A 72,089-nucleotide genomic window follows, 5' to 3' on the forward strand; every position below is an offset into this window, starting at 1 on the left:
CAGTCAGCAAGAAAGGTTGAATTTGTCCAATAATGTTATTCAAATTATTCCTGGATTAAATGATTTATTTGTTTAAATATTCAATGAATTAAATGAATTCAGAATTCTTTTCTATCTCAGAGCTGGTTTAATATTTTTTTCTTTTTGGTTTGATCAATGCACAGTCTTTTAGATTCTTCTGCTTCCTCTGTTTTTCAAGATGGCAACTGGGCATATGAGAGAGAAGGTCAAGCACCTTTTTTTCTGGATGAGATGAGACCACAGATCCAGTGTTGTTTCCTGAACCTCTTATGCTATTGTGGAGTGCCTGGTTTAATCCTGTTCGTAATGAGGTGACAGAGTATAGTTAATCCATTTGGTCCTTAGAAGTGTCATGCTTGATCCACCAAGCTCAACAATTCAATGGTAACCACTTATCACATATCAACTTCTTTATTGGTTAAGGATGTTTTCTGTGAATATAGAATTCTGAATTAACAGGTTTTGGCATTTAAAGTTATCTCAGGTATTATTTCATTGTCTTTACTTTCTTTCATTCCTTTCATTCTTCATTTCTTCTCTCCTCCCTCTTTCTTTCCTTCTTCCTTCATTTCTTTCTTCCTTCATTTCTTTCTTTCTTTCTTTCTTTCTTTCTTTCTTTCTTTCTTTCTTTCTTTCTCACTTTCTCTCTTTCTCTCTTTCTTTCTGCCTGCACCCCCCTGTCTGAGATATCCATATTTTTATAAAGATCCCCATGTGATCTTTAAAATGTGAAGTCAGGACTGGGAAGTACATTTGGATAAAATTTTCAGGACAAATAACAGGAAAGAAAAATTGGAAAGATTAATATTTCACTGCAGAAATTATCTCAAAGGGAATAGTTGGTTAGCATAGGTAGAGAGAGTAAAACTGAGGTTGCATTTTCAAATTTTGCACCAATTCCATTAAAGTTTATTAATTCCAATTCTACCTTGACTCCAAAATGTGCACTCATCTGAATGTCATAATTACTGGTTTAAGAAGGAGGAGGCCAAGAATATTCTGCCTACAGACTTATTTTATCTTTACTCCCCACACTTCAGAATTTTGATTCTTTTATCTCTTTGTAATAATTGTATTCTGATAGAATTTCTTATGAAAAGTGAGGGGAGTTAAGTTGATATGTCCCTGTATATAATGTGTCATTTTTTTCTGGCTGTTTTCAGGATTTTTTTTCTTATTTTTTGATACCAATAACTTGACTATGATATATCAAGGTGTGTTCTGTATGCTTATCCTGCTTAAAGTTGCTGAGCTTCTCAAATCTATAAATTTATGTCCAAGCCAAAATTTGGTAAATGTTTGGCCATTATTTCTTCAGGTATTTTTCTGTCCCCTCCTCTCTGTATTATCCCAATGTGCTTCTGAATGCATGTATTTTAGATCTTTCTATATTACCTCATGGGATCTTGAAAATCTTTTTCTTTTTCTTTTTTGAATATTTTTTCTCTGTGTTCTTCATACTAAAATATTTGAATTGATCCATCATCAAATTAGCAAACTCAGGGAAGAAAACATTTTCCTTCTTCCCTTCTGAATTCTTTGGCTGGTCTAATAATTAAATTGACATAAAACAGACTAATAGGAGAAAAACAAATTTAATTTTGTATATATGGGAGTCCAAAAGATATGAAACTCAAAGAGTGACCAAAGTAGGTAGGCTTTATACCTTTTAGACAAAGAAACAATTATTTATGAAGATTTAGTGAAACAAAGCAGTTTGGGCTTGGGGTAGCAAATTGAAAAAGAAGTAACAGTTTCTACAGCCTTCTTGGCCTTGAATTCCCTATCTCTGGTGATAAGAATGCTTTCTACTTTCCAGGTATAGGGAGGATACCTTCACATATGAAATTTATTTCCTGCTTTCAGGAGGACAAAGGAGTTTCAGAGGGTTGTTTCTTAAGTAATTTTAATTCAAAATAATCAATATGACAAAGTAGCATACTTTGGGTGGGTTATCCTGCCTTCCTTCTGTACCCATGTCATTCATGCAAGTTTCAGTCATCAGCAAGAGATTTGGGAAGAATGTACACACAAAATTTAGAGATTTCCTTCTCTGGCTTTCCCCTTTCCTGGATTTCTACCCTCAATTTCCGTTGACTACTGATGTCCTTTATTCCATTCTCTGGTGTTACACACCAGAAAAACTGTGTTTTCTGAGTTTTTTCTCCTCTAAATGGTGCAAACTGAGCCTGCCCTCAGTATAAAAACTATGAAGCTAAAAAACTTTTGCAGTGTGTAGACTCTAGTCCATTATTTGTCTGTTTTTGGTAACTATCCTCTGTTTTCAGGTAGGTTTTGTTATATATGTGTGTGTTTCTTCCAAACTTTAGAGTTGTCTACAAGAGAGCTGGATCCATAAAAGCCACTTATTCATAATGGAAAAATATATTTTCTTAATGTCAGTATTTCACTTCTTCCTTATTGTATCTTATAATATCCTCCAATGCTGTTGTTTTTCTACTATTTTTTCCTATAGCTCTTCTTTCAGTTTAATTAAAATATATATTCTATTAAGTTTATTTATCCCATCTAGTAGTCTTTGAAAGTTTGTATTCAGATTCTTTGACTTAAGCTTTATTCTGAGTTGACTTTTTTTTACATGCTATGTGCTTTTATTTCATTCTCATTTTCAATTTTTTTCCTAAAATGTTTGGATAGTTGCCATGCTCTTGTTTTATTATTTTCATATTTCATTTGGGTAATCCAGTCTAATATTATTTATTCTAATAGAATATAATTTACTTCACTTTAGGAAATCACTGTATTATATCCCAGACTTTAAGTTGAGGACTGGAATGATTTTGTTCACTCAACTTTTTAACCTGAGAACAACAACAGCAACAAAAAAAAAATAGAAAAGAAAGAAAGGGGAGGTACATTCTCCTAGGGCACTGTGCAGCCTTTGTTGTAGAGCCTGGCTCTTTGTCTCTTCTAAAGTTTGTCTAAATTTTTTCTACTGGGTTTCATCCAATGGGGGAGTATGGTAAGCAGAATATCATTATCTGATGGGATGCGACAATCCGATCTTTTAGATTATCCCACAACTTTACTGTAAAGCCCTGGAAAATGGAGAGTCCTGTAGGATTTTACTGATTCTGATGAAGTCAAAGCAATTATAAGTGAAAAAGTTGTACTCGAAAGGATTTTCTATTATTATTCCATTGACTGTGGAATACCCATTCTACTTAAATTTCATTGTGGGAGTAATTAGCGAGCAGTCTCAGAATTTTCTTGCTTTATTTCTTTTCTTCTGTGTTTCTTCATGGGGATAAGGGGAGTAGGAATAAGATGCATAGTACTCTATGCTGCACTTAAATCTTCACTTTATTTCCTAGACTGAAACTTTTAAAAGTGTGTTGTATGAGGTATGATGTATGGTTACGTAGGGAAACAAATCTTGCCACCCCAGAGTGTGTCTCTTTGGCTTGAGAAATATTTTGCACTAATTGTCTTTAAGAAACAGAACTCTCATGAAGTCTTTCTTTTTACTCCCCCCTTAACTACCTAAAAGAATTTAGATAAAGGGCCTGGTCAAGGAAGAGCACTATGGAATAGAGGTGGTAAGGGGAACTCAGCAAGGACTGGAGACCAAAATACTTTCTGCATCCCACTGTCTCTGCATGGCATAGCAAAGATTTGTTTATCAAACATTTGTTTTTTCATCTCCATGTGAATTGCCTTTCTCTTCTTTAAAGTCCAAAACCTCTACCTCCTCTCCTTCTCTCAGGTGGCACAGAGCCTTAATTGCCTAAATTGTACTTGGGCTTCATATTTTTATGGATTTCTCACACATATGTAAATTTGGTTTTTCTCCTGTTAATCTGTCTCATGTCAGTTTAACCTAGAAAGGATAGAAGGGAAGTTTTTTCCACCCCCAAAGTTGCTTTGGACAATTATTTTTCTGATTTTATTTTTTGTTATTTTGGTAGTTTATATTATAAGATATTGAAGGTAAGGGGAGGGGAAATTGTAGCTCTTCTATCTGCTTTCTTACCCACAAGCATTTTACCATTTTTTAAAATACACCTTTATTGGAGTATAATTGCTTTACAATGTTGTGTTACTTTCTGCTGTACAACAAAGTGAATCAGCTATATGTATACATATATCTCCATATCCCCTCCCTCTTGAGCCTCCCTCCATATCCCACCCTCTAGGTCATCACAAAGCATCTAGCTGATCTCCCTGTGCTATACAGCAGCTTCCCACTAGCCATCCATTTTACATTTGGTAGTGTATATAGGTCAATGCTATTCTCTCACTTCATTCCAGCTTCCCATTCCCCTGATGGGTCCTCAAATCCATTCTCTATGACTGTGTCTTTATTCCTGCCCTGACCCTAGGTTCATCAGTACCTTTTTTTTTTTTTTAGATTACATATATATGCATTACATATGGTACTTGTTTTTCTCTTTCTGACTTACTTCACTCTGTATGACAGTCTCTAGGTCCATCCACCTTATTACAAATAACTCAATTTTGTCCCATTTTATGGCCGAGTAATATTCCATTGTATATATGTGCCACATCTTTATCCATTCCTCTGTTGATGGACACTTAGGTTGCTTCCATGTCCTAGCTATTATAAATAGTGCTGCAATGACAATTGTGGTACATGTATCTTTTTGAATTATGGTTTTCTCAGGGTATTTGCAAAGTAGTGTGATTCCTGGGTCGTATGGTAGTTCTATGTTTAGTTTTTTAAGGAAACTCCATACTGCTCTCCATAGTGGCTGTATCAATTTACATTCCCACAAACAGTGCAAGATTGTTCCCTTTTCTCCACACCCTCTCCAACATTTATGGTTTATAGAGTTTTTGATGATGGCCATTCTGACTGGTGTGAGATGATATCTCATTGTAGTTTTGATTTGCATTTCTCTAATGATTGGTAGTGTTGAGCATCCTTCATGTGTTTGTTGGAAATCTGTATATGTTCTCTAAAGAAATGTCTATTTAGGTCTTCTACCCATTTTTGGATTGGGTTGTTTGCTTTTTTGATATTGAGCTTCATGAGCTGCTTGTAAGTTTTGGAGATTAGTCCTTTGTCAGTTGCTACATTTGTAAATATTTTCTCCCATTCTAAGGGTTGTCTTTTCATCTTGTTTATGATTTCCTCTGCTGTGCAAAAGCTTTTAAGTTTCATTAGTTCCCCTTTTGTTTATTTTTGTTTTTATTTCCATTACTCTAGGAGGTAGGTCAAAAATGATCTTGCTGTGATTTATGTCAGAGTGTTCTGCCTATGTTTTCCTCTAAGAGTTTTATAGTGTCTGGTCTTACACTTAGGTCTTTTATCCATTTTGAGTTTATTTTTGTGTATGGTGTTAGGGAGTGTTCTCATTTCATTCTTTTACATGTATCTGTCCAGTTTTCCCAGCACCACTTATTGAAGAGGCTTTCTTTTCTCCATTGTATATTGCCTCCTTTATCAAAGATAAGGTGACCATATGTGCATGGGTTTATCTCTGGGCTTTCTATCCTGTTCCATTAATCTATATTTGTTTTTGTGCCAGCATTATACTGTCTTGATTACTGTAGCTTTGTAGTATAGTCTGAAGTCAGGAAGTCTGGTTCCTCTAGCTCTCTTTTTCTTTCTCAAGATTGCTTTGGCGATTCAGGGTCTTTTGTGTTTCCATGCAAATTTTAAATTTTTTTGTTCTAGTTCTGTGAAAAATGCCATCGGTAATTTGATAGGGATTACATTGAATCTGTAAATTGCTTGGGGGAGTATAGTCATTTTCACAATGTTGATTCTTCCAATCCAAGAACATGGTATATCTCTCCATCTGTTTTTATCATCTTTGATTTCTTTCATCAGTATCTTATAGTTTTGGCATACAAGTCTTTTGCCTCCTTAGGTAGGTTTATTCCTAGGTGTTTTATTTTTTTGTTGTTACAATGGTAAATGGGAGTGTTTCTCTTTCTGATTTTTTGTTGTTAGTGTAGAGTAATGCAAGAGATTTCTGTGGCTAAATTTTATATCCCACTACATTACCAAATTCATTGATTAGTTCTAGTAGCTTTCTGGTGGCCTCTTTTATTTATTTATTTATTTTTTGTTGTACATGGGCCTGTCACTGCTATGGCCTCTCCCGTTGCGGAGCACAGGCTCCAGATGTGCAGGCCCAGTGGCCATGGCTCACGGGCCCAGCCACTCCGTGGCACATGGGATCCTCCCAGACTGGGGCACGAACCCGCGTCCCCTGCATTGGCAGGCAGACTCTCAACCACTGCGCCACCAGGGAAGCCCTCTGGTGGCATCTTTAGGATATTCTATGTATAGTGTCCTGTCATCTGCAAAGAGTGATGGTTTTATTCTTGTTTTCTAATTTGGATTTCTTTTATTTCTTTTTCTTCTCTGATTGCCATGGCTAGGACTTCCTATTCAAACTATGTTGAATAATAGTGGTGAGAGTGTACATCCTTGTTTTGTTCCTGATCTTAGAGGAAATGCTTAAAGTTTTTCACCATTGAGAAAAATGTTTGCTGTGGGTCTGTCATATATGTCCTTTATTATGTTGAGGTAGGTTCCCTCTATGTTCACTTTCTGGAGAGTTTTTATCATAAATGGGTGTTGAATTTTGTCGAAAGTTTTCTCTGCATCTATTGAGATGATCATATGGTTTTTCTCCTTCAATTTGTTAATATGGTGTATCACATTGATTGATTTGCATACATTGAAGAATCCTTGCATTCCTGGGATAAACCCCATTTGATCATGGTGTATGGTCATTTTAATATGCTGTTGGATTCTGCTTTCTAATATTTTGTTGAGGATTTTTGAATCTTTGTTCATCAGTGATATTGACCTATAATTTTCTTTTTTTGTGACATCTTTTTCTGGTTTTGGTATCAGGGTGATGGTCAACTCATAGAATGGGTTCAGGAGTATTCCTCCCTCTGCTATATTTTGGAAGAGTTTGAGAAGGATAAGTGTTAATTCTTCTCTAAATGTTTGACAGAATATGCCTGTGAAGCCGTCCAGCCCTCAGCTTTTGTTTGTTGGAAGAATTTTAACCACAGTTTCAATTTCAGTGTTTGTGATTCATCTGTTCATATTTTCTATTTCTTCCTGGTTCAGTCTTGAAAGGTTGTACTTTTCTACGAATTGGTCCATTTCTTCCAGGTTGTCCATTTTATTGGCATATAGTTTATTGTAGTAATCTCTCCTGATCCTTTGTATTTCTGCATTTTCAGTTGTTACTTCTCCTTTTTTGTTTCTAATTCTGTTGATTTGAGTCTTCTCCCTTTTTTTCCTAATGAGTCTGGTTAACATGTTATCTATTTTGTTTATCTTCTCTAAGAACCAGCTTTTAGTTTTATTGATCTTTGTTACTGTTTTCTTTATTCCTTTTTCATTTATTTCTGATCTGTTCTTTATGATTTCTTTCCTTCTGCTAACTTTGGGGGTTTTGTTGTTGTTGTTGTTCTTCATTTTCTAATTGCTTTAGGTGTAAGGTTAGGTTGTTTATTTGAGATCTGTCTTGTTTCTTGAGGTAAGATTGTATTTCTATAAACTTCCCTCTTAGAACTTCTTTTGCTGCACCCCATATGTTTTGGGTCATCATATTTTCATTATAATTTGTTTCTAGGTATTTTTTGATTTCCTCTTTGATTTCTTCAGTAATCTCTTGGTTATTGGTTATTTAATAGCATGTTGTTTAGCCTCCATGTGCTTGTATTTTTTTATACTTTTTTCCTGTAATTGATATCCAGTCTCATAATGTTGTTGTTGGAAAAGTTGCTTCATACAATTTTATTTTTCTTAAATTTACCTAGGTTTAATTTGTGACTCAAGATGTGATCTATCCTGGAGAATGTTCCACGTGCACTTGAGGATATACTGTATTCTGTTGTTTTGGGATGGAATGTCCTGTAAATATCAATTAAGTCCACCTGGGGGCTTCTCTGCTGGGACAGTGGTTACGAATCTGCCTGCCAGTGAAGGGGACATGGGTTCAAGCCCTGGCCTGAGAAGATCCCACATGCCATGGAACAACTAAGCCCATGCACCCCAACAACTGAGCTTATGCTCTAGTGCTCACAAGCCACAATTCTTGAGCCTGCATGCCACAACTACTGAAGCCTATGTTCCCTGAGCCTGTGCTCTGCAACAAGAAGCCACCACAGTGAGAAGTTCACACACCACAATGAAGGGTAGCCCCTGCTCGTCAGTAGAGAAAGCCCACACACAGCAATGGAGACCAAAGACAGCCAAAAATAAATAAATAAAATAAATAAATTTCGAAATAAATAAATAAGACACTGATGAAGTAAATTATAGATGATACAAATCAATAGAAAGATAGCTGATGTGCATTGATTGAAAGAATTAATGTAGTTAAAGTGTCCATTCTACCCAAAATAATCTACAAATTTGATACAACCCCTATCAAAATACCCAGGGTATTTTCCCAGAACTGAAACAAATATACCTAACATTTACATGAAACCACAAAAAAATCCAAATTGCCAATGCAATCTTGAGAAGAAAGAACAAAGGTAGAGGTGTCATGCTCCCTGACTTCAGACTATACTACAAAGCTAGAGTAATCAAAACAGTATGGTACTGGCACAAAAATCAAACACACAGATAAATGGAACAGAATAGAGAGATCAGAAATAAACCAAAGTACCTATGGTAAATTAATCTATGATAAAGGAGGCAAGAATATACCATGGAGAAAAGATAGTCTCTTCAATAAGTGGTGCTGAGAAAACTGGAGAGCTACAGGTAAAAGAATGAATTTAGAATATAGTCTCACACCATATATAAAAATAAACTCAAAACAAATCAAAGATCTAAATGTAACCAGAAACCATAACATTCTAGATGAAAACATAGGGAGAACACTCTGAAATAAATTGTAGCAATAATATTTTGGTTCTGTCTCTTCAGGCAAAGAAAATAAAAGTAAAAATAAACAATTCAGACCTAATTAAACTTAAAAGATTTTACACAGCAAAGGAAACTATCAACAACATGAAACCACAACCCACTGAATGAGAGAAAATATTTGCAAATGGTATGACCAGTAAGGGGTTAATATCTGAAATATATAAACAGCTCATACAATTCAATATCCAAAATACAACAACTCGATTAAAAAGTGGGCAGGAGACCTGAATAAACATAAACATGGGAGCTGACACTGGACCTGGATGAAAGGGGAATTGCCTCCCTGATTAATAATGCTTTATCTCAATTAAAAACACCCTGATAATCACAATTGCAACATGCCATATTGATATAGGAAAACTTTTAAATATTCTAGTAATCACACAATGTAAGGTACTATTTCTCATGCCTTTATATATAGTTGTACTTGCTTTTGATGAAACTTTGCTTTTATTTCAGTGTTACAAATTAACTCAGAGAGGAATTGAGGATAAAGTTTTTCCAAACAATTGTTTGGAGTCTTCACTTGGAAATATAACTGGGTATGCAGAAACTGAATAAGCAGGTAGTCTATCACCTGTAAACAAAAGCCAACTGCCCTCTGAAGAGAAAGAAGAAATAAATCATCAAGTAAATGAACATTACATTGTGGCAACAAAATGAACTTAATCTTTGTTTGGTTTTCAAGTAAATATATCCTGTTTAGGAACATTAGAAAAAGAAATATCCCCAGCATCCAACTTACTAAAGGAGATGCATGTGCTGATAATTTTTCTGCTATGCTCACTGCCCTAGGCAGGGGAAGGATTTTCCTGCTGTCCTTTTGCCTTATCTCTTCCAATTTTATATCTTCATCCTCAATAGATTTCAAGGCCCACTGTAATGAATATAAATATGTTTGCTACAGTAGGACTGCAAAACCACAGTTTACTAATTTCCTCTATCTTTCTGCCCCAGTGAAATATATCTAACATGCAGCTATTCAATAAAGTATCATCTTTAATAGTAGAAAAACCAGCCTGGAATTCAGCCATCTTCCAACTACTAATAAAATGTTTCTCTCTGTAATACTGAAGTAGGCTAATGAGGGGTATATTTGCAGTAGAGGTTAGTTTTGTTTTTAATGTATGAGCTCAGGGGAACAACCATTTCTGAACAATTGAATTAAAGCAAGAGACTTGTTTACTACTTTGAAATCATAGTGTTTTTTTCTTTCTCCTTGTTAACTCGATGATTTAATTATTAATTGTTGCAGATGTACTATAGTACTCAAGAGTGAAAAAAGATTGAGGAAGAGGTCCTAGACAAAGGAAGAGATACAAAAGTAATGGAATCTGCGACCTCTGCTCTTGTGAATGTCTTTCTAAACTTTTTTTGAATCCCGTTATAGTTCCGCCATCCAATTATTTATTAAAAAAATATTAAATGTCCCCAAAATATAATGCCATGTACTAGGCCTTGGGGAGTCATAATTTAAAAGACAAACACAATCCTCCTAAAGGTATTTCATTATGAGAAATGACAAATGTTATCAAACAGGACTCATTACCTAATTAATTATTTTATAGTTGCCCTGTAAATAAAAGTAAGATAAGTGCAATGAAATTGTATAATAAGAAGCTTAGAACCAGTCAGGGAAATTTTATTTGAAGAAGTACGGTTGGAACTGACTTTTGAAAGATGTATACCTAAATGAGGGATACCACAGCCAAAAGTAATAGCATTGCCTTAACCCTAAGATGGAGAAAAAAATGGCATATTCAAAAATTGAAAGAATGCCAATGTGGCAGAAACAAGAAAGTAAGTGGAATAACTGCTAGAAATGAGCCTATGAAGTGGGCAGTAGATACATCCCACATACATTCTAGATACTTATTTTTGGAGCAATGAATACCCATTGGAGGATGTTAAACAAGGCTGTGACATAAGCATATTTTCTTAAATTTCACTGTGTCAATAACAAATCAGAGAGTAACAAGTTCGGATTCAGTAAGAAAAGCTAAAACTTGAGAGAGGATTGTAATTCTTACTATGATGGTGACAGGGAAATTGATAAAAGTGGATCAGTTTGAGAAATATTTATTTATTTATTTTTATTTTTTAATTTTTTAACATCTTTATTGGAGTATAATTGTTTTCCAATGGTATAGTCGTTTCTGCTTTATGACAAAGTGAATCAGTTATACATATACATATGTTCCCATATCTCTTTCCTCTTGCGTCTCCCTCCCTCCCACCCTCCCTATCCCACCCCTCTAGGGGGTCACAAAGCAGCGAGCTGATCTCCCTGTGCTATGTGGCTGCTTCCCACTAGCTATCTATTTTACGTTTGGTAGGGTATATATGTAAATGCCACTCTCTCACTTTGTCACAGCTTACGCTTCCCCCTCCACATATCCTCAAGTCCGTTCTCTAGTAGGTCTGTGTCTTTATTCACGTCTTGCCCCTAGTCTCCTCATGACCTTTTTTTTTTTTTGAAATATTTATGTTTTATGGCTAAAGAAGGATGAGGGAGAAACCATAGTCAGAAACAACCCCTGAGTTTCTGCTTAGAGCAATTGCAAGGGTGGTGGTAGTAGTGTTTGTTGAATCTTACAGTTAAAGACACTTGAATCCCAAAACAGCATAAGAAAAAAAAAATTAGAATTAGGAAATTTATTGACTTGAATGACAAAAAGTTTGGAAGAATAGAGGTAGAATTAGATTTATGGTTGTTTGGAAGGCAATATTATAACAAAATAAGATGTTTTCCCTTTCAACACTTATCACTGATTCTCTAAAACTGTTGGTTTGATTTTTCCTATTGGGTAGATGGGCTTTCTTTATATCATGAGAGACTCAGGTACAGACATCTCTTTAAATCAGAAAATCAATTAGGCATAAGGAGCTTCTCTCTGCCACTTTTAATTTGGTAAGTCTCAAGAAAGAATTATCTTTGTTTGTTTTCTGTGTTGTCTTCCTGTGATCAGAGTTTTAAAATGGTTACCTAAGAAGGAAATGAGTGGACAAGCTTGCTGGATGATTCACTATGAACCTTAAAGTCACCATAGTAGTATTTGCCAACATGGAATCATTGAATATCTGAAGAACATCAAATTGGAGGGTTGGGAGAAGGTGAGTTCTGGAAATATTAACCTTTAGAACCTGCAAGCATCTAATTGGAAAGTGTTGACTAGGCACTTAGATTATCAGGTCTGTAGCTCAGAGTTGAGATCTGATCTAAAGATAATAACTTTAGCATAAGTATGATAATATTATAGCTATTATTATAAGATATTATTATTATAAGATATCATAAGATAATAACTTTATCATAAATTATGAATGAATCATAAGTAGATGGCAATTGAAGCCATGACATTTATGGAATGACAAAGAGAGAGAATATACAAAGAAAAAAATATAGTTAAAATGAACCTTGAGGTAACATTTAAACTATCAGTCCAAAGAGACTGAGAAGTATGAACCAAAAAAAAAATACAGGGAAGTCTAGGAACCAAAGGAAGAACCTGTTTCAAAAAGAAAGCTGTTGGGCCTCCCTGGTGGCGCAGTGGTTAAGAGTCCGCCTGCCGATGCAGGGGATACGGGTTCGTGCCCCGGTCTGGGAGGATCCCATATGCCACGGAGCGGCTGGGCCCGTGAGCCATGGCCGCTGGGCCTGCGCGTCCGGAGCCTGTGCTCCGCAACGGGAGAGGCCACAACAGTGAGAGGCCCGCATACCGCAAAAAGAAAAAAAAAAAAAAAAAGAAAGCTGTTGTAAATGAGTGGATGCTGCTAAAATCACAGAGTAACACCTGAAACAAATCCATTTAAATAGTAAAATGGATGGCATTGTTGGCAATAAGGAGTGTCATTTTGGTGGAGTGGTAGTAGTGGGGAAGCCTGATTAGAAAATGGAGAAAGTGAGAGCAAACAACTCTACTAAGAGGTGACTATGCAACAGAACATGGACAATTGGGCTTAATTGGAGATGAACAACGATCAGGATTTTTCTTGTGATTTTTATCATGTATATATAATATATATATATATATATATATACACATATATATATATGCTTGTGTGTATGTGTAATACAGGACAGTGATTATACTTAATTGATAATGGGTCTCTGCATATTTTGTTCTTCATTTAAAAATTTACATTAGGAGTCCCAGTGGAAAGGTGTACAATGCAAGAAGCTGGAAGAAAGATATAGGACAGACATAAAGGTGATTAAAAATTGTAATGAATAATTTTCCTTTCTGAACCTTAAATAAATTTTAATGTCAGCACTATAAAGTTTGACATTCAAATATTCTGTTTCATTAATTTTGCTTTTGTCTCTCTCATATGCTCAATAATATTTTCAGTTAAGAGTCTGTATGAGAAGGCCCATTAGAGTACTTAACAGGGTAGGGCACAGAGCAAACATTCTATAATTTACATTGGGCATTTAATTCCAGTTTAATGGAAAATCAAGACATACAGTAATTTGTACAAATTTCTACTAATCCACCCTCCATGGTTATAAAAGGGTGTTCACTCAAATGAAATGATCATATGTTCTATCCTTTTATTAATGTTGATAAGTTTCATGTGTATTTTAAAAATATCAATTGTATGGATAATTGTGGAGCTGTGAACCTACAATTTTCACACATGCCCAGGCAAGGAATATCTAGTAATAGATTTTTGTTTGAGGATTTTTTTGGCAGGGACTCATGCTTGGGCATTTTAGATAAGAAAGTTAGCCTCCCGTACTATGCTCCCTAAATATTTATGGAAAAGAGTTCATCTTAATGTCCTTAGAAATCACACCATTAGGGGGAAACATTCCAGGAAGAAAATAGTTGAGATTCAGGTAGGAAGAAGAAAGTAATAATATTCACAAATACAGACAGGACATGATGTGGTTTTATAGTGAAGAGATTTGAAGTCTCCAACTATTAATGGTTACGTTTCTTTTCTGTGCCTTAACATTTTCCCAATTTCCCAGTCCTACTCTTCAATCCCTGTTCCTTCCCAACACATATCCTGACTTGAGCATTAAGCCACAAGAATTCTATAAAAGTGACTGCAGTTGCATTTCTCTGGAATTCACCATAATTTTTTCTCCAGTGCTACACATCCAAGGCATTGGAATCCTATAGTTCTTGCCTTTACAGCTTGGCTCTCTTCCATTCCTCTTTCCTTACTTGGATTTGGAAACCTGTGTATGTAATCAAAAAATTCCAGAACATCTATAACACAGTAAATAATGTATAATAAAGTACTCAAAAGAATTTTGTCCATGATCTTCAGCAGTTGCTTTACGTCCTCACAGAGTTCAGAAACTATGAGGCTGGGCATTATATATTTTCAGATGACAGGATCATCTCAGCCCCAGGCCAAATCTGCTTGTATTAATAGGGATCCCTTACCTCTTCCTTCAGAGAGTACACATGGCTAGGAAGTTTTTTCTTTTTTTTTTTTATTAGTTTCTGCTTTATAACAAAGTGAATCAGTCATACATATACATCTGTTCCCCCATCCCTTCCCTCTTGCATCTCCCTCCCTCCCACCCTCCCTATCCCACCCCTCCAGGCGGTCACAAAGCACCGAGCTGATCTCCCTGTGCTATGCGGCTGCAATCAAAACTACAATGAGATATCATCTCACACCAGTCAGAATGGCCATCATCAAGAAATCTAGAAACAATAAATGCTGGAGAGGGTGTGGAGAAGAGGGAACACTCTTGCACTGCTGGTGGGAATGTGAATTGGTACAGCCACTATGGAGAACAGTATGGAGGTTCCTTAAAAAACTAAAAATAGAACTACCATATGACCCAGCAGTCCCACTACTAGGCATATACCCTGAGAAAACCATAATTCAAAAAGAGACATGTACCAAAATGTTCATTGCAGCTCTATTCACAATAGCCCGGAGATGGAAACAACCTAAGTGTCCATCATCGGATGAATGGATAAAGAAGATGTGGCACATATATACAATGGAAGTTTTTTCTTTTGAAACCTCTGGAGAGAGGGAGAAGTCCATATTATTATTTCTATGAAATATATCAGCTGAATGAGAGATATGAGAGGTGGAGATAGTGTAAACTGAAAAAAAAAGAGGTTACATAATCACAGAAGATCAACTCTTAGAAAAAATACACTGCCACTAAAATTTTATATAAGGAGTAAATGCAGAATAAAGGCATGATCTAAAGAAAAGTGAGAGTGACCAGGGAAATCTCTCAATAATTGGCAAACAGAAATTCCCACCACGTACTCTGTTGGAAAGGAAATAGGTCAAAAAGTTCAGTGCAGGTTCAAATTGAGAAGTGAATCATAAGGAATGATTAGAATAAAATATTATAGAGACAAACTTACTCAACTATGAGAGTTGGTAAAGCAGCATTGGCTCAGTTTTTTATTCTGTTTTTGCATCTGACACTGAACCTGAAGTTACAGAGCAGGCAGTCAGGAAGAGAAAATGAACATGAATCAGGGACACCTGAAAATTATGTTTATCTCTTACCAGAACCCATGTTGGCTTTTCCCCATTTCCAAGTCTCCAACTTAGCTGTCATGGGGATCTGCAGAAAAAGCTGACAGCTTTCTGGTGGAGCTACACTCACACCAGGCCCAGAAGGTGGAGAAGGTGAAGTAAGAGACCTTATGGGAGTGAAAGGAGGCACGTGGCCTGTTGCTGCCCTCACCAGCAAGGTGAGTCAATAGAAATGCAAAAGCATTTGGGAGCTACAACAGGGTCTGAACTTCACCCACCTCCAAGGAATAAATAAAGCTTCTCTTCAGTTCTGCTCATCTTGTGTGACTTTCTCTTGTGGCCTACCTTAATCGAGGACATATGGGGTAGTGAATACTGGGAAAGCTTGTTCAGCTTTATCAAGTTGAAATATTACAAAGATGTTAGTATCTTTTAACAAAAATGTTCAGGTCAATGACTTTATTTTTATTGAAAAACAAAATCAGATCTTCCTTGCCAGAATACATTATTATTCAAGGGATGCCTGCAGGCTCCAAGCCCTCTTACCTTGACTTCCTCCATGTGAGTGAAGTCCTGATGAATTATGGCTAAGTCAAGGAAACCAGGAGTTTTGAAGAGTCTGACCCTTAAGGGAAATATACAATGACTATTTTCAGTTTAACAGGTAGGAATTCCAATTTTTGGAAACCAGCAGCCATTTTTTTGTTTACAAATTTCAGGCTAATAAATATTTACCAAACCAGCCTGTTTTATGCAATTACTTAGTTCTGTTTAATCTCACTCCGTTTTTTTTTTATTAGTTTCTGCTTTATAACAAAGTGAATCAGTCATACATATACATCTGTTCCCACATCCCCTCCCTCATGCATCTCCCTCCCACCCACCCTCCCCATCCCTCCCCTCCAGGCAGTCACAAAGCACCGAGCTGATCTCCCTGTGCTCTGCGGCTGCTTCCCACTATCTATCTACCCTACGTTTGGTAGTGTATATATGTCCATGCCTCTCTTTCGCTTTGTCACAGCTTATCCTTCCCCCTCCCCATATCCTCAAGTCCATTCTCAAGTAGGTCTGTGTCTTTATTCCCGTTTTACCCGTAGGTTCTTCATGACATTTTTTTTTCTTATATTCCATATATATGTGTTAGTATACGGTATTTGTCTTTCTCTTTCTGACTTACTTCGCTCTGTATGACAGACTCTAGGTCTATCCACCTCATTACAAATAGCTCAGTTTCGTTTCTTTTTATGGCTGAGTAATATTCCATTGTATATATGTGCCACATCTTCTTTATCCATTCATCCGATGATGGACACTTAGGTTGTTTCCAGCTCCGGGCTATTGTGAATAGAGCTGCAATGAACATTTTGGTGCATGTCTCTTTTTGAATTATGGTTTTCTCAGGGTATATGCCTAGTAGTGGGATTGCTGGATCATATGGTAGTTCTATTTTTAGTTTTTTAAGGAACCTCCATACTGTTCTCCATAGTGGCTGTACCAATTCACATTCCCACCAGCAGTGCAAGAGTGTTCCCTTTTCTCCACACCCTCTCCAGCATTTATTGTTTCTAGATTTCTTGATGATGGCCATTCTGACTGGTGTGAGATGATATCTCATTGTAGTTTTGATTTGCATTTCTCTAATGATTAATGATGTTGAGCATTCTTTCATGTGTTTGTTGGCAGTCTGTATATCTTCTTTGGAGAAATGCCTATTTAAGTCTTCTGCCCATTTTTGGATTGGGTTGTTTGTTTTTTTGCTATTGAGCTGCATGAGCTGTTTATAAATTTTGGAGATTAATCCTTTGTCAGTTGCTTCATTTGCAAATATTTTCTCCCATTCTGAGGGTTGTCTTTTGGTCTTGTTTATGGTTTCCTTTGCTGTGCAAAAGCTTTGAAGTTTCATTAGGTCCCATCTGTTTATCTTTGTTTTTATTTCCATTTCTCTAGGAGGTGGGTCCAAAAGGATCTTGCTGTGATTTATGTCATAGAGTGTTCTACCTATGTTTTCCTCTAAGAGTTTGATAGTTTCTGGCCTTACATTTAAGTCTTTAATCCATTTTGAGCTTATTTTTGTGTATGGTGTTAGGGAATGATCTAATCTCATACTTTTACATGTCCCTGTCCAGTTTTCCCAGCACCACTTATTGAAGAGGCTGTCCTTTCTCCACTGTACATTCCTGCCTCCTTTATCAAAGATAAGTTGGCCATATGTGCGTGGGTTTATCTCTGGGCTTTCTATCCTGATCCACTGATCTATCTTTCTGTTTTTATGCCAGTACCACACTGTCTTAATTACTGTAGCTTTGTAGTATAGTCTGAAGTCAGGGAGCCTGATTCCTCCAGCTCCTTTTTTCGTTCTCAAGATTGCTTTGGCTATTCGGGGTCTTTTGTTTTTCCAAACAAATTTTGAAATTTTTTGTTCTAGTTCTGTGAAAAATGCCAGTGGTAGTTTGATAGGGATTGCATTGAATCTGTAGATTGCTTTGGGTAGTAGAGTCATTTTCACAATATTGATTCTTCCAATCCAGGAGCATGGTATATCTCTCCATCTGTTTGTATCATCTTTAATTTCTTTCATCAGTGTCTTATAATTTTCTGCATACAGGTCTTTTGTCTCCTTAGGTAGGTTTATTCCTAGATATTTTATTCTTTTTGTTGCAATGGTAAATGGGAGTGTTTTCTTGATTTCATTTTCAGATTTTTCATCATTAGTGTACAGGAATGCCAGAGATTTCTGTACATTAATTTGTTAACCTGCTACTTTACCAAATTCATTGATTAGCTCTAGTAGTTTTTCGGTAGCATCTTTAGGATTCTCTATGTATACTATCATGTCATCTGCAAACAATGACAGCTTTACTTCTTCTTTTCCCATTTGGATTCCTTTTATTTCCTTTTCTTCTCTGATTGCTGTGGCTAAAACTTCCAAAACTAGGTTGAATAAGAGTGGTGAGAGTGGGCAGCCTTGTCTTGTTCCTGATCTTAGTGGAAATGGTTTCAGTTTCTCACCATTGAGGACAATGTTGGCTGTGGGTTTGTCATATATGGCCTTTATTATATTGAGGAAAGATCCCTCTACGCCTACTTTCTGCAGGGTTTTTATCATAAATGGGTGTTGAATTTTGTCGAAAGCTTTCTCTGCATCTATTGAGATGATCATATGGTTTTTCTCCTTCAACTTGTTAGTATGGTGTATCACATTGATTGATTTGCGTATATTGAAGAATCCTTGCATTCCTGGAATAAACCCCACTTGATCATGGTGTATGATCCTTTTAATGTGCTGTTGGATTCTGTTTGCTAGTATTTTGTTGAGGATTTTTGCATCTATGTTCATCAGTGATATTGGCCTGTAGTTTTCTTTCTTTGTGACATCCTTGCCTGGTTTTGGTATCAAGGTGATGGTGGCCTCGTAGAATGAGTTTGGGAGTGTTCCTTCCTCTGAAATTGTTTGGAAGAGTTTGAGAAGGATGGGTGTTAGCTCTTCTCTAAATGTTTGATAGAATTCGCCTGTGAAGCCATCTGGTCCTGGGCTTTTGTTTGATGGAAGATTTTTAATCACAGTTTCAATTTCAGTGCTTGTGATTGGTCTATTCATATTTTCTATTTCTTCCTGAGTCAGTCTTGGCAGGTTGTGCATTTCTAAGAATTTGTCCATTTCTTCCAGGTTGTCCATTTTATTGGCATAGAGTTGCTTGTAGTAATCTCTCATGATCTTTTGTATTTCTGCAGTGTCAGTTGTTACTTCTCCTTTTTCATTTCTAATTCTATTGATTTGAGTCTTCTCCCTTCTTTTCTTGATGAGTCTGGCTAATGGTTTGTCAATTTTGTTTATCTTCTCAAAGAACCAGCTTTTAGTTTGGTTGATCTTTGCTATCGTTTCCTTCATTTCTTTTTCATTTATTTCTGATCTGACCTTTATGATTTCTTTCCTTCTGCTAGCTTTGGGGGTTTTTTGTTCTTCTTTCTCTAATGGCTTTAGGTGCAGGGTCAGGTTGTTTACTCGAAATGTTTCCTGTTTCTTAAGGTGGGATTGTAATGCTATAAACTTCCCCCTTAGAACTGCTTTTGCTGCATCCCATAGGTTTTGGGTTGTCGTGTCTCCATTGTCATTTGTTTCTAGGTATTTTTTAATTTCCTCTCTGATTTCTTCAGTGATCACTTCCTTATTGAGTAGTGTATTGTTTAGCCTCCATGTGTTTGTATTTTTTACAGATCTTTTCCTGTAATTGATGTCTAGTCTCATAGCATTGTGGTCGGAAAAGATACTTGATACAATTTCAATTTTCTTAAATTTACCAAGGCTTGATTTGTGACCCAAGATATGATCTATCCTGGAGAATGTTCCATGAGCACTTGAGAAAAATGTGTATTCTGTTCTTTTTGGATGGAATGTCCTATAAATATCAATTAAGTCCATCTTGTTTAATGTATCATTTAAAGCTTGTGTTTCCTTATTTATTTTCATTTTGGACGATCTGTCCATTGGTGAAAGTGGGGTGTTAAAGTCCCCTACTATGATTGTGTTACTGTCGATTTCCCCTTTTATGGCTGTTAGTATTTGCCTTATGTATTGAGGTGCTCCTATGTTGGGTGCATAAGTATTTACGATTGTTATATCTTCTTCTTGGATCGATCCCTTGATCATTATGTAGTGTTCTTCTTTGTCTCTTCTAATAGTCTTTATTTTAAAGTCTATTTTGTCTGATAAAAGAATTGCTACTCCAGCTTTCTTTTGATTTCCATTTGCATGGAATATCTTTTTCCATCCCCTTACTTTCAATCTGTATGTGTCTTTAGGTCTGAAGTGGGTCTCTTGTAGACAGCATATATATGGGTCTTGTTTTTGTATCCATTCAGCCACTCTGGGTCTTTTGGTGGGAGCATTTAGTCCATTTACATTTAAGGTAATTATTGATATGTATGTTCCTATTCCCATTTCCTTCATTGCTTTGGGTTCGTTATTGTAGGTATATTCCTTCTGTTGTGTTTCTTGCCTAGAGAAGTTCCTTTAGCATTTGTTGTAAAGCTGGTTTGGTGGTGCTGAACTCTCTCAGCTTTTGCTTGTCTGTAAAGGTTTTAATTTCTCCATCAAATCTGAATGAGATCCTTGCTGGGTAGAGTAATCTTGGCTGCAGGTTTCTCTCCTTCATCACTTTAATTATGTCCTGCCACTCCCTTCTGGCTTGTAGAGTTTCTGCTGAGAGATCAGCTGTTAACCTGATGGGGATTCCCTTGTGTGTTATTTGTTGTTTTTCCCTTGTTGCTTTTAATATGATTTCTTTGTGCTTAATTTTTGACAGTTTGATTAATATGTGTCTTGGTGTATTTCTCCTTGGATTTATTCTGTATGGGACTCTCTGTGCCTCCTGGACTTGATTAACTATTTCCTTTCCCATATTGGGGAAGTTTTCAACTATAATCTCTTCAAGTATTTTCTCAGTCCCTTTCTTTTTCTCTTCTTCTTCTGGAACCCCTATAATTCGAATGTTGGTGCGTTTAATGTTGTCCCAGAGGTCTCTGAGACTGTCCTCTGTTCTTTTCATTCTTTTTTCTTTATTTTGCTCTGCAGCAGTTATTTCCACTATTTTATCTTCCACCTCACTTATCCGTTCTTCTGCCTCAGTTATTCTGCTATTGATCCCATCTAGAGTATTTTTTATTTCATGTATTGTGTTTTTAATCGATGCTTGATTCATCTTTTGTTCTTCTAGGTCCTTGTTAACTGTTTCTTGCATTTTGTCTATTCTATTTCCAAAATTTTGGATCATCTTTACCATCATTATTCTGAATTCTTTTTCAGGTAGACTGCCTATTACCTCTTCATTTGTTAGGTCTGGTAGGTTTTTATCTTGCTCCTTCACCTGCTGTGTGTTTTTCTGTCTTCTCATTTTGCTTATGTTACTGTGTTTGGGGTCTCCTTTTTGCAGGCTGCAGATTCGTAGTTCCCGTTGTTTTTCATGTCTGACCCCAGTGGCTAAGGTTGTTTCAGTAGGTTGTATAGGCTTCCTGGTGGGGGGGACAAATGCCTGTGTTCTGGTGGTTGAGGCTCGATCTTGTCTTTCTGGTGGACAGGTCCACGTCTGGTGGTGTGTTTTGGGGTGCCTATGGCCTTATTATGTTTTTAGGTAGCTTCTCTGCTAATGGGTGGGGTTGTGTTCCTGCCTTGCTAGTTGCTTGGCATAGGGTGACCAGCACTGTAGCTTGCTGGTCGTTGACTGAAGCTGGGTGCTGGTGTTGGGATGGAGATCTCTGGGAGATTTTCGCTGCTTGATATTATGTGGAGCTGGGAGGTCTCTTGTGGACCCGTGTTCTGAACTTGGCTCTCCCACTTCAGAGGCATAGCAATGGCTCCTGGCTGCAGCACCAAGAGCCTTTCATCCACCCAGCTCAGAATAACAGGGAGAAAAAGCAGAAAGAAAGAATTAGTAGAAGAAAGAAAGAGAGAGGGAAAGAAAGGAAGAAGGGAAGAAAGGAAGGAAGGAAGGAAGAAAGAAAGAAAGGAGGGAGGGAGTGAGGAAGGATGGAAAGAAAGAAGGAAAGAAAGGAGGGAGGGAGGGAGCAATGAAAGCAAAAGGAAGAGTGAATGGAAGAAGGGAGGGAGGGAGGGAGGAAGGAAAGAAAGAAAGAAAGACAGGAGGGAGGGAGGGAGGAAGGAATGAAAAAGAAAGTGGAAAGAAGAAGGGCGGGAGGGAGGGAGCAAAGAAAAAGAAAAAAGGAAAGGAAGAGCGGAGGGAGGGAGGGAGGAAGGGAAGGTAGGAAAAAAAGAAAGAGCAGGTAAAGTAAAATAGAATAAAGTATGAAATATAGTAGCGTTATTAAAATTAGAAAGTAATTATTGAAAAAAAAAAAAAAAACGGACCGATAGAACCCTGGGACATATGGTGGAAGCAAAGCTATACAGAGAGAATCTTACACAGAAGATTACACATACACATTCACAAAAAGAGAGCAGGGGGAAAAATCAAAAATCTTGCTCTCCAAGCCCACCTCCTCAATTTGGGATAATTCGTTGTAAAAAGAGGAAAAGGGCAAGAAGTCTGAAATCTTGCTCTCTAAGTCCACCTCCTTACTTTGGAATAATTCGTTGTAAAAAGAGGAAAAGGGGGGAAAGTCTTAAATCTTGTCCTCAAAGTCCACTTCCTCAATTTGGGATGATTCGCTGTCCATTCATGCACTCCACAGACGCAGGGCACATCAAATGGACCGTGGAGCTTTAATCCGCTGCCTCCGAGGCTGCACAGAGAGATTTCCCTGACTCTGCTCTCACAGCTCCCGGGTCTCAGCCTTGGACCTGGCCCCGCCTCTGTGCGTAGGTCGCCGGAGGGCGTCCGTTCTTCGCTCAGACAGGACGGGTTTAAAGGAGCCGCTGATTCGGGGGCTCTGGCTCACTCATGCAGAGGGGAGGGAGGGGCGCGCAGTGTGGGGCGGGCCTGCGGCGGCAGAGGCCGGCGTGACGTTGCAGCAGCCCGTGGCGCTCCGTGCGCTTTCCCGGGAAAGCCGTCCCCGGGTCTCGGGACCCCGGCAGTGGCGGGGTGCACAGGTCCCCCGGAAGGCGGGGCGGACAGTGACCCGCGCTCGCACACAGGCCCCGCGGCTGCGGCGGCGGCGGTGGCGGGCCGCGGGGGCGCCGGCGGCGGCGGCGGCGGCCCACGCCCGTCTCCGAGGTCCACGCCTTACCCGCGGCTCGCGCCTGTCTCCGGCGCTTCCCTAAGCAGCCCTTTTAATGCCCTCTCCTCGCACACCAGGAAACGAAAGTGAAAGTGAAAAAAGACTCTTGCCTCTTCAGCAACTCCAGACCCTTTCCCCGGACTCCCTCCGGGCTAGCCGTGGTGCACTAACCCCTTCAGGCTCTCTTCCTGCCGCCAGCCCCAGTCCTCTCCCTGCGCTCCGACTGAAAGCCGATACCCAAGCCTCAGCTCCCAGCCCCGCCCGCCACGGCGGCTGAGCAGACAAGCCACTCGGGCTGGTGTGTGCCTGAGGGCACCGATCCTCTGTGCCGGAATCTCTCCGCTTTGCCCTCCACACCCCTGTTGCTGTGCTCTCCTCCGCTACTCCGAAGCTTTCCCCCTCTGCCACCTGCAGTCTCCGCCCGCGAAGGGGCTTGCAGTGTGTAGAAACCTTCCCTCCTTCACGGCTCCCTCCCACTGGTGCAGGTCCCGTCCCTATCCTATTGTCTCTGTTTATTCTTTTTTTCTTTTGCCCTACCCAGGTATGTGGGGAGTTTCTTGCCTTTTAGGGGGTCTGAGGTCTTCTGTCAGCGTTCAGTAGGTGTTCTGTAGGAGTTGTTCCACGTGTAGATGAATTTCTGATGTATCTGTGGGGAGGAAGGTGATCTCCGCATCTTACTCTTCCGCCATCTTCCTCCGGGCTCACTCCGTTTTTTATGATAGGCATTTTCAAACATTTCAAGAGGTGACCAGGAAGACAGTTACATATGTAGTTAGCACAAAATTATCTAAATAATGGGAATTGGGAGACACAAGGAAAGCTACTCTTATGTAGTATTTTTCTGTTGCCTGAAATTCCACTGTTGTTAATCCCTCTCTTTTCTAAGACTATTCCACTTCCTGCAACTTCCTTTTGAACTAAGGATGAGGTGTTCCAATAAGACAGTGAGATTATCTTATTGTTCATCATATGGATTTTTTCAACTAAGGGAAAATGAAACAGGAAAGGAAACTAGCTGTCTGAGAAGGAAAGAGACAAAAGCATTAGATATAATTGTATTAAAGGTAAATGTCTCTAAGCTCAGAGTTTCCCCATGTAAAGTATTATGTCAACAGCGATACTTTCTGTCAAAAGACTTAAGAAGAGTGCATTCCAACACATCGGAACCTGACCACTCAGTAATAATAACCAACATTCTGTGAGTACACAGCATGTGCTTGTCTTTGGCACTGGTCCAAGGGCAGACCTGAAGTTAATGAGGTATAACTCTTACCAACCCTATGACGGAGGCACTATGATTACCCTTATCTGATACAGGATGAAATTGAGTCACAAAAGTGTTAGGTAACTTAACTCAGACTTATATACCCAGTAGAATGCAGAGCTGGAATTTGAGTTTAGAAAGTCAAAGGCTGATAAGGAATTCTCTAATTTAGTTAATCTTAGTAATTCCAGTAAATAAATTCATACAATCACCATCAAAGGGAAAAAAAAACTTAGTTAATTAATTAAGAATGAAGAGAAAAGGGTTTTCGTATAATAAGATATTTAAAACTAGAAAATATTGATGACATATTCACATATGAGTGGAATTCAAAAAAGTTGAATGATTTTTAAATGAGGTCTGAAGATGAAAGTACGTTATTAGATATTAAGGCATCAAGTATACAAAGTACAGTTGCATTCATTTGACCCACTGATCTTCCACTTGAAATGTTCTCTCCCCATCTCTCTACTTTTCCAAATTTGATTCATTTATCAAGGTCCAGTTTGAGAATGTGGACACAAGCTCCACAATCAATTTACTGGTGATGTTAACCAAGCCAAAGAATATATGTGTTCCCAGTTATAGAATGAAGATTTGTGGCTAGATGTAGAGTGGCAGGCACTCTCAGCTGATTAACTGATACCCCTGCTTCCTGGCAAATAGAATCCCACTTTTGTCTAGGGCTATAAGATACACAGTACTAGCTGAGATAACTTACTTTCCCAGATGACTTGGTAGATAGGGATTGTCATGTGACACAGTTATAGCTAATGAGGTATAAGAGAGCATCTACTGATTTTTCTGTACATATTTTTGCTTTTTTGTTGTGGCAGAGAGAAAAAGACGCATGTGTATGGCATTACTACCTTCCCCCCTTTCTTGTCCTCAAAACAGTTGTTATACCCAGAGATGCAGCAGCCATATTTTGATGGTCAGGCAAGAAAAAGTTCCCAATACGTTAACAATTGCAAAAATAAAACAAAAAACTTGCATTGTTGATGGAATTGTTGAACATCTGAATCAATTCCAGCAATGTTCCAGGCTTATTTGTAAGGGAGAAATACTACTACACTTGTAAAGTTATTTGGGCCATATTTAATGTTAGTGGTAACTGAGGCATTTCCAGTTTTTATTTTCAGGGATCTTAAAACTGGACTGAGGAAAACTCTGATGCTGCAGAGAGTTGCACTAAGAATGCTGTGAGGGGCGGGCGGAGTGAGTGATTGTGGGGCACTGAGAATCATACCCTTTCCCCTAACTTCACCCACTTTGTAACAGTTACATGTTAAGTTTCTGCTTAAGAGTTTATTTAAGGATAAATTTAAATGTATTAGAAAATGTTTAAAGCCTTTATCTGGCTGATTTCTAACTTCCGTTTCAGTTTTAAAATCTCAATTTCTGAATTCTTTCCTGAAACTTTCTCTAATAATTCAAAGTCTTACGTATTTTTGAAAAGTCAGGGTGTTTATTATCTATATTATCTTTTGACAGTTTACTCTGGCAACTTTTTTTTTTTTCTTTTTGCGGTATGCGGGCCTCTCACTGTTGTGGCCTCTCCCGTTGCGGAGCACAGGCTCCGGATGCGCAGGCCCAGCGGCCATGGCTCATGGGCCCAGCCGCTCCGCGGCATATGGGATCCTCCCAGACCGGGGCACGAACCCGTATCCCCTGCATCGGCAGGCGGACTCTTAACCACTGCGCCACCAGGGAGGCCCTCTGGCAACTTTTAATGTACATTATAATTTACACATAATGCCTGGAAAATTTTTATTTGTATTAGTCTTATCTGTAGAGATTGTCAGTTAAAAGCTAGAGTTTGAAATACCTCTAGGAATGTGGTAGAAGTCCTGTACATATACACACATAGTAAAGGTCCAGTACATGTGCATTCAGTTGGATTATGTGTCATCTAAAGATCTCTGATCCTTGTTACCTCTATGTCAGAGATTTCAGGTTACATTACCCACCACATTCAAAGTACAATGGAAGGAAATTACAAACATTTGAGACCCATGTTTCATACCCTAAAGACATCATCATAAACTTAGAAGGGGCTTTTCTTTGAAGAAAAGGACTTCTTTACATTCGTCTTCATCTACGTTTCCCTCTGCCTCTAGTCTGATCTGTCATTTATTCCTGACATAAAGTTGCAGCATGGAGTTGCTAGGATTATTCTAGCATACTAAGAGTGTTTTTTCAGATTGCAGAATTAGTGTGTCATTTTTCTTCACAGCTTCTGCCTTAATTTCTGTTAATGTTGCTGATCATTGGTTTCACAATGAAATTCATTCTAATGAGTTAGTGGGTTTCCACCTTTACACTGATAGCACAAAAGGCTGGATAGGTAATGTCAGAGTATCTGCAGGAGGCAAATAAAGAAAGAGATTGATACACTATGTAAATAGCTTTCACATAGAATTGTATTGTATTGTATTATATTTTTATTGCTGAGTTGGTACAAGCACAACTGTGTGTGGGTCAGATGGGAGCACAATAAAGCTACTCACAGTTAAGATAATCAATGATATTATTTTGGAAAAGATGCCCAACCAGTAGCAGGAGAGGCTTCCTATTCTGGAGTTCAAACTTTTATTCATTTGTGTATTTGAAGAATGTTTATGGAAAACAACTTTGCCTGGCACAGAGGAGACAGAGCTTTACAGGATAATTCCTGCCTTCCAGAAACATGCAGAGAAAAATAAAATAATAAGATAAAATAAAAGTAATATGTGTCTAGCACAGTTATGGCACAAGGGAGAAGCTTAATAAAGATTAGGTAAAATTGTTAGTAGAGGCAAGAATAGGTTCGCTTCAACTCACCCATTGAAGTCCACAGATGTACTCAAGCCTTCTTTCAAAGTGTAAGTGCTCATTATTTCAAAAGGAGTTCTAACAAGTGAGTAACTTGCTTCTTAAACTTTCAGAAGATTAGAAGAGTCTAATTAAACAGAAAGAGGAGGGTGAACAAATAAAAAAGGTGAAAATAGGTATGTCAAAAAATTATAAAAGCTCACATGCAATAACAACAAACAGACAAATACAAAAATCCTATATTATTCAGAAACTTTTAAGTGTGGGACAAACAGAATGTATAGTTTAGGAGCCTGCACAGTAGACCATAAGGGGCATACAGAATAGACAACAGTCTAGTAGCATTTGAGCACTAGGTTTTCTTCACATGTTTATGTCACTCATTCTTTACAAAGACCCTGCTGGAGTAACTTGTTCTAGTTAACAAAAGAAGAGATAAAGGATTCAAGTAGTCAAGAAGCATATTCAACATGAATCATGAATATGAAGTTCAAGATGTTAAAGTAATTTAAATATGTAATTTTGATTGCATCTTTGAGTTTTAGAGCTTCTTGGGAATGAATCCATTGAGGGGATACATAATTATAAACCTGTAAATGGAATTTAAGAGTTTCCTAATGCTCTAATCTTATTAGAGTTAAATATTCCTAATTCAGAGAACAATTAACATGGCCACACTCAAATACATAAAGAAACCAAGAACTTTCTTCAAAAACAGTATGTCGGGCCTCCCTGGTGGCGCAGTGGTTGAGAGTCCGCCTGCCGATGCAGGGGATACGGGTTCGTGCCCCGGTCTGGGAGGATCCCATATGCCGTGGAGCGGCTGGGCCCGTGAGCCATGGCCGCTGAGCCTGCGCATCCGGAGCCTGTGCTCCGCAACGGGAGAGGCCACAACAGTGAGAGGCCCACATACTGCAAAAAGAAAAAAAAAAAAAGTTAACCCCAAATAATTTATCTATCTCAGTGCTCCATGTGACATAATAAAATGCTTCTTTTTATGTAATTTGCTTTTTAACAGTCCAATCATATTAGACATTGAAATTCAAGATTACTGTGTTTTAATCTCCTTTATTTTCATCTTTCATCTACTTTATTTCTGAGTATCTTGCAATGGTATTTGGACTTGTTTGTACTTCATATGTATGTTCTAAAAGCCCCTAGAAGGAGTCAGGGACACCCTATCTTCTTCATGTATTTGTCTTTACAGTATTTACATATATATTTACAGCATGTGGTATGGGGCTTAGAGTGACCTGTGCTATTTATAAGTTTAAGATCTTGGACAATTTGCTTGACATTTCCAAGCCTCAGGCTTTTCATTTATGGAAAGGGGATAATAATAGTTACCTCATGGTTGACCATAAGATTACATGGCATAAGTTATAGCAGATACTGAGGTTTCAATAACAGAGTACTAAGCTTATCACTTTTATTATCTAACACAGTGCCTAAAATAATAAAGGACTCAAAGACCTATTGATGATGACAAAATTTCAAGAGAGATTAAAATTCCACTCCTTGTTCCTTACTGTATTAATTAGTAATACAGTCTCAATTCCCCAGAAAACTCCACGCTTGTTTTTGAGTTTTGTGTGATCCAGTTGGCTCTCTAACTATTAAATAGTGGTTAAATAATTCAGTTCATTTCATTTTTCCTCATTTCACATTCCAGTCTCCTGCCTCTTATACCCCCCCAACCCAGCTGCTCAATACCTTCCTGAAATTAAGGTGACTGCCAAGAACCCCCACAAAAGTATCCCTTCCCGTATGTCAGGCATAAAAAGGTGGTAGGTTTATCATCAGAAAACATGCACATGATCTTCATCTCTACCATAAGGTAGCTCTGTAACTTTACATAAGACCGGTAACCTTTCTGTGCCGTAGTTTATATAACTGCAAAATGAGGTGAAAATCCTCAATTTTTTCACAAGAAATTTGTAAAGATTTAATGTGGTAAACATTTTTTTTTGTTTGTGAATACACTTAACATCTATGGTGATGTCTAAATGTTAGGCATTCTATTATACTACATGCTCCAGATTATGCCTTCATGAATATTCTTCTTTCAAACTGACACACTTCTATGTGCATTTCTTCCGTCTCTGACTTAATTAGTTTTATCTATCACATAACTAGCTAACAGTGTTATTAGTGTTAATTGGTACTTAATGATCAGTAATGTAACCCAGGTGAAATATTTGGATTTTGATAGAAGGCTTCAAGGTACAAAATATACCTATCAGGAGTGGATCTAGTGAAAATAATAGTTGTCTCTGAGCTCATATTGGAAAATTCTGGGAAATATATTTGATACAATTTGGACTTTTGTGTTATAACACAGTTTATTGTCAGTTTCCTATAGTCAGGGATGATTCCCGATTGGGTATAAAAATTAAAACATTTTCCCTTACCTTAAACTTACATCTCATTCAGTATCAACTGGGAAAAGAGGCAGTTTTGATTTCGTGGTTGTCTATTTTATGATAGGTGGATTAAAATGCACACCACATCATGAACCAGTGGGGGGAGGTTGAATTCCAGTCAGATTTAGATGAGAAAATTAAAATGAAAAAAAGTAAAGTTAGCTTTTTGGTACATGGCGATTTGTGAACATGTTAACTGAAGTGTGTCTAGATGTATCCTCCTTAGCCACTAGGGGTCAGAATTACACAGCACACTCACAGAACATGGATAACTAATGGGCCTGAAAGGAGGGACCAGAAATCACCATTTGGAAATGTTTTTGAGCATTGTGTGCAGGGTACACTGAGAGAGCATTTGCCATATGCCTGCCAGGTCTAATTATATGTTAAAGGGTAAGAACACGCAATTGGCACATCGACTTGCTCAGCTTATTTTTCCAGTCTTATTTTACTCTATTCCCTTATAAGATACCACTTGGAACTAGATTTGAAAGAGACTCTCCCCAACTCTAGAGGTCAGATTTCTGTCAGCCATCATGGCAGGAAATTTGACATTGAAGAACTTAGAATCTTCTGTGGGGAATAGGATTAAGAGAGGCAGTATGTATGGTTAACCTATTGAAAACCATTATAAATATCAGCTACCTTCCCCAAAACAAAATAATAAAACAGCATAGAAAAAAAATTAAATAGGAAAATATCAATGTGTTTTTATGTATTTTAAAAAGAATAGTGGACAGAACTATACATTTTTAACTATTATCTCTTGGCTCATTAGTTTTTCATGATTGCCCTACAACCTTAAAGAGGTCCATATAATTATTTGTCACAAATAAATAAGACACGAAGACATGAGGCATATTTGTCTGTCTGATCCTTAATATCTTTTGGTTTTACTGCTGGAGAGCAGACCCCTCCTGTTCCTGGAATTCCACTATGGGCCTTAATGCCAGCCCTCCCAGGTTTCCTTTGCCACCTCCTGTGCATTGCTTCAGCTCTCTCTCTCCTTACAACAACCAGTCACAGAGAGCTCTTGTGATATCTAAATTTATTCACCACATCTTCCTTTTCCTTTCTTAAGGCTTTTGGTAAAAATCTAACTTTTTGACATTGGTTTATCTCCTTTTTCTATTAACAATGAACAGTTTCCTTTTTCTCCAACTGTACTCAAATAAATCACATTTTGTATATACCAGAACAGATTTTCACAGTTGCCAAAAAGTGTGCAGACATAAATTCACATAAGCAATTTGGTGGAACTTGTGTTTGGTAATGAATATACAAATATATAATTTATTTTATAAATGTATATATATATAATTTATTATATAAATGGCTGGGAATTTATATATATAATTTTTTCAAAAATATCTGCAAAAAATGTGCATAAGTACAGATTATACCCTTCTGGAAAGAACAGCATGGCCAAGGCATAGCTGTTTACAGTACAGCGGAGGGAGAGGAGGCTTGCAGGTTGAACCACACCCCATCTACTCTGTCAACTGATAGTGGTCCCTGTAACTATATAGGGGATGGGGAGGGTGCTGTACAACTCGTTCCTAGGAAGGTGACTTCACCAGGCACACCTGTCGGGATATATGTGTGTGTGTGTGTGTGTATATATATATATATATATATATATATATATAAATTCATACATAATATATGTTCATAGATATAAAATATGAACATATGAATATAATTTGTATCATATTAATATAAATAAATTGTTTATTATTAATATCATATTAATGTAAGTAATATTAATATATTACTACTATTATTATATTTAATTGATATTAATATTATTATAATATTACTCTTATATAAATACAATTATATAATATATAATAGATTCATATATAACATGAATATATATGAATATATTATAGTGAATATTATATATAATATATAGTGAATATTATATATTCATTATAATATATTTATTCATATATAGTATACATTCATATATTATGTATTCATTTATATATAACATATATTATATATATTTTTACAATAATTGTGTATCTCTCTGCAAAAAGAATAAAATAAGAACTAGGAGAATTCCATGATCAAATACTCTTTCATCCCATATACTATCTTTCCCTCTTAGACATTTACAATGCTCATCAGCACATTTAAGCCCTGATAAGTTTCAAGTTATTCAAATACTCTGTCTTTTATTCAAATAACTCCTATTAATACATCCACAGTTGAGTATTTCCTTTTAGATAACTATGCTGATTGTTGAAGAATAGGTATAAAGAAAAAGAAGTCTTTCCAAATACCAAATCGCTCAAAATCAATCACTCTTGAGGTTTCCATAAGAATCAGCCTCACACCTTTAGGTTCAAGGGCAAATAACCTCTAAGGGCAAATGACATCTCCTAGGTTGGTTTCAGTAATTAACTCTGTGCTTGATGAATTTTGTTTTTCTGGGCAGTGTATACTCCTAACTTCAAGTATGTGGTCCTCACAGTAAGCCAAGGAAATCTAAAGTCCAGTACAATAAAAAAATAAATAAAATAAAGTCCACTTATTTATTTATCATCTTTAAATATAGCTTGAGTGTAAGGCTTTAAGCATGTGCACGATACGCACAGTTTCTTCATTTTCTCAAACCACAGCTTCTTTCAGCTTGCCTCCCCTGCCTCAGCTGCTGACATTCAAATTGACTTTTCACATTTATAATAGGGGTTTTTCTCTTGTTTTTACCTTTGTCCTCTGAGACCACTGCTGTAATTTTCTGCTGATGCACAAGATGGAAGAAGGTACCCTGGAAAGTACACCACTTATTCCAGTCATTTTGCTAAAGGATGCTCAAGTGTAGACAAAGTCGTCAGAGAAAATGACAGGGAGCTACATGTTGCTGTTGGGAATTGCTTCCTCATCAGTGGCCCAATTTTCAGAAATGAGACCAAAAACCACGTGCTCTCCAGCTTTCAGACAAGAAGGAATTGAGATGTACAACATCTAAACTAAAGGAATGAGCCAGATTACTTTTTTTAAAAAGCAACAGAAAGTAAAAACAAAAAGAAAGAAAACCTCAGTGATGCATACCCCTGGCAGAAACACCAGCATTTTGAAATACAATATTAAACTTGATACAAAGTCAATCCATGACATTCAAATGTTTACTGAGTGCTTTGTGCTCTACCTGTTAAGTGAGAAAAGGTGGAAAGTCAGGGTAAAGAATGCAGAAAGAGGAAAAGAATAGGAGCTATGATTTTCAATCATAAGAAGTCTGTGACTCAGAAGATAAACACAAATAAGCAATAGAGATGGAAGGGTGGGGCAGTAGTTCCACATTTTTCAAAATATGTTTCATGAAACAACATTTTCATGGATGCTAATAGGTATAACGACAACAAAACTAAAACAAAGCAAAACGGAATCAACAAAAAATGACCCTCAGGTAATTAAATGTCAAACTTCTCAGGGCTGGTACTGAGTAAATGAGTTTCCTGATTCAAAAAGAGGGAGATATAATTTGCTACATTTGAGAATGGAACGGATTTTATTGACAGCAAGTCTATTAACTCTGTAAAACTACCTTTTTGGAGAAAAGTGATTAGGAGACATCAGAGGTCTCTAATTCTATTTCTGCTGCTGTCTAGTGATATGACTTTGACAAATATCCATCCTTTCCTGAATTTTAGACTTCCCATCTGTAAAAAAACAGAGTTGTCAAGATAGTCCCAGAGGCCTAAATATACTATGTTTACATGATAGTACATCCCCAGGTCCTCACATATGTAGCACAAACTAGAATATTATTTTATTGCTTAGGTAACATTTTCTCAGGCCACACATTCTGAGAGAGTTATAATAGCAATGAAAACAAACAACAAAGTCTTTGGCTCTGAACATTTATTCTGAAGACCCAGTGGATTTAATATGAAAATTTAGGTTTGATAATTAGTGGTCATTAAACTCATCTAGTTGTAGTTGTTGGAAATCTGTGATCAACTCTCCAGTAAACTATAGGTCACTACCAAGGCCATGTAGACCTCCCAAGTGCATGGGACTCTTTCTGTGAAGTTGTTACATTTATTTCATCTTAATGGGAAATATCAGCGTGAAAACACATGGGACTTCATGTTTTGTCTTCAACATCTGAAGAGCTTAGAGGCTGTCACTTCTGTCCTTACAACAAGAAAAAGCTAGATATATTGAAAATTAATTATTTTTGACTGATCAGAAAATTGAGTTTGTAGGACAAACTGCAACCAGGAAATCTGGAGAGACAGGTGCATCCAGAGAGTCAAAGCTGGATAAGTTGTTAGAGGCATAAACTGGTGCCTCTGTTGAGGCATAAACAGCCCTGTGCACTAGTAATACCTTTGACAAATTGCTGGAGGTTGAGTTTGGACTAGGGTGAGTCAGAAACACCTGGAGTCCTGGTCTTTGAAGGGCTCCACACTTTCATTAGCTTCACCGTCAGAAACCCCACCAGGATCTCACAGTGAAGATCCAATAAAGAATCCTTCATGACTCTAGCAGGGGACAGGGGAGAATAATCTTTGTGAAACACACTCTTTTTACATAACAAAAAATAATTTTCCTTCCAGGGGAAAAGACTTTATCAGAGCCTTATCCCTGATGGGGGGGAAGGCATTCTTCCTATTTCCATTCCAGCTCAATCTCTTGTTTCACCTAAGGGGAGAAAAGTACACAGTCAACAGGAGCCAGGGCTTCAAGGATATAGATTTGGGACCCAGTATCCAAGGAAGAGTATGTATGGCAGGAGGGAAAACTAGACTCTTTAGAAACTGTTGTGAAAGTCTGAACTGATGAGTAATGTAAGCAAAAAGAAAAAGAAAAAATCAACATGATAAGACTGAAATTTAATCAGAAGATCATTAAACACTTTCCCTACTTCATTTCTTATCACCACACCAACAGGACTCCAGTTGATTACAGTTGAAAGAGTTGAAAGACAAATACTCTAACTGAGGAGTTTCTAGGGAAGTCCAAAGACATTATGGGGGTACAAAACAAGTGCACTATAGGAATTTGAAACCTCTGACACCTACAGCTACAGAAAACAATAAACACAGTCCAATTTTTAGCCAAAGTAACATAAAATCTCATGCTAAATGCCTATTTACCTTACTTCCTATTACTCGATGTATGTGCAGATTTCAACAAAACTTAGAAGGCATTTCAAAAGACAAGAAAAAGCACAATCTGAAGAGGAAAAAAAAGGATCAGAACAAGATTTCATTATGACACAGATGTTGGAATGATCAGATATGAAATTTAAAATAACCAAAGTGGAAATGTGGACGGGAGGCATAAATTAGAAGTTTGGGATTAACAAATACACATTACTATATATAAAATAGATAATCAACAATGATGTACTGTATAGCACAGGAAACTCTACCCAATATTCTGTTATAACCTGTATGGGAAAAGAATCTGAAAAAGAATGGATATATGTATATGTATAAATGAATCACTTTGCTGTACACCTGAAACTAACACAACATAGTAAGTCAGATATACTCTAATATGAAATAATTTTTTTTTAAAAGTAACCATCATGCTTCTGACAGGCATGTGTATCTCTGTGATGGCATCTAAACAATAAAGATTTAAAGGAGGAAAATAAAATAATACTGTAATTAAAAATATTAAGGTCTTAATTGGAAAAAAAGTAGACAACATGCCAGAATAGATGGATAACATAAGCAGAGAAAATAAAAAGTATAAGAAAGAAACAAAATAAGAATGTATTTTAATAGAGGAGTCAAGATGGCAGAATGGAGGATGTGGAATTCGTTGCTCCTCACAAGTACAACAAGAAAACATCTATAAATGGAACAATTCTAAAAGAGCACCTGCTGAACATTAGCAGAAGACTTCGGACACATAAAAGGACAAGAAAAATCACCTCAAACCAGGTAAGACAAAAGAAAGAAAAAAAGAAGAGAGGAATCAAAATAGGGAGCAGCCAACCTGGTGGGAAGCTGAAGGTGAGCAGAGACCCCTGCACTCAGAAAAACTCCCTCATGGTGGGGAAATCAGCTGGGACAGAAAGGGACTTTGAGGGATCAAAGGAGAATTCAGCAGACTGTCTGTGGAAGGCAGCACAAAGTAAGAACTGTGTGCGTGGTCTGTGCTGCAGCCCTGTGCACCCCAACTTGAGTGGTGTGTCTCATGTTGTGAAAAGAGGCTGGGTGCTGGTAAGTGGGTTTGGAGCATGGACCCAGGGAGGGGACAGCTGTTGGCTGTGAAGACAGCCTGAAGTGACAGGAGTAAGGAGCTCCACAATGGGGAAAGTTTGTGGGAAAAGCCCGGGACACCATAGTAGCAATGCATCATTGCTGAGTGGAGCGTAAGGGGCAGGGCCACCTTATGGGGCAGGTTGCAAAACCTTTCTCCACCTGCCAGCTTCTTCAGCCTTCCGTGGGCACTGTGAGAGTCACCCATCTGAGCAGGTTCACCTGCTCCTCAAGACAAGGCCTCTTCTGCTCATGTAGTCAGCAGGGTCCTGAGTGCCCATCTCAAAGACTCCTTAGAAATCAGCCCTGAGCACCTCTGCCTGAGATAGGAATCTGTCAGTGCTGATGGAGGCTAAGTGCTAAAGCATGGGGTAAGAGAGCAGATCTAGGGAGAGGACCACTGTTTGTTGCACGGATACAACAGAGGGGACGGGAGTGAGGGGCTCCACAGCAGAGAGGGTCCCTAGAGGAAGCATGGTCTACCTAGGAAACAAAATACCATTTTTGAGTGGCACGCAAGGGGCAATGGCCTCCACCACCCCCACACGCCAGCCCCTCCCTCTGTGGGCACTGGGAGGGACTCCCAACAGAGTGAGTGCACCCCAGTCTGCTGCAACTGCCTACCAGTCTACACCACCACAGGCAATTAGTGCACACCCTAGTTGTGGCTGCCATAGCCTTCCCCAGCCTGAGTGAGTAAGTGTGCCCCAATCAGCCACTGCTTTTGTTCCCTCTTGCCTGGGTGGGAAGCAGACGCCTGAGGGTGACACACACGCAAAAGCGGGGCCAAAACCAAAGCTGAGCACCATGAGCAGTGCAACTAAGAAAAAAGGGATGGAAATCTTTCTGTGCATCTGCACAAGCCGCAGATTAAATACCGATTGGCTTGGTAAATCCTGCATCTGTGGAATATCTGTATAGATAACGAGTGTCCCCACAGCTGAGAAGAGTCTGGCTATAGAACCAGTGGACTTTGGGGTCCGGCACATGTGGGAGTTGGGCCAGGTCAGAGTCTGAGCTGGCCCCACAGTGTCCACAGCAGATCCAGAGACCTACCTAGACGTATTGGATGGACCCCTGGGTAGGCAGGTGTTGGCTCTGGCTCACTGTGGGAGCAAGGACACTGACAGAGGAGGCCCCAGGAAAATATTCTTATTACTGTTATTCTTTTTTTGTTTCATTTTGTATAGTTGTTGGTGTTGTTGTTTTTTATTATTTTATATATATATATATTTAATATATCTTTTTATTTTTCTAGTTTTATTTTACTTTTTTGTCGTCTTGTGTTTTCTTCTTGTTTTTGTTCTTAGATATTTTTACTTATTTTTTTGATCATTTTAAAATGTTTTCTGTTTTTTTATTTTTTCTTTCTGTTTATTTTGCTGTCCATTTTTGTTTAATTTTTCTTTTTCTTTTTCTTTTTTTTTTTTTTTTTTAGTTCAGTCCTTATCAATTGTTCTCATTTTTGAGTTATATTGTTTGTTCTCATTTTCTGAGGGGGAGAGTTACAGTTTTTTGTTTTTTTCTGTCTACTTCTTTGTTTACTTCAGTTAGTTTTGTTATGGTTTTCTAGTTATCATTTGTCTTGGATTTGGTGTATCTGCTTGTTTGTTTTCTTTGTTTTTGTGTGTGTGTTGTGTTGTTGTTGCTGTTTGTTTGTTTTTGTTTTTGCTATTTGTCTTGGGTTTCATTTGTCTGTTTGTTTTCTTTTCTTTCATTTCTTTTATCTTTGGCCATGCTGCGTGGCTTGTGGGTTCTTCATTCCCTGACCAGGGGTTGGACCTGGGCCTCCAGGGTGGGACCACCAAGTCCAGGACACTGGGCTACCAGAGAATTCCCAGAAAATATTTCCCAGGAAATATTAATTAGCATGTGCTCTCCTGGAGATATCTATTTCAACAAAAAGACCCGGCTCCACACAACTACCTACAGGATTCAGTGCTGGACACCTGATGATGAACAACCAGCAAGAGAGGAATGCAGCCCCACTAATCAGCAGACAGCTTTCCTAAAGTTGTACTAAGCTCACAGACACCTCAAAACACACCACTTGTTGTGGTCCTGCTCACCAGAGGGAAAAGACTCAGCTCCCCCCACCAGAGATCAGGGACCAGTCCCTCCCATGAGGAAGCCTATTCAAGAACCTGGACCAACCTCACCCACAAAGAGACACAACAGAAACAAGGGGAACTTTGATGCTGCAGCCTGTGGAAAGGAAACAATAAACACAGTAAGTTAGACCAAATGAGATGACAGAGGACTATGTTGAAGATGAAGGAGCAAGATAAAAACCCACAAGACCAAATAAATGAAGAGGAAATAGGCAATCTACATGAAAAAGATTTCAGAGTAATGATAGTAAATATGACCCAAGATATTGGAAATAGAATGAAGCCATGGATCAAGAAAATAAAAGAAATGTTTCACAAGGAACTAGAAGAAATAAAGAACAAACAGTGATGAACAACACAATAACTGAAATGAAAATACACTAGAAGGAATTAATAGCAGAATGACTGAGGCAGAAGAACAGATAAGTGAGCTGGAAGATAGAATGGTGAAAATAACTGCCACAGAACAGAATTTTTTAAAAGTGAATGAAAATAAAAGAAGACAGTCTCAGAGACCTCTGAGCCAACACTGAATGCACCAACATTTGAATTATAGGGGTCCCAGAAGAAGAATACAAAGAGAAAGAGTCTGAGAAAATATTTGAAAAGATTATAGTTGAAAACATCCTTGACATGAGAAAGGAAATAGGCAATCAAGTCCAGGAAGAACAGAGAGTCCCATACAGGATAAAACCAAGGAGGAACACATGGAGACACACATTAATCAAACTAAAAAATTAAATCCAGGGCCTCCCTGGTGGCGCAAGTGGTTGAGAGTCCGCCTGCCGATGCAGGGGATACGGGTTCGTGCCCCGGTCTGGGAGGATCCCATATGCCGCGGAGCGGCTGGGCCCGTGAGCCATGGCCGCTGAGCCTGCGCATCCGGAGCCTGCGCATCCGGAGCCTGTGCTCCGCAACGGGGGAGGCCACAACAGTGAGAGGCCCGCATACCGCAAAAAAAAAAAAAAAAAAATTAAATCCAAAGAAAAAATATTAAAAGCAGCAAGGGAAAATGAACAAATAGCATACAAGGGTATCACCATAAGGTTATCAGCTGATTTTTCAGCAGAAACTCTGCAGTCCAGAGAGAGTGGCAGGGTATATTTAAAGTGATGAAAGGAAAAAACCTACAATCAAGATTACTCTAACCAGCAAGGATCTCATTCAGATTCAAAGGAGAAATCAAAACTTTACAGACAAGCAAAAGCTAAGAGAATACAACACCACCAAACCAGCTTTACAGCAAATGTTAAAGGAACTTCTCTAGGCGAGAAACACAAGAGAAGAACAAGACCTACAAAAACAAACACAAAACAACTAAGAAAACAATGGTAATAGTAACATACACATCAGTAATTACCTTAAATGTAATTGGATTAAATGTTGTAACCAAAAGACAGAGACAGGCTGAATGGATACAAAAACAAGAGGCATATATATTCTGCCTACAAGAGACCCACTTCAGAGCTAAGGACACATACAGACTGAAAGTGAGGGGATGGAAAAACATATTCCATGCAAATGGAAATTAAAAGAATGCTGGAGTAGCAATAGTCATGTCAGAAAAAAATAGACTTTAAAATAAGGTCTGTTACAAGAGAAAAGGAAGGACAATACATAATGATCAGGGACTCAATCTAAGAAGATATAACAATTGTAAATATTTATGCACCCAATATTAGAGAACCTTAATACATAAGGTAAATGCTAAGAGCCGTAAAAGGGGAAATTGACAGTAGCACAATAATATTGGGAGTCTTTAACACTTCCACTTACAGCAATGGATAGATCATCCAGACAGAAAATTAATAAGTAAACACAAGCCTTAAATGACACATTAGATGAGATAGACCTAATTGATATTTATAGGACATTCCATCTGAAAGCAGCAGAATTAACTTTCTTCTCAAGTGCACATGGAACATTCTCCAGGATAGATCACATCCTGAGTCACAGATCAAGTCTCAGTACATTTAAGAAAATTGAAGTTGTATCAAGCATCCTTTCTGACCATGACATTATGAGATTAGAAATCAATTATGCCAAAAAAACATGTAAAACACACAAACACATAGACACTAGACCATATGCTACTAAATAATCAAGAGATCATTGAAGAAATCAAAGAGAAAAAATTTTAAATACCTAGAAACAAATGACAACAAAAACTTCATGACACAAAACCTATGTGATGAAGCAAAAGCAGTTTTAGGAAGGAAGTTTATAGCAATACAATCCTACCTCAAGAAACAAGAAAAATCTCAAATAAAACCCAAAACTTACACCTAAAGCAACTAGAGAAAGAAGAACAAACAAAACCAAAACTTAGTAGAAGGAAAGAAATCATAAAGATCAGAGCAGAAATAAATGAAATACAAACAAAAAAAAATAGCAAAGATCAATAAAACTAAAAGCTGTTCTTTGAGAAGATAAACAAAATTGATAAACCTTTAACAGACTCATCAAGAAACAAAGGGAGAGAACTCAAATCAATATAATTAGAAATGATAAAAGAGAAGTTACAACGGACACAACAGAAATACAAAGGATCATAAGAGACTACTACAAGCAACTCTACACCAATAAAACTGAAAACCTGGAAGACATGGACAAATTCTTAGAAAAGTACAACCTTCTGAGACTGAGCAAGGAAGAAATGGAAAATATGAACAGACAAATCACAAGTAATGAATTGAAACTCTGATTAAATATCTTCCAACAAATAAAAGTTCAGGACCAGTTGGCTTCACATATGAATTCTACCAAACATTTAGAGAAGAGTTAACACCTATGCTTTTTGAACTCTTCCACAAAGTTACAGATGGAAGAACACTTCCCAACTCATTCTACAAGGCTGCCATCACCCTGATACCAAAGCCAGACAAATATATCAAAAAGAAAAAAAAAAGCTATGTGCCAATATCACTGATGAACATAAACTTAAAAATTCTCAACAAAATGCTAGCAAACTGAATCAAATAACACACTAAAAGGATCATACACTACGAACAAGTGGGATTTATCCCAGGGATGCAAGGACTTTTCAATACACACAAAATAATGAATGTGATGCACCATATTAAGAATTTGAAGGATTAAAACCAAATGATCATCTCAGTAGATACAGAAAAAGCGTTTGACAAAATTCAACACCCATTTATGGTAAAAATCTTCAGAATGTGACATAAGAGGAAGCTTCCTCAACATACTAAAGGCTATATAGGACAACCCCACAGAAAACATCATTCTCAGTGATGAAAAACTGAAAGCATTTCCTCTAAGTTCAGGAACAAGACAAGGTGTCCACTCTCACCACGATTATTCAACATAGTTTTGGAAGTCCAAGCCACGGAAATCAGATTAAAAAAAGAAACAAAAGGAATGCAAGTTCGAAAAGAAGGAGTAAAACTGTCACTGTTTGAATATGACATGATACTTTACATAGAAAATCCTAAAGATGCTACCAGAAAACCTCTAGAGGTCATCAATGAATTTGGTAAAGTAGCAGGATGCAAATTAATACACAGAAATCTTTTGCATTCCTATACACTAATGATGAGAAATCTGAAAGAGAAATTAAGGAAACAATCCCATTTACCATCACAACAACAACAAAAAATAAAATACTTAGAAATAAACCTACCTAAGGAGGAAAAAGACCTGCAGAAAACTATAAAATATTGATGAAAGAAATCTAAGATGACACAACGGTTGGAAAGATATACCATATTCTTGGATTGGAAGAATCAATATTGTGAAAATGACTATACTACTCAAAGCAATCCATAGATTCAATGCAATCCCTATCAAACTATCAATAGCATTTTCCACATAATTAGAACAAAAAATTTTACAATTTGTATGGAAACAAAAAAGACTTCAAATAGCCAAAGCAATCTTGAGAAAGAAAAACGGAGCTGGAGCAATCAGACTCTCTGACTTCAGACTATACTACAAAGCTACAGTCATCAAATCCAGTATGGTACTGGCACAAAAACAGAAATATAGATCAATGGAACAAAACAGAATGCCCAGAGATAAACTCACATACCTATGGTCCCCTAATCTTATAGAGGTGACAAGCGTATACAATGGAGAAAAGACAGTGCCTTCAAAAAGTGGTGCTGGGGAAACTGGACAGCTATATGTAAAACAATGAAATTAAAACACTCCCAAACACCATACAGAAAAATGAACTCAAAATGGATTAAAGTCTTTAATGTAAGGTCAGATAGTATAAAACTCTTAGAGGAAAACATAGGCAGAACATTCTTTGACATAAATTGCAGCAAGTTCTGTTTTGATCCACCTCCCAGAGTAATGAGAATAAAAACAAAAATAAACAAATGGGACTTAATTAAACTTAAAAGCTTCTTCACTACAAAGGAAACCATAAACAAAACAAAAAGACAACCCTCAGAATGGGAGAAAATATATGCAAATGAAGAAACTGATTAAAAGGGTTAATCTCCAAAATATACAAACAGCTTATGCAGCTCAATATCATAAAAACAAACAACTCAATCAAAAAAATGGGCAGAAGATCTAAATAGACATTTCTCCAAAGGAGATAGACAGACAAAAAGCACATGAAAATATGTGCAACATCACTAATTATTAGAGAAGTGCAAATCAAAACTACAATGGAGGTATCACCTCACACTGGTCAGAATGGCTATCATCAAAACATCTACATAAAATAAATGGATAAAGAAGATGTGGTACATAAATACAATGCAATATTACTCAGCCATAAAAAAGAACAAAATAATGCCATTTGCAGCAACATGGATGGACCTAGAGATTGTCATACTGAGTGAAGTAAGACACAGAAAGAGAAATATCATATGATAATGCTCATATGTGGAATCTAAAAATAAAGGGTACAAATGAACTTATCTACAAAACAGAAGTACAGTCATGGATGTAGAAAACAAACTTATGGTTACTAGGGGATGGGGGGGAGAGATAAATTAGGAGATTGGGATCGATATACATTACTATATATAAAATAGATAACTAATAGCAACTTGCTCTATAGCACAGGGAGCTCACTCAGTAGTCTGTAATGGACTATATGGGGAAAGAATAACAAAAAAGAGTGAATATATATATATATATATATATATATATATATATATATATATATAAACAAAAAAGTGACTCAGTTATATATATATATAACTGATCCACTCTGAGATATATATAACTGATTCACTCTGTACACCTGAAACTAACACAACTTTGTAAATAAACTATATTCCATCAATTTTTTTAAACATAGACCTTGAAATTTAAGAATGCCTGTTTTAAAGTGTGGGAAAATCACTAAATTGTTTTCATTATTATATAATTGATAATGGTAAATTAAGAGAGAAAATTGGTATATATAAAATGCTCTATTAATATTAGAGAAGACAGAAAAAGAGGGAGAAAAAAGAAACACAGAAAATCTCAGTGAATAGAAAATAGTTACAAATATGATAGATGCTAATTCATCAATATCAAAAATCACTTTAAATGTAAATGATATAAATAACAACTTAAAAGACAGTGATTGTCAGAGTGGATTTAAAAAAATTAATTACCTGTTGTCTGCAGAAAATCCTCATTAAATATAGAAACTCAGATAGATTAAAAGTAAAAGGAAGGAGGAAGATATACAATGCTAACACTGTCAAAAGAAAACTTGAGTAGCTATACTAATTTCAGAACAAGAAAGATAAACAGAGATAAAGAGGAGCACTACATAATAATAAAGGCATCAATTCTCAAAGAAGAAATACCATGTATGGAGCTAAAAAGAGAATATCAAAATACATGGGGCAAAAACTGATAGAACTAAAAGAAAAATAGACAAATCCACTATTATAGTTGGATGCTTCAGTATTACTCTGTGAATAACAAATAGACAAAGTAGACAGAAAACTAGTAAAGATATAGATGACCTGAATATCAATATCATTCAATTTGGTCTAATTACATTTTATAGAATACTGCATCCAACAATAATAAAATACACATTTCCCTCAAGTTCATATGGCACATTTATCAATATAGACCACATTTTGTGCATTAAACACACATTAAAAATTTTTTAAAGTACAGAAATCATACAAAGTCATTTATTAGACTACAGTGAAGTTATACTAGAACTTCATAAGAGAAGGATACCTAGAAAATTCCTAACATTTGGAAATTAAAAACATATTTCTAAATGGTAGATGGATCAAAGAAGTCTCAAGAAAAATTTTAAAATATATTTTAAACTAAATTAAGGTGAAAATATAACTTATCAAAATTTGTGGGCTACAGCCAAAACAGTGCTTAGAGGAAATTTTGGAGCATTAAAATTTATAGCACTAAAATACATCTATCAGAAAAGAAGAAATCTCTAAAATCAATAATGTAAGCTTCCATTTTAGAAAAGTAGTTTAAAATAAGTAATCTTAGCCTAAAGCAAGTGGAAGAAAAGAAATAACAAATTTTTGTTTTCAATGCACCTGAAAACCAAAAAACAATAGACAAAATCAACAAAACTGAAAACTGGTCTTTCAAAAAAGCCTGTGAATTCAATGAGACTCTATGAATGAATAGGTCTTGGGGGTAAGTCAAACAAAGCAAATAAAATGTATACTATTCATAAACATCACACAAACTTCATAAAGTAAGGTTTGTAATTATTTCCCATTACCTTAGGTAATGTATTGATGGTTAACCATATCATTCTTTTCTAAAGTACATATCAAATGAATAAATAACATTAAAACATGAAGCCAAATATAATTTCATAAAGGGGACTAATATTTGTTATGTTGTGAAGGCCAGGTTATGTGTGATCTCAAGCTAATCACACATGCAATGAAGAAAAAAATTTATCCCTGTTCTTCGGCCCATTAGATTTTTTTTCTTGTGATTTTTTTCTTGGTACTGAGAGCTGTTTCTATCCCATTTGTCATCATGTAATTTAAACACAAACATTTAATGGAAGTGTATGTCTGCGGCCATACAATGCTTAACAAGAAATAGGCATAGATAACTATCAACAGAGAAAAACTATGCAATTCCAGGTAACACTCATGCTTTTTGGCTGCAAACAACCAAAATCAATAAAGGGACTAAATCATTTGGTGAAAGACATCTCACAGAATCCTTAGGAAGTTAACCCTAGGCTTGGTATCTACTCTGTCAGGATAAGTATGAAGTCATACCACAGAGTGAGTCTAGAGAAAACACCTAATGTACAAAGTGCACATTATTTATACCTTCACTAAAATGTATTCAGTCTATTTTCTCCTTTTGACATCCTGGCATCCAAATCTTGGTAGGGTATGGTACAGAAGAGAACTTAGGGCATATACATTCATGCTCTAGATGGAAAGGAGAATGAACTAGTGAGTATCAGGCATATTTAGTCTCTGCATAGGGATGTAGGCTCAGCTGCTTAAGTGGAGAAATTCCCAAACATAGGAATGGAGTTGAAGTGTTTGGAGCCCAGTAGTATTGCAAATGTCACTACAATTCTAATTTTATTAAGAGCAGAATTCTTTTTTTAAGAGTTAGACCACATAATTATGTCATACTGAAGCTGAAAGGGACAACTGAATTACCAATGGATACATAAATGCATATATTTTATGTATGTCTGTCATATATAGATTTATAAAATATACATGAAATGTTAAATGTGTGTTCCTGTATGTATGTATATGAGTACATGCATGTTACCATTCTGACTACTGAGCACACTGGAGATAGAGCTAATTGATACTGAACATTTTTCTGTCCAGCTCAGATAAAACATTTATGAATACTATGATCTAAGTACCTGATACTAGTCAATCATTTAAGGTAAAATTCTACTGCAAACATAAAACCACATTATTGTAAAAGAAAGAAATCAGAGACTGAAAGATCATAAAGACAATTATCAAGTTCAAAACAGAAAAGCATTGGAAAACTCAGGGTTAATGGCTAATAGCTAATATCTGGCTCCTCAATCTGCCAGTCACTCTTCTGAGAGATTTATGTGTAATAATGCATTTAACATCCTCATAACAAACATGTAAGATAAGCATTATCATAATTCTCATTTTATGGATGTGACAACTGAAGCACAGAGAAATAATTTGCAGATATGAGATTTGAATCCAGGTAATCTACATGCAGAATCCATGCTCTTTACTATGATGCTAAGCTTCTCACAAAACTTAACCAAGAGTAGACATTCCAGCTATAAAAACTACTCTTATCAAATTTCAAAACTACCTAAAAATTAATTTTCTTTTTCACTTAGAATTTGTATTTTATAACATTTCAAATACTGAAATAAGTTTCTTAATCTTCTAGTTAATTTTGATGAAAAATTCTGCTAGTTACCTGTCATTTAACTTCAAATGTGCAGACAGAGGAACAATTCATTAAAGACCATGAAGAACTGCAGTAACACCATACCACACACACACACACAAATCACAATTCTCCAGAAACCAAACTTAAAACCATACAGTAGTGCAATCTACCTGATAGAGATTTTTAAAAATCTGTCACAAGGAAACTAAGACAGTAAGTTTAATGAGCTCAGGAATGAAATTAATGAACAAAAAGAATACTTTATCAAAAGAAACTGAAACTCTAAAAAGGGACCAACCAGAAACTTTGGAGCTAAGAACTTAATAAACAAGATGAAAAATGTTTAAGAAAACACTGGAAATAGAGCAAACCATATGGAAGAGAAAATCAGTAAGCTTGAAGATAAAAATCCAGAAGTAATACAAGTAGAAGAGGAAAGAGAAATAAAATATAAGTAAATGGGGAAATTATATGAAAGCTATCCACCTCTTTTTAGGATGGATAACATTAGAGTAATGGGTATCCCAGAAGTATAAGAGAAGAACAAGGGAGCAGAGAGTTTATTTAAAGAAATAATAGCTGAGAACTTCCTAAAACTAGGGAAGGAACTGGATATACAAGTCCATGAAGCTAAGAAAATACCTAATTACCTCAATGCAAAAAAACCTTCTCCAAGAGACATAACATTAAAATGATCAGAAGTCAATGACAAAGAAAGAATTTTAAAGGAAGCAAGGGGGAAAAGTGGAGACCTACCAAGAAACCCTCAATGGCTATCAACAAATTTCTAACAGAAATCCTACAGGCCAGGAGGGAGTGTAATGACATTCTCAAAATACTGAAAGATACAAACTGTCACCCAAGAATACTCTACCCAGCAAAGTTATCTTCTTCAGATAAGAAGAGATACTTTCCCAGAAAAACAAAAGCTGAGGGAGTTCATCAGCACTAGATCTGACTTACAAGAGATGTTGAGAGGAGTTCTTCTACCAGAAACAAAAAGACACAAATACAGAAAACTTTGAGCAAGTTTATAGAGAGAATCAGAAAATTGCCCTACTTTATCAGAATAGGTTATCAAATGCTCTATTATAACATAAAGATTAAAGGGATAAAAAAGTAGAAAAATAACTACAGCTATTTCATTTGCAATATATTTATAACATAAAATGATAATTTGAGATGAAAAAGAACAGATCTCATATAAGAAAATGAAAATAAGGTGACAATAGGAAAAAAAAGTATATTTTATCTACAAGACGTTTCATAGAAACCACAGGGTAACCACAAAACATAAATATAAAGCAGAGAGATAAAACATTTTTAGAAAGGAAAGTAGGAAAAACATTATAGAAAACCACCAAACCAAAATGGCAGACAGACATAATGAAAAGGAAAAATGGAGCTATATAAAAAACTAGAAAATAAAAGATAAAATGGAAGTACAAAATCTTCATTTTCAATAATCACTCTAAAGTCAATGGATATAATTCACCAATCAAAACACACAGAGGGGCTGGATGAATTAAAATACAAGACAGAAATATATGCTGACTCCAGGAGATGTATCTCAGTTTTAAAGACAAACATAGACAAAAAGTGAAGGGGTGGAAGATGATACTCCAAGCAAATGGCAACCAAAAGAAAGTGGATGTAGCCATACTGATATCAGACAAAATAGACTTCAAGCCGAAAATGTAACAGGAGACAAAAATGGATGGTAATAATAATAAAGGGGCAATTCACCAAGCATACATAACAGTTATTAATATGTATGCACTTAACATAGGAGCATCAAAATATATAAAGAAATTACTAACACACCTAAAGGGAGATATTAATAGCAACACAATAACAGCAGGAGACTTTAGCACTGCACTTACATTAATGGGTAGATCATCGAGGCAGAAAGTAAACAATGAAAGAGTAGCATTAAATAAAACATTAGTACAGATGGATTTGATTTGTACAGGACATCCCATCCAAGTATGCAGCATAATACACATTCTTCTAAAGTGCACAAAGAATTTCCTCAGGATAGACCATATGTTGGGACACAAAACCTGTCTCAACAAATTTAAGAAGACTGAAATCATATCAAACAGCTTTTCTAAGCACAATTGGTATGAAACTAGAAATCCACTATGAAAAGAAAACTGAAAAAAATCACAAATGTGTTGAGGTTGAACAACATGCTACTGAACAACTATTGGGGCAATGAAGAAATCAAAGAAAAATGGAAAATTTCCTGAAGATAAATGAAAATAAAAATAAATCATACCAAAATCCATAGGATACAAAAAAAGTGGTACTAAGAGGGAAGTTTATAGCAGTACAGGCCTACCCCAAGAAACAAAAATCTCAAACAATTTAACATAACACATAAAGGAACTAGAAAAAGAACAAACGAAGGACAAATTATCAAAAAGATAAGAAATAACAAATATTGGTGAGGATGTGGAGAAAAGGAAATCCTCCTACACTGTTGGTGTGAATGTAAACTGGTGCAACCACTATAGAGGACAGTATGGAGATTACTCAAAAAATTAGGAATAAAGCAGTCATACTATCCACCTATTCCACTTCTGGGTATTTACCCCAAAAAACATGAAAGCACTAATTCAAAAAGATATATGCATCCCCAAAGTTCATAGCATCATTATTTACAATAGCTGAGATATGGAAACAACCTAAGTATCCATCAATGGATGAATGGTTAAAGAAGATGTGATATATATATATATATATTTTATATATATTATATATGTATCATTATATATATATATATATATATATATATGTATATATATATATATATATATATATAATGGAGTATTACTCAATCCATAAGAAAGGTGAACTCTTGACATTTGCAACAACATGAGTATACCCTGAGGGTTTTATGCTAAGTGAAATGAGTCAGACAGAGAAAGAAAAAATTAACATGATTTCACTCATATGTGGAATACAAAAACTAATAAATAAACAAAAATAAATAAATAAACCAAACTAAAATAAAATAAACACATAAATACAGAGAACAGAGTAATGGTTATCAGAGGGGGAGAGGATAAAATGGATAAAGGGGATCAACTGCATGAATGACAATTGACAATTCTCAAATTAATTTATAGATTTAATATAATCTCAATCAAAATCTCACAAGGTGTTGATGTGGAAATTAACAGGCAAGTTGATTCTAAAATTCATATAGAGATGCAGAGGACTTAGAATAGCCAAAACAACCTTGAACATGTATAAAGTTGATAGACTAACACTACCCAATCATAAAAGTTAGTGTAAATCTACAATAATGGGAGCAATGTGGTATTGTCATAAAGACAGACAAATGGATCAACAGAGTGGAATAGAAGTAGACTAACATAAATGAATAACCTATTTTCTAGAAGTTATAATGGTAATTCAGTGAGGAAAGTATAATATTTAAGCAGGTATTGCTGAAAATTTTGCTCTCCATAAACAAAAGCAAAAATTTAAGTCATTACTCACACTATATAATAAAATTAATTCAGAGTGGATCATTAAACTCAATAAACAACTTACAACTAAAATACTTGTAGAAGAAACATAGGAGAAGCTTATTATGATTTTATGTTAGGCAAAGATAGCTTAGATACATCACAAAATGTGCAACCTATCAGAGACAAAATTTATAAAGTCAACTACATCAAAATTAATATCTCTCCATATTGAAAGACACTTATAAGAGAATTAAAAGGAAAACCACAACCTGGGATAAATTGAATGCAGAATATATTAAAAAAAACTTTTAAATATCAAAGATAAGAAAATAAATAACTCCATGGCGACTGAACCAATTTACTTTCCCACCAACAGTGTATGAGGGTTCCTTTTTCTCCACATCTTCTCCAACATTTGTTATTGTAGACTTTTTGATGACAGCCACTCTGACAGGTGATACATCATTGTGGTTTTGATTTGCATTTCTCTAATAATGAGCAACATTGAGGATATTTATATGTGCCTGCTAGTATGTTTTCTTTTGAAAAGTGTCTATTCAAATTTTCTGCTCATTTTTTGAGTTGCTTGTTTTCTTGATGTTGAATTGCATGAGCTCTGCATATTTTGGATATTAATCCCTTGTCATTCACATCATTTGCAAACGTTTTCTCCCATTCCATAGGTTGTCTTTTTGTTTTGTTGATGGTTTCCTTTTCTGTGTAAAAGCTTTTAAGTTTGATTAGGTCCCACTTGTTTATTTTTGCTTTTATTTCTTTTGCTGTAGGAGATTCATCCAAGAAAATATTGCTACTATTTATATCAAAGACTATTCTGCCTATGTTTTCTTCTAGTCTCTTATGGTTTCTGGTCTTACATTTAGGCCTTTAAACCATTTTGAGTTTATTTTTGTATATGGTGTGAGAGAATGTTCTATTCTCATTGTTTTACATGTGGCTGTCAAGTTTTCCCAGCAGCATTTGTTGAAGAAGCTGTCTTTTCTCCATTGTATATTCTTGCCTTCTTTGTCATGGATTAATTTACCATAGGTTCATGGGTTTATTTCTGAGCTCTCTATTCTATTCTGTTAATTGGCTTGTTATTTTTTTTTACCAATCCCATGCTTTTTTCAATACAGTAGCTTTGTAGTATAGTCTGGAGTCTGGGAAGGTTACACCTCCAGCTTTGTTCTTTTCTCGCAGGATTGCTTTGGCAATTCTGGGTCTTTTGTGGTTCCATATACGTATGGAGTTTCTGTAAAAAACTAAAAATAGATCTACCATATGATACAGCAACTCCACTCTGGAAAAAGATACATACACCCCAATGTTTATAGCAGCACTATTTTTAGTAGCCAGGGCATAGAAGCAACCCAAGTGTCCATAATCAGACAAGAGGATTAAGAAGATGTGATATATATAATATTACTCAGTCATAAAGAGATACTGCCTTTTGCAGCAATGTGGATGAACCTGGGGAATATTATTCTTAGTGAAATAAGTCAGGCAGTGAAAGACATATATTATATGATATCACTTATATGTGGAATCTAAAAAATAATACAAATAAATGTATATGCAAAACATAAGCAGACTCAAAGATATAGAAAACAAACTTGTGATTACCAAAGGGGAGAGGGAAGGGTGAGGGACAAATTTATAGTATGGGATTAGCAGATACAAACTGCTATATATAAAATAGATAAGCAACATAGCACAGAGAATAGCACAGAGAATTATACCCATTATCTTATAATAATCTATTATGTAATGTAATCTTCAAAAATACTGAATCACTATGCTATACACCTGAAACTAACACAATATTATAAATCAACTATACCTCAATAAAAAAGAATACAAGTATATAAATAACTCAATTATAGGTAAAGATTTAAACAGTTACTTCACCAATGTGAATATACAAATTGTAAAAATTTCATGAAATGCTTCCCACCATCATTAGTCATTAGGAAAATCCATATTTAAACCACAATGAGATAACACTAAACACTTATCAGAGTGCCAGTAATTTAGTACTATACCCAGTGTTAGTGAGAATATGGATAAACTAGAAGTTTCATGAAGATATTTGCTCAGATATTCACACACCTCGACCACCCTATATCAACTTATTTTTCATATATAGAAACTTTGGCCTAAGTTTTAGCAACTGACAGTCAGATACCTTCATGAAACCCACTACAATCTTCCAGGTGATCTTTACCTAATAATTCTCTCTGTGTTGTCTCAGTCTTGAATAAGTGGAAAGGAATTTTTTGCTGCTATTTTCCATAGATCTTTTCATATAAATGAAAATGTATTTCTCATTTCCAGGGCATGCCTGAGAAAGGATTTTAGTCTATTATTTCTGCTAAATTATGTATATAAATTAAAATATATGCCACTTTATCTTGATAAATGCCTTTTATATAAGTAGGATTCATGACTGATATGCATAATTGTTTATCTCTGACAACCTTAAAGGATAAAGGGTCAGGATGGCCTATACCTTTTCTGGCAACATTCTTCAACTTTCCCAATTTCAAATGAGTCAAGCTAGTTATCCTTCATATAGGTCTATAAGTCATCAGCTGAACATATCCATGGTTTTATATCTAGTGATTTTTTATCCTCCTGGGTAAAAGTTTCCAAACTCCTACTACTCACCTTAATGGTTTACGTCAATTAGGAACTGTAAGAACTTTAAGAACTTACTGTATGTAAGAACTGTATGGGAACCTAGGGATGAATCAATTTTATTGAAGAAATCCTTAAACAAAAATAAAAACAGTAAGATGCTTCTGATTTTGTTTTTTGTTTGCTTGTTTGTTTTCAGGGAGTGGGAGGTATGTTACTTCTAGACCATCTGCTTGAAATTCTCCTGAAAGGCCACATGATAGTTTAAGTAATTCTTGGATCACAGTTTGAAAATACAGATTAAATACAATCTTTCATTTCATAAACCCAGTAAAATTACTTATAAATGTTCACAGAGCTAGTGGTAATTTTTCTAACAAGTTGTCTTCCACAACCAATCTCCTCTTAACTTTCAGTGAATGGACTTAGTTTCTATGTAGACTTTCCAGACTCAGCTCACTTCCTACCGATTCTGAGTGACTCATGCCACCAAAATATCATATACCTACCTCTATAAAAAAAGAAAAAACCAAGATGGCAGAGGAGTAGGAGGACATGGAGTTCATCTCTCTCCACAAATGCATCAAGAATACATCTACAGATGGAACAGTTCTCACAGAACACTGGTTGAACACTAGCAGAAGATCTTGGACACTAGAAAGATCTCCACATAACCAGGTAGGATGAAAGAAAGAAGGGAAAAAGAAGAGGAGAGGAAGGAGGACAGGATCTGCACCCCTGGTGGGTAGCTGAAGCAGAGGCGTGGCTCCTGCATCTAGGAAAGCCCCCTCACGGATGGGGAAATCAGTTGGGACAAAAGGGGAGCATCTGAGACTATCGGACAAGGGTGAAACAGCTGTTCTGTGGCAGACGGGACAGAGTAAGACCTACACAGATTGTCCGTGCCACAGCCCTGTGTGCCCCAGACTGGGATGTTTGTCCGCCAGTGCACACAGGGGCTGAGAGTTGAAATGTGGGAATTGGAGAGCAAACCTGGAGGGAGGACTGCAGTTGGCTGTGAGGAGACAGCCTGAAGGGATGGGAGGGAGAAAATTCATAACTGGGAATGCTTGTGAAGGAAACCCAGACTGCCATAGAAGAAAGACACCACTGTTGACTGATGCAAAGAGGTGGAGTTGCCATTGCAGCCTCTCTCTCCATGCACTGGTCCCCTGACCCACCAGCCACTAAGAAAATCCCCCTCCAGGACTGACCTTCTCGTGCCTGCCACCAGACTCTAAGAAAAGTCCCCAAAAGGTTTGACCTTCTAACGCCAGCTGCCAGGCACTAGGGCCAGATCTATTGCACCCATGGCCTCTGGCTTTCCTGCACACCAGTAACTACCAGGGTCCTCACAACCTAGGCAGTAGTGCCACCTCTGTCCCCTGTCCTAACCAGGGCAGACCCAAGTGTCCTGGGCAGCATGCTCACATAAGCAGAGGTGAAGCTAAAACCACAGCTGAGCCCCAGGGGCAGGGTGAAAAAGGAAGAGGAACAAAAGTCTTCCCATGCAACTTCACCAGCTACAGATTAAGTCCCTGCAATCAGCTTGGTAAACCCTGTGTCTATGGAATATCTGAATGGACAATGAGTGTTCCCACAAATGATACTGGTCTAGTTCTAGCATCTGTGGACTTTGAGGAATAGTACACACAGGAGTTGAGCCAGGTCAGAGTCTGAGCTGCCCCCACAGTGCCCAGAGGTGTACCAGAGACCTACCTAGAAGTTTTGGAGAGCCTCCTTGGGAGGTGGAGTTTGGCTGTGACCCACGGTGGGGGTAAAGACACTGAAAGCTGAGACCCCAGGAAAATACATAATAATAATAATAATTTTTAATGTTTCATTATCTTCTGTTGTTGTTGTCTTATTATTTGTTTATTTGTATTTTCAGGTTTTTTAATTTTTAAAATTTATTTTTTATATTCCTATTTCTACATTACTTTTTCATTGATCTGTGTTTTTTCCTTGTTTTCTTTTATTTTCTTCCCTTTGTTCTATTTTGTTTATATCTTTTTTCTTTGTTCTGTTTGTTTTTATCTTTTTAACTATTTTTTAACATTTTTGTGTGCTTGATTTGTTTTCTTTGCTTTTTTTCTTCAGTTTGCATTCTGCCTTTGTTTTGCTTTTATTTTTGTAAGTCTTGTTTTTAATTGTTTGATTTCATTTTGGGGTTCTTTTTTTGTCTGTTTGTTCTCTTGTTTTTTCTTTCCCTGTTTTTGTTTCTGTTTTGTGTGTGTGTGTGTGTGTGTTTTGTTGTTGTTTTTGTTTGCTTCTGCTTTTACCATCTGTCTGTGGTTTTGTCTGTTTGTTCTTTTGTTTCTCTCTTTGTTCTTGATTATTGTTACTGTTTGCTTGTTGTATTTTTTGTTTAATTTATTTTCCTTTTATTTTTGACTGCATTGGGTTTTCGATGGGCTTCCTCTAGTTGCAGCGAGTGGGGGATACTCTTCATAGCGATGCACAGGCTTCTCATTGCAGTGGCTTCTCTTGTTGCAGGAACACAGGCTCTAGGCATGTGGGCTTCAGTAGTTATGGCTCACAGGCTCAGTAGTTATGGCTCACAGGCTCAGTAGTTGTGGCTCACAGGCTCTAGAGGACAGGCTCAGTAGTTGTGGCACATGGGCTTAGTTGCTCCATGACATGTTGAGTCTTCCCAGACCAGGGATCGAACCCATGTCCCCTGCATTGGCAGCCAGATTCTTAACCACTGCACCAACAGGGAAGTCCGTGTTTGATTGCTTTTGTCTTTGCTGTTTACCTTGGGTTTTTTGTCTGCTTGTTTTCATTTGTTTTCTTCCTGCATTTTCTTTTTATTTTTCTCCTTTTATTGCCAAGCCGTATGGCATGTGGGGTATGGTTTCCCAGGCCAGGGCTTGGGTCTGAGCCTCTGGGGTGGGAGCGTTGAGTCCAGGACACTGGAACACCAGACGATTCCTGGTCCCAGGGAATATTAAACAGTGAGAACTCTCCCAGAGGTCCTCATTTCAACTCCAAGACCTGGATCCACCCAACTGCCTACAGGCTGTAGTGCTGAATGCCCCAGGCCAAACAAAAAGCAAGACAGGAACACAAACACACTCATCAGCAGACAGACTGCTTAAAGTCATACTAAGCCCACAGGCACCCTAAAACACACCATCTGACATGACGCTGCTCATCAGAGGAGCAAGAACCAGCTTCAAACACAAGAACACAGACACCAGTCCCTCCAACCAGGAAGCCTACACAAGCCACTGGACAAAGCTCGTCCACTGGGGGCAGACACCAGAAGCAAGAGGAAATAAGACCCTGTAGCCTGCAGAAGGGAGACTTCAAACACATTAAGTTAGAAAAAATGAGAAGAGAAATATGTTGCAGACGAAGGAACAAGATGAAAACCCACAAGACCAAATAAATGAAGAGATAATCAAATTACCTGGAAAATAATTCAGAGTAATGATAGTAAAGATGATAAAAATCTTGGAAATAGAATGGAGAAAATACAAGAAACATTTAGCAAGGACCTAGAAGAACTAAAGAGCAAACAACAATGATGAACAACAAAATAACTGAAATTAAAAATAATCTAGAAGGAATCAATAACAGAATAACTGAGACAGAAGAACGGATAAGTGAGACAGAAGGTAGAATGGTGAAAATAACTGCCACAGAGCAGAATAAAGTAAAAAGAATTGAGGACAGTCTCAGACACCTCTGGGAAAACATTAAATACACCAACGTTTGGATTATAGGTATCCCAAAAGAAGAAGAGAAAGAGAAAGAGTCTGAGAAAATATTTGAAGAGATTATAGTACAAAACTTCCCTAACATGGGAGACGAAATAGTCAGTCAAGTCTGGGAAGGGCAGAGAGTCCCATACAGGATAAACCCAAGGAGAAACATGCAGAGACACATTTTAATCAAACTTACAAAAATTGAATACAAAGAAACCATATTAAAACTACCGAGGGAAAAGCAACAAATAACATACAAGGGAATCCCCATAAGGTTATCAGCTTATCTTTCAGCAGAAAGTATACAGACCAGAAAGAAGTGGCAGGATATATTTAAAATGATGAAAGAGAAAAAACTACAATCAAGATTGCTCTACCCAGCAAGGCTCTCATTCAGATTTGATGGAGAAATCAAAACCTTTACTGGCAAGCAAAAGTTAAGAGAATTCAGCACCACCAGACCAGCTTTACAACAAACGCTAAAAGAACTTCTCTAGGCAGGAAACACCAATGAAGAAAAAGACCTATAAAAACAAACACCCCAAAATTAGAAAATGCTAACAGGAACATACACATTGATAATTACCTTAAATGTAAATGGATTAAATGTGCCAACCAAAAGACACATACTGGCTGAATGGATACAAAAACATAACCCATGTGTATGTTGTCTATAAGAGATGCACTTCAGACCCAGGGACACATAGAGACAGAAAGTGAGGGGATGGAAAAAGATATTCCTTGCAAATGGGAATCAAAAGAAAGCTGGAGTAGCAATAGTCATGTCAGAAAAAATAGACTTTACTAAAATAAAGACTGTCAAAAGAGACAAGGAAGGACACTACATAATGATCAAGGATCAATCCAAGTAAAAGATATAACAATTATAAATGTATAAGCACCCAACATAGGAGCACCTCAATACATAAGGTAAATGCTAACAGCCATAAAAGGGGAAATTGACAGCAACACAATAATAGTGGGGGACTTTAACACCCCACTTACACTTACGGATAGATCATCAAGACAGAAAATTAATAAGAAAACACAAGACTTAAGTTACATATTGGGCCAGATAGACTTAATTGATATTTATTGCACATTCTACCTGAAAGTAGCAGAATACACCATCTTCTCAAATGCACATGGAATAGTCTCCAGGATAGATCACATCTTGGATCACAAATGAAGCCTCAGTAAAGTTCAGAAAATTGACAACATACCAAGCATCTTTTCCGACCTCAATGCTATGAGATTAGAAAAAAATTGCAGGCAAAAAAACAAAAACACATGGAGGCTAAACAATATGCTACTAAATAACCAACAGATCATGGGAGAAATCAAAGGGGAAATTAAAAAATAACTAGAAACAAATGACAATGAAATCACAACGACCCCAAACCTATGAGATGCAGCAAGAGAAGTTCTAAGAGGGAATTTTATAACAATACAATCCTACTTTACTACAAGAAACAAGAAAAATCTCAAATAAAAAAACCTAACTTTACACCTAAAGCAACTAGAGAAAGAAGAACAAAACCAAAAGTTAGTAGAAAAAAGAAATCATAAATATCAGAACAGAAATAAATGAAATAGAAAAAAACAAAGAAACAGAAAATAAAACTAAAAGCTGACTCCTTGAGAAGATAAACAACATTGATAAACATTTAACCAGACTGATCAAGAAAAAAAGGGAGAGGACTCAAATCAATAAAATTAGAAATGAAAACGAAGTTACAACTGACACTGCAGAAATACAAAATGACTACTACAAGCAGCCATATGCCAATAAAATGGACAACCTGGAAGAAATAGACAAAACCTTAGAAAAGTACAACCTTCCAAGACTGAACCAGAAAGAAATAGAAAATATGAACAGGCCAATCACAATTAATGAAATTGAAACTGTGATTTAAAATCTTTCAACAAACGAAAGTCCAGGACCAGACGGCTTCAGAGGTGAATTCTATCAAATATTTAGAGAAGAGCTAGCATCTATCCTTCTCAAACTCTTCCACAAAATTACAGATGGAGGAACACTCCCAAACTCACTGTATGAGGCCAAAAGCACCCTGATGTCAAAAGCAGACAATGATGTCACAAAAAAAGAAAGTTACAGGCCAATATTACTGATGAACATAGATGCAAAAATCCTCAACAAAATACTAGCAAACAGAATCCAACAACACATTAAAAAGATCATACACCATGATCACATGTGATTTATCCCAGGGATGCAAGAATTCTTCAATATATGGCAATGAATCAATAAGATACACCACATTAACAAATCGAAGAATAACAACCATATGATCATCTTAATAGATGCAGAGAAAGCTTTTGACAAAATCCAAAACTGATTTATATTAAAAATTCTCCAGATAGTGAACATAGAGGGAAGCTACCTCAACATAATAAAGGCTATATATGACAAAGCCACAGTAAACATTATTCTCAATGGTGAAAAACTGAAAGTATTTCCTCTAAGATCAGGAACAAGACAAGGGTGCCCACTCATGCCACTATTATTCAACATAGTTTTGGAAGTCCTAGCTACAGCAATCAGAGAAGAAAAAGAAATAAAATTAATACAAATTGGAAAAGAAGAAGTAAAACTGTCACTATTTGCAGATTACATGATTCTATACATAGAAAATCCTAAAGATACCATCAGAAAACTACTATAGCTAATCAATGAATTTAGTGAAGTCACAGGACACAAAATTAACACCCAGATATCACTTGCAATCCTATACATTAACAATGAAAAATCAGAAAGAGAAATTAAGGAAATAATCCCATTTATCATTACAGCAAAAAGAATAAAATACTTAGGAATAAACCTACCTAAGGAGACATAATAACTGTACACAGAAAACAATAAGATACTAATGAAAGAAATCAGAGATGACACAAACAGATGGAGAGATGTACCATTTTCTTGGATTAGAAGAATCAATATTGTGAAAATGACTATACTACCGAAACAAGTCCACAGATTCAATGCAATCTCTATCAAATTACCAATGACATTTTTCACAGAACTAGAAAAAAAATCATAAAATTTGAATGGAAACACAAAAGATGTTGAATAGCAGAAACATTCTTGAGAAAAAAAATGGATCTGGAGGGATCAGGCTCCCTGTCATCAGACTATACTACAAAACTACAGTAATCAAGATAGTATGGTACTGGTACAAAAACAGAAATATATGTCAATGCAACAGGATGAAAAGCCCAGAGATAATTCCAGGCACCTGCAGTCACCTAATCTATGACAATGGAGGCCAGAATATGCAATGGAGCAAAGATAGCCTCTTTTTTAAGTTGTGCTGTGAAAACTGGACAGCTACATGTAAAAGAATAAAATTAGAACACACCCTAACACCATACACATAAGTAAATTCAAAATGGATTAAAGACCTAAATGTAAGGCCAGACACTATCAAACTCTAAGAGGAAAACATAGGTAGAACACTCTTTGACATAAATCGCAGCAAGATCTTTTTAATACACCTCCTAGAGTAATGAGAAAAGAAACAAAAATAAACAAATGTGACCTAATGAAAATTAAAAGATTTTGCACAACAAAGGAAATGATAAACAAGTACAACAAAAAGATAACCCTCAGAATGGGAGAAAATATTTGCAAATGAAGCAACCAACAAAGGATTAATCTCCAAAATATACAAACAGCTTATGCAGCTCAATATCAAAAAAACAAACAACTCAATCAAAAAATGGATGGATGATCTAAATAGACATTTCTCCAAAGAAAACATGCAGATGGCTAAAAAGCACGTGAAAAGATGCTTAACATGAGTAATTATTATAGTAATGCAAATCAAAACTACAATGAAGTATAACCTCACACCAGTCAGAACGGCCACTGTCAAAGATCTACAAACAATAAATGCTGGAGAGCATGTGGGGAAAAGGGAGCTCTCATGCATTTTTGGTGGGAATGTAAACTGATACAGCTACTATGGAGAACAGTATAGAGGTTCCTTAAAAAGCTAAAAATGAACTACCATATGACCCAGCAATCCCACTCCTGGGCATATGCCCAGAGAAAACAATAATTTGAAAACATATGTTCACCTCAGTGTTCATTGTAGCACTATGTACAATAGCCAGGACATGGAAGAAACCTAAATGCCCATTGACAGACAAATGGGTAAAGAAGATGTGGTACACATATACAATGGAATATTACTCAGCCATAAAAAGGAATGAAATTGGGTCATTTGTAGAGATGTGGATGGACCTAGAGACTGTCATACAGAGTGAAGTAAGTCTGAAAGGGAAAAACAAATATCATATTAACACATATATGTGCAATCTGAATAACTTGGCATATACGATCTTATTTACAGAGTACAAATAGAGACAGATGTGGATAACAAGCATATGGATACCAAGGGGTAAGAGGGGTGTGAGATGAATTGAGAGATTGGGATTGACATATATCGAATATTGATACTATGTATGAAAGAGATAACTAAGAAGATCCTACTGTATAGCACAGGGAACTCTACTCAGTGCTCTGTGGTGACATAAATGAAAAGGAAATCCAAAAAGAGGGTGGTACATGTATACATACAGCTGATTCACTTTGCTGTACAGTATGAACTAACACAATATTTTAAAACAACTATACTTCAATTAAAAAACAAGGAAAGAAAAGAAAAGAAAGATTAAAAAAAAAACTAACAAGAACAGACTGTCCACCCATCAAGCAACTAAGGCTTTAGGTCAATCTTATATTTTCTAGGTTATGCTAATCATTCACCCTGAGTCTTTGTTCATAAGATATCCCTAGTTGTATCTTAAGCTACCCAAATATATCCAGTTGTTGCATGTCTAAGATTAGTCCAAGGCTTTTGTTTTTGTATTATTAAATATTCAGTTACTAAATAAGAATACAAATATGTCTTGACTGAGAGGCCAACTACAACCTGTTGGAAATGTTTACGCAGTGCTGTTTCTCTTTTTTTTTTGTGTGGTATGTGGGCCTCTCACTGTTGTGGCCTCTCCCATTGCAGAGCACAGGCTCCGGATGTGCAGGCTCAATGGCCATGGCTCATGGGCCCAGCTGCTCTGCAGCATGTGGGATCTTCCCGGACTGGGGCATGAACCCGTGTCCCCTGCATTGGCAGGCGGACTCTCAACCACTGCGCCACCAGGGAAGCCCTCTTTTTTTTAAAAAATAAGAATTATGAGGAAAAAGTTTTATGACTGATTAGCAAAGTATGCCACGAGCCGTAGAGTGCTAGATTTTAGCACTCATGCCATATAAATGTTATACCTTTCTTGAATTTTATGAGAAGTCCTAGATGACAAAGCCATAATATTGTATCACTGCCTTCCCTGATTAAGTAAAACCAGTTACCTGAACTTTAACAACGACTGCTGGTTCTCCACTAGTTTTCTCCTAGATTCTGTCTTTCTCACTCCCTACTTCGCTCCACTCTCCTCTGTCTTAATTTTCAGGCTGCCTACTGATGTTTTTTTCCTGTGTGTTTTGGTAGCTTTAGCTACTTGATCTGTTTCTGACTAAGTGTCTGGTCTCTAGAACATGGTATTCAACTATTTCTGCATTTGAAAATGTGTAAACATCTTCCAAGATACACATTCCCAAAGAATCTGACACATTAGGTTTATGATGTGACCAGAGTTTTATATTTTTAAGAAGTTGCCTAGGACTTCCCTGTTGGTGCAATGTTTAAGAATCCACCTGCCAATGCAGTGGACACAGGTTTGAGCCCTAGTCTGGGAAGATCCTGCATGACACAGAGCAACTAAGCCCATGTACCACAACTACTGAGCCTGCGTGCCACAAATACTGAAGCCCACGCACCTATAGTCCGTGTTCTGCAACAAGAGAAGCCACCTCAATGAGAAGCACACACACCACAATGAAGAGTAGCCCCCACTCACTGCAACTAGAGAAAGCCCAGGTGCAGCAATGAAGACCCAATGCAGCCAAAAATAAATAAATAAATAAATTTATTTTTTTAAAATGTTGCCTAGGTAAACCAGTAACGTAAAAAAAAAAAAAAAAAACTGCCATAGGCCATATTTCTATTAACAATTTCCTCAAATTCAGTTATTTTTAAACCTTTTGGCTCCCACTGAAACTTTGGACAGTTTTGAAGCTAAGACAGAGAATATGGATGTCATCTCAACCTTCCTTTAAAAATAAAGGATAAAAATATACTCAAACTTCACCTATGCAAATCAACTGGAAAAAAAGGGGTGGAGCTCTGTATCATTTGAAATTTATCCAGATGAGAAATGATATTTGCTCTAAATAAATTTCAGGGGCTTCCCTGGTGGCACAGTGGTTAAGAATCTACCTGCCAATTCAGGGGACACGGGTTTGAGCCCTGGTCCAGGAAGATCCCACGTGCTGCGGAGCAACTAAGCCCATGTGCCACAATTATTAAGCCTGTGTTCTGGAAACCACAAGACACAACTACTGAGCCGATGTGCCACAACTACTGAAGCCTGTGCACCTAGAGCCCATGCCCCACAACAAGAGAAGCCACTGCAATGAGAATTGTGTGCACCACAGCAAAGAATAGCCCCCATTTGCCACAACTAGAGAAGGCCTACATACAGCAATGAAGACCCAACACAACCAAAAGTAAATAAATAAAATAAATAAATTTAAATAAATTTCAAATGAAATCTTTTCTAGATTCAATTGTTTAGAGCAACTTTGAAGGTATGCATATATATATATATATATATATATATATATATATATATATATTACTTTCATGATACACACAGAATAATTTGAAAGGATTTATTATGGTAGTAGACCTTCAACAAATATATTTTAAATAAAGAAAAAATAGATTTTTACTTAGTAATGATCAGACTGAGCCTTTTGATAAATAGGCAAGAATAATTACAATTGAAATGGTTGAAATAGACTTAACCTACTTTGATAAATAAGCAAGAATAATTGCAATTGAAATAGTTCTAGGAAAATAGTTTAAAGTTCTTAGAAAACAGACTAGTTTTCCCAAATTCCATATAAAACCAGAGTAAGTAATAAAATAGAAAAACAATAACAACATCAAATGGATAACATTTATGACAAAACAGGGTAATAAGATATCCTTATGAATCTAAAATAGTAGATAAGAGCAAATTACCAAATGTGAAAAAGTCTGCATTCTCTAAGCATCTTCACAGATGACAGAAAGAGAAAGCAATGGGATGTCTAATGTACATGAGACTATAATAACCGCCAAATAGTCAACAAGTATTCACTGAAAAGCATGACAAGCCAAGAGAGAACAGTGGTTGAAAATGGAAGGATTATTGCACACACCAATAATGGGTAAGGATAGAGCCTGCAATCTGGTTCCATGTACTTTTTAAACTGTGTGACCAGGCTCTGCCCTCCCTTGGGTCTTCATACCACATTAAGGAGTAATTGAGCATAACAGGGAAAATATATAGGAAGAAAACTGAAAGTCCAAATAAAAGTCAGATTGTGGAAAGAATGAAAAAAAAAACCTCAAAAAATAAAAACCTATATTTTAAATGATGATCAAGCAATAGAAGGAGCTCATTTTGGATAGAAAGGCAGTATTGAAGCTTACTTCTTTTTAATGTTTTAAGAAAACTGATTTAATATAACAAATAGACACCAGAAAGTTATTAAGGTAAAATTCTATAAAAGGTACTATAAATAAAATATTCTTATAAAAATAAAGGTCAAAAAGACATACTGCGGTGGTTCCGGGTAAGATGGCGGAAGAGTAAGATGCGGAAATCACCTTCCTCCCCATTGATACACCAGAAATACAGCTACACGTGGAACAACTCCTACAGAACACCTACTGAACGCTGGCAGAAGACCCCAGATCTCCCAAAAGGCAAGAAACCCCCCACATACTTGGGTAGGGCAAAGTGGAGAGATCCCCACACAGAGGATTGGTGCCGAGCGGCACTCACCAGCCCGAGAGGCTTCTCTGCTCGCCCGCCGGGGCACGCAGCACTGGAAGCTGAGGCTCGGGCTTCAGTCAGAGTGCAGGGAGAGGACTGGGGCTGGCGGCGAGAACTCAGCCTGAAGGGGGCTAATGTGCCACAGCTAGCCGGGAGGGAGTCCGGGAAAACTCTGGAGCTGCCGAAGAGGCAAGAGACTTTTTCTTCCCTCTTGGTTGCCTGGTGCGCGAGGAGAGGGGATTAAGAGCGCTGCTTAAAGGGGCTCCACAGACGGGTGCGAGTCGTGACTGAAAGCACAGAGCCAGTGACGGGCGTGGGACGCTGGGGCTGCTGCGGCCGCTGCCAAGAAGCCTGTGTGCGAGTGCAGGTCACTGCCCACACCAACCTTCCGGGAGCCTGTGCAGCTTGCCACTGCCGGGGTCCCGGGATCCAGGGACGGCTTCCCTGGGAGAATGCACGGCGCGCCTCGGGCTGGTGCAATGTTACGCCAACCTCTGCCACTGCAGGCTCGCCCCGCACTCCGTGCCCCTCCCTCCGCCCGGCCTGAGTGAGCCAGAGTCCCCGAAGAGGCTGCTCCTTTAACCCTGTCCTGTCTGAGCGAAGAACAGACGCCCTCCGACGACCTACACGCAGAGGCGGGGCCAAATCCAAAGCTGAGACCCAGGAGCTGTGAGAACAAAGAAGAGAAAGGGAAACCTCTCCCAGCAGCCTCAGAAGCAGCGGATTACAGCTCCACAATCAACTTGATGTACCCTGCATCTGTGAAATACATGAATAGACAACACATCATCCCAAATTGAGGAGCCAGGAGTCAGTGCTGTGCCTCTGAGGTGGGAGAGCCAACTTCAGGACACTGGTCCACAAGAGACCTCCCAGCTCCACATAATATCAAACGGCGAAAATCTTCCAGAGATCTCCATCTCAACACCAGCACCCAGCTTCACTCAACGACCAGCAAGCTACACTGCTGGACACCCTAAGCCAAACAACTAGCAAGACAGGAACACAATGCAACCCATTAGCAGAGAGGTGGCCTAAAATCATAAAAAGTCTGCAGACACCCCAAAATACACCACCAGACGTGGACCTGCCCACCAAAAAGACAAGATCCAGCCTCATCCACCAGAACACAGGCACTAGTCCCCTCCACCAGTAAGCCTACACAACCCACTAAACCAACCTTAGCCACTGGGGACAGACACCAAAAACAACGGGAACTACGAACCTGCAGCCTGCAAAAAGGAGACCCCAAACACAGTAACATAAGCAAAATGAGAAGACAGAAAAACACACAGCAGGAGAAGGAGCAAGATAAAAACCCACCAGATCTAACAAATGAAGAGGTAATAGGCAGTCTACCTGAAAAAGAATTCAGAATAATGATGGTAAAGATGATCCAAGATTCTATTTCCCAGATCCAAGCTCTTGGAAATAGAATAGACAAAATGCAAGAAACAGTTAACAAGGACCTAGAAGAACTAAAGATGAATCAAGCATCAATTAAAAACACAATAAATGAAATGAAAAATACTCTAGATGGGATCAATAGCAGAATAACTGAGGCAGAAGAACGGATAAGTGAGGTGGAAGATAAAATTGTGGAAATAACTGCTGCAGAGCAAAATAAAGAAAAAAGAATGAAAAGAACAGAGGACAGTCTCAGAGACCTCTGGGACAACATTAAATGCACCAACGTTCGAATTATAGGTGTTCCAGAAGCAGAAGAGAAAAAGAAAGGGAATGAGAAAATATTTGAAGAGATTATAGTTGAAAACTTCCCTAATATGGGAAAGGAAATAGTTAATCAAGTCCAGGAGGCACAGAGAGTCCCATACAGAATAAATCCAAGGAGAAATATGCCAAGACACATATTAATCAAACTGTCAAAAATTAAACACAAAGAAATCATATTAAAAGCAGCAAGGCAAAAACAACAAATAACACACAAGGGAATCCCCATCAGGATAACAGCTGATCTCTCAGCAGAAACTCTACAAGCCAGAAGGGAGTGGCAGGACATAATTAAAGTGATGAAGGAAAAAAACCTGCAACCAAGATTACTCTACCCAGCAAGGATCTCATTCAGATTTGATGGAGAAATTAAAACGTTTACAGACAAGCAAAAGCTGAGAGAGTTCAGCACCACCAAACCAGCTTTACAACAAATGCTAAAGGAACTTCTCTAGGCAAGAAACACAACAGAAGGAAAAGACCTACAATAACGAACCCAAAACAATTAAGAAAAGGGGAACAGGAACATACATATCAATAATTACCATAAATGTAAATGGACTAAATGCTCCCACCAAAAGATACAGATTGGCTGAAGGGATACAAAAACAAGACCCATATATATGCTGTCTACAAGAGACCCACTTCAGACCTAAAGACACATACAGATTGAAAGTAAGGGGATGGAAAAAGATATTCCATGCAAATGGAAACCAAAAGAAAGCTGGAGTAGCAATTCTCAGATCAGACAAAATAGACATTAAATTAAAGACTATTAGAAGAGACAAAGAAGGACACTACATAATGATCAAGGGATCGATCCAAGAAGAAGATATAACAATTGTAAATATTTATGCACCCAACATAGGAGCACCTCAATACATAAGGCAAATACTAACAGCCATAAAAAGGGAAATCGACAGTAACACACTCATAGTAGGGGACTTTAACACCCCACTTTCACCAAAGGACAGCTCATCCAAAGTGAAAATAAATAAGGATAACAAGCTTTAAAGGATACATTAAACAAGATGGACTTAATAGATATTTATAGGACATTCCATCCAAAAACAACAGAATACACATTTTTCTCAAGTCCTGATGGAACATTCTCCAGGATAGATCATATCTTGGGTCACAAATCAAGCCTTGGTAAATTTAAGAAAGTTGAAATTGTATCAAGTATCTTTTCCGACCACAATGCTATGAGACTAGATATCAATTACAGGAAAAGATCTTTAAAAAATACAAACACATGGAGGCTAAACAATACACTACTTAATAATGAAGTGATCACTGAAGAAATCAAAGAGGAAATCAAAAAATACCTAGAAACAAATGACAATGGAGACACGACAACCCAAAACCTATGGGATGCAGCAAAAGCAGTTCTAAGAGGGAAGTTTATAGCAATACAATCCCACATTAAGAAACAGGAAACATCTCGAATAAACAACCTAACCTTGCACCTAAAGCAGTTAGAGAAAGAAGAATAAAAACATCCCAAAGTTAGCAGAAGGAAAGAAATCATAAAAATCAGATCAGAAATAAATGAAAAAGAAATGAAGGAAACGATAGCAAAGATCAATAAAACTAAAAGCTGGTTCTTTGGGAAGATAAACAAAATTGATAAACCATTAGCCAGACTCATCAAGAAAAAAAGGGAGAAGACTCAAATCAATAGAATTAGAAATGAAAAAGGAGAAGTAACAACTGACACTGCAGAAATACAAAAGATCATGAGAGATTACTATAAGCAGCTCTATGCCAATAAAATGGACAACCTGGAAGAAATGGACAAATTCTTAGAAATGCACAACCTGCCAAGACTGACTCAGGAAGAAATAGAAAATATGAACAGACAAATCACAAGCACTGAAATTGAAACTGTGGTAAAAAATCCTCCAACAAACAAAAGCCCAGGACCAGATGGCTTCACAGGCGAATTCTATCAAGCATTTAGAGAAGAGCTAACACCTATCCTTCTGAAACTCTTCCAAAATATAGCAGAGGGAGGAACACTCCCAAACTCATTCTACGAGGCCACCATCACCTTGATACCAAAACCAAACAAGGATGTCACAAAGAAAGAAAACTACAGGCCAATATCACTGATGAACATAGATGCAAAAATCCTCAACAAAATACTAGCAAACAGAATCCAACAGCACATTAAAAGGATCATACACCATGATCAAGTGGGGTTTATTCCAGGAATGCAAGGATTCTTCAATATACGCAAATCAATCAACGTGATACACCATATTAACAAATTGAAGGAGAAAAACCATATGATCATCTCAATAGATTCAGAGAAAGCTTTCGACAAAATTCAACACCCATTTATGATAAAAACCCTGCAGAAAGTAGGCATAGAGGGAACTTTCCTCAACATAATAAAGGCCATATATGACAAACCCACAGCGAGCATCATCCTCAATGGTGAAAAACTGAAACCATTTCCACTAAGATCAGGAACAAGACCATGTTGCCCACTCTCACCACTCTTATTCAACCTAGTTTTGGAAGTTTTAGCCACAGCAATCAGAGAAGAAAAGGAAATAAAAGGAATCCAAATGGGAGAAGAAGAAGTAAAGCTGTCACTGTTTGCAGATGACATGATACTATACATAGAGAATCCTAAAGATGCTACCAGAAAACTACTAGAGTTAATCAATGAATTTGGTAACGTTGCAGGATACAAAATTAATGCACAGAATTCTCTGGCATTCCTATATACTAATGATGAAAAATCTGAAAGTGAAATCAAGGAAACACTCCCATTTACCATTGCAACAAAAAGAATAAAATATCTAGGAATAAACCTACCTAAGGAGACAAAAGACCTGTATGCAGAAAATTATAAGACACTGATGAAAGAAATTAAAGATGATACAAATAGATGGAGAGATGTACCATGTTCTTGGATTGAAAGAATCAACATTGTGAAAATGACTCTACTACCCAAAGCAATCTACAGATTCAATGCAATACCTATCAAACTACCACTGGCATTTTTCACAGAACTAGAACAAAAAATTTCACATTTTGTATGGAAACACAAAAGACCCCGAATAGCCAAAGCAATCTTGAGAAGGAAAAATGGAGCCGGAGGAATCAGGCTCCCTGACTTCAGACTATACTACAAAGCTACAGTAATCAAGACAGTATGGTACTGGCACAAAAACAGAAAGATAGATCAATGGAACAGGATAGAAAGCCCAGAGTTAAACCCACAGACATATGGTCACCTTATCTTTGATAAAGGAGGCAGGAATGTACAATGGAGAAAGGACAGTCTCTTCAATAAGTGGTGCTGGGAAAACTGGATAGGGACATGTAAAAGTATGAGGTTAGATCACTCCCTAACACCATACACAAAAATAAGCTCAAAATGGATTAAAGACCTAAATGTAAGGCCAGACACTATCAAACTCTTAGAGGAAAACATAGGCAGAACACTCTATGACATAAATCACAGCAAGATCCTTTTTGACCCACCTCCTAGAGAAATGGAAATAAAGACAAAAATAAACACATGGGGCCTAATGAAACCTAAAAGCTTTTGCACAGCAAAGGAAACCATAAACAAGACCAAAAGACTACCCTCAGAATGGGAGAAAATATTTGCAAGTGAAGCAACTGACAAAGGATTAATCTTCAAAATTTATAAGCAGCTCATGCAGCTCAATAGAAAAAAAACAAACAACCCAATCCAAAAATGGGCAGAAGACCTAAATAGACATTTCTCCACAGAAGATACACAGACTGCCAACAAACACATGAAAGGATGCTCAACATCTTTACTCATTAGAGAAATGCAAATCAAAACTACAATGAGATATCATCTCACACCAGTCAGAATGGCCGTCATCAAAAAATCTACAAACAATAAATGCTGGAGAGGGTGTGGAAAAAAGGGAAAACTCTTGCACTGCTGGTGGGAATGTGAATTGGTACAGCCGCTATGGAGAACGGTATGGAGGTTCCTTAAAAAACTACAAATAGAACTACCATATGACCCAGAAATCCCACTACTGGACATATACCCTGAGAAAACCATAATTCAAAAAGAGACATGTACCAAAATGTTCATAGCAGCCCTATTTACAATAGCCCGGAGATGGAAACAACCTAAGTGTCCATCATCGGATGAATGGATAAAGAAGATGTGGCACATATATACAATGGAATATTACTCAGCCATAAAAAGAAATGAAATTGAGCTATTTGTAATGAGGTGGATAGACCTAGAGTCTGTCATACAGAGTGAAGTAAGTCAGAAAGAGAAAGACAAATACTGTATGCTAACACATATATATGGAATTTAAGAAAAAAAATGTCATGAAGAACCTAGGGGTAAGACAGGAATAAAGACACAGACCTACTAGAGAATGGACTTGAGGATATGGGGAGGGGGAAGGGTAAGCTGTGACAAAGTGAAAGAGCGGCATGGACATATATACACTACCAAACGTAAGGTAGATAGCTAGTGGGAAGCAGCTGCATAGCACAGGAAGATCAGCTCGGTGCTTTGTGACCGCCTGGAGGGTTGGGATAGGGAGGGTGGGAGGGAGACGCAAAAGGGAGGGGATATGGAAACATATGTATATGTATAACTGATTAAATTTGTTATAAAGCAAAAAATTAAAAAAAAAAGAAATTCCATAATATGTAGATTAAATCAGGTAGCTATTTTTGCCTAAATGTCCTTTTGGCTTTGTATTAAAGAACATAAAAATCCCTTTTCAGTTGATTATTAAAAAGTGTTTAAAAATAAACTAAAAAAAGAAAAAAAAGAGACATGTACCAAAATGTTCATTGCAGCTCTATTCACAATAGTCCGGAGATGGAAACAACCTAAGTGTCCATCATCGGATGAATGGATAAAGAAGATGTGGCACATATATACAATGGAATATTACTCAGCCATAAAAAGAAACGAAACTGAGCTATTTGTAATGAGGTGGATAGACCTAGAGTCTGTCATACAGAGTGAAGTAACTCAGAAAGAGAAAGACAAATACCATATGCTAACACATATATATGGAATTTAAGAAAAAAATGTCATGAAGAACCTAGGGTAAAACAGGAATAAAGACACAGACCTACTTGAGAATGGACTAGAGGATATGGGGAGGGGGAAGGGTAAGCTGTGACAAAGCGAAAGAGAGGCATGGACATATATACAGTACCAAACGTAAGGTAGATAGATAGTGGGAAGCAGCCACATAGCACCGGGAGATCAGCTCGGTGCTTTGTGACCGCCTGGAGGGGTGGGATAGGGAGGGTGGGAGGGAGGGAGACGTAAGAGGGAAGGGATGTGGGAACAGATGTATATGTATGACTGATTCACTTTGTTATAAAGCAGAAACTAATTTTAAAAAAGAGATCTTCTGAAGATAAATACAAAAAAAAGACATACTGCAACGTACTATTTTATTTTATTTTTTATTGATATATTTGACATATACATTGTATAATTTTAAGGTGCTGCAATGAACCATTAAAATGTAGGATTATAATTGCAATGTGCTATTTCAAAATTAGCTTTAAAATTATATAAAATTAGCAGCATAAATCATAATTTGAAGAACTCAGACACAATTTAACAGCATTCAGGAAACAAAAAAAAATTTGACTCACTTTAAAAATGAAGACTAAACTGAAAGAAAAAGCACAAAAGAATGAATAAATACATCAAATAATACTTTGAAATAAATGGAAGGTGCAAAGAAGAAAGTTTTTAAAAGAAAAAATAATAAAGAGATAAAAAGTATTTGACAAATATTGAAGACAGACAATGAAGATCCAACATACAAACAATAGGAGTCTTTGAAGCAGAAAACCAAGACAAAACAAACAAAAACAGAAAAAATACTGAAACAACAAATCAAGAAATTCCACAATAAAAAAAGTAACCCACTTATAGAAACAGCGTACAGTGTACCTGAAAATATTAACCCAGAATGACCATAAAAATGTTAAGAGAATGGGGAAGATCTGAGCAAAAAAAGAGTAAAAACAAAAATAAAACTTTTAAAATGTTTTAAGAATCATTATTAATAGCAGTAATATTAGAATTATTCAGTCTATTTTGTGTGAAGAGTTAAATAAAGCAAATGCCTTTCATTGAAATAAAGTAACTTGTTCTTGAGACTCTCTGTGTAGAAGAAAGAAAATGTAAACTAGAAAAAGTCGAATTAAAAATTCTGTGGTTCTGAACTTGAATTGAAAATATCAATCTGAATTCATAATATGAATATATAGCTTGACTCTATCCACCTAAAAGACCTAGT

This window comes from Mesoplodon densirostris, chromosome 15 (genome assembly GCF_025265405.1).
Source record: "Mesoplodon densirostris isolate mMesDen1 chromosome 15, mMesDen1 primary haplotype, whole genome shotgun sequence".
NCBI classification, from domain to species: domain Eukaryota; kingdom Metazoa; phylum Chordata; class Mammalia; order Artiodactyla; family Ziphiidae; genus Mesoplodon; species Mesoplodon densirostris.